Raw genomic sequence first — 72,089 nt, forward strand, 5'->3', positions numbered from 1 at the left:
CTTATTATTTTTTGAGACAGATCTCACTGTGTCGCCTGGGTTGGAGTGCAGTGGTGTGATCATAGCTCACTGCAGCCTCGAACTCCTGAGCTCAAGTGATCCTCCTGCCTCAGCCTCCTTAGTAGCTGGGACTATGGGCATGCACAACCACACCTAATTTTTACATTTTTTTTGTAGACATCGGGGGCTTGCCATGTTGCCCAGGCTGCTCTCCAACTCCTGGCCTTAGGGATCCTCCCACCTCAGCCTCCCGAAGTGCTGAGATTACAGGCATGACCTACCACACCCGATCAGAGTTTTTCCAAATTTTGTTGTTCTTAGAGGATTTTTGTTTGTTAGTTCTTAGAGGATTTTCCTATATGTTTCTTCCTGTATTTTTAAAAGATTCCTGTGTAGGAAGTGAGGGTGGGCCAGGACAGTTTCTGAGCTTCCTGGTTCTTAGGGCTCTCTCTTCTGTCGTTACTACAGAGTATTAGACAAGACGGTTTTGTGTGTTCCTCCCTCTTCAGTACTTTGAGTTCTGTCTCATTCATTTGGTCCCCTCTTCCCTCATTATCTGAGCCACTCTCTTTTACCCCTGGGGTCCTTCCCTCATCTGTGCATGTTCTATTCCCAGTAGTTTTTCTCATTATAGCCCTATGTCCTCTCACTGGTTGTTTTTGAAAACTACGAAGACCAGATTGCCTTAGTACCTTCATACCTTTCTGCAGGCCCTTTTACTCGCTACCAGGTGAATGCTGGACAGCCTTCTACAATTTTGATTATGGTTTTTGGTTTTACCAATTGAAATTCCCATTACTATTGGGGATCCTTCTTGTGGGGGCTTGGTACATGGTGGCAAATTCTGGGTTCTTTAGCTCTTAGGACCATCACAAATCCTCCTTCCCTTCTCTCTGCTTGATCCTCTGAAGCCGCTATTGCCCCATGATCTTGTTGGTATTGATTTTATTTTAAGAGATGAGGTCTCACTATGTTGCCCAGGCTAGTCTTGAACTACCTGAGCTCAAGGGATTCTCCGCCTTGGCCTCCAAAAGTGCTGGGATTACAGGCATGAGCTGCCACACCTGGCCATGTATTGATGGTTTTAACCCAAACTATTCATATTCTGGAATTCAAAAAGACAATCTTTCACCTAGCTTTAGTGAAGAAATGTTACGGTATGCCTCCTATATTTAACAGTGATTGGTACTTTTCTATTTACATCATAATGTCTGGGATAGGATAGACTAAGCTAGAGTGACAATTACATTCAAAACTGTAGTGACTCAACACAGCACTTCTTTCTTGCTCATGTCACCGTCCAGTATAGTCAGGAGGCTCTCCTGGTAGCTTTCCCCAGCAGTGCCTCCTGTGCCCTGGCTGCTTCCATTTTGCAAATTCTTTTGTTCATAGCTGAATGGAAAGACAAGAGAGTGGTCAATCATGACAGTCTTACTGCCAGGCCTGGAAGCTGCATATATCACTTGTCTCCACATCTCACTGGCCAGAACTCAGTCACAAGGTCCCAAACTAATTACATGAGAGACTTGGAAACACAGTACAGCACTAAGAATCTCTGCTATAACTCTGTACAGTTGCCCAAGCAAGTTGGTGAAAGAAGGCAGACTATAAAACCTAGGATGCTGCCTGTCTCTTCAAACAGCTGTACAAGGATTTAAGATGTAATTTGATCAAAGAACGTGGCGCCATCGTTTTTAAAAAAGGTTTTAATTCCATACAATACAGTACTTCAATTTTTGTTGTTGTTGTTTGTTTGAGACAGAATCTACTCTGTCACCTAGGCTGGAAGCAGTGGTGCAATCTCGGCTCACTGCAACCTTGGCCCTCCCTCCCGGGTTCAAGTAATTCTCGTGCCTCAGCCTGTCAAGTAGCTGGGATCACAGGTGTGTGCCACCACACCTGGGTCATTTTTGTATTTTTAGTAGAGATGGGGTTTCACCATCTTGGCGAGGCTGGTCTCGAACTTCTGACCTCAGGTGATCCGCCCACCTTGGCTGCCCAAAGTATTTCAAATTTTGGAAAAGTTTTGTGAATCAAATTATCTTCAAGTATGCTAAAACCATGTCTCCACAAACAGTCTTCAATTGCTGACCAATTTTGGGGTGATAAGGTGTTGGCATATTTAATTAAGTACAATTAAAATGTCTTTATAAAGGTTTCAGTTAAATATCTTTTGGAATTATAAAGAATTAGGCTAGGCGTGGTGGCTCACACCTGTAATCCCACCACTTTGGGAGACTGAGACTGGGCAGATCATTTGAGGTCAGGAGTTCAAGACCAGCCTGGTTAACATAGTGAAACCCCATCTCTACTAAAAATACAAAAATTAGCCGGGCATAGTGGCGCACACCTGTAGTCCCAGCTACTCGGGAAGCTGAGGCAGGAGAATCGCTTGAACCCGGGAGGTGAAGGTTGTGGTGAGCTGAGATCGCGCCACTGCACTCCAGTCTGGGCAACAGAGTGAGACTCCATCTCAAAAAACAAAACAAGACAAAAATTAAATTATACCTTTAATATATGAAGAAAATGGCAGTTTGGCATCATTTATAGTAAATGTGTTCACAAACATTCTAAATATTCCAAACACATACATACAGAAGAACATAATCTTATAATTTTTATTACCTTTAGTCTATCACATTTGACACTATAAATATACTCATTGAAAAAAAACATACTATTTAAATAAGAATTCAGTCCATGAAAGTTTACAAAATACAACCGATGTACTCTGACTTGTGGTTATAGCTTAACTATCTCAACTTTACTTTTCTGGTATGGTCAGATCTTTTGCAAATATTTCCATAGTATTTTAATTTTATGATATAAAACAGTAGCAATTTATTAAGTTTTCCATTATAAAAATTAATATGGCAATTCTCAAAATACTGAAAAAACTGTTTGATGAAAGGAGTACCCACATCACTGCAAAGTACTTCCTTTCTCTTAGAAAACATCTTCAAAAGGCACATTTTAATTACTAGTGTTTATCTAAAGATAGTAGTTTGAGTTTTGAATTTCCAGTCAATTTTCCATTATCTCAAAATCGAGCTAATGGAGGGTTGGAAGAGGTAGGAAAACGCAGGTTTCCAATGAACACCCTCAGGGCAGCAGAATCCTCCTTCATCTCATCCAGGAAGAGCAAAAGGAAGATGTAAGGGAAGTGGGAATGGCAGAACTGTTTTGCATCCTAATTTAACCTTCTACACAAAATACTTCATTAAAAGCAAATAAACAAACACAAGACAGTAAGCTTAGAAAACAAAAGGCCTAGACCACAAATTGCCTGGTTAAGCCCGAGTGGTAATATTGGTTTTAAGCCTCAAGAAAATGAAACTTATGCTTCTGTAAAATCAGGTCTTCATCAATTCAATTTAAATCACTTAGTGCAGTAACAATGTTACAAATTCCAATAATGTCAGACATATGGATGATATTCAAAATAAAGTACAAAAATACATTTCAAAATCAAATATAAATGACTTTATGGTTATCTGCCATGCTCCCCTTTAATTTGACCTGATAGTCTACATTTGACTGTAATTATAATAACATCTGTAATTTCAAGTACAATAGTACAATAATAATAATTTTGAAGAACGTATGACCTAGGACCCCAAAATGCAATCCAATATACAATCTGGAGTATGGTTTCCTTTTTAGTGAAGTTTAATACTAATTGAAGTACTAAATTGAACAAGGCCAGTACTCTGAAGTACTAATTTCAAGTACTTGATCCCATGTAAGAAACAGAAGGGAATTTTTAAGGCAATTTTGGTATTCCAAAATATTGGGGATCTACCTTAACTTTCTATTATTCCCCTCAAGTCTCAATTAAGTGTTTCCACTTTTTTAAAAAAGGGGAGATTTCTTTAGATTTTTTCCTCACTACAACAAAGTAATTCACCAAAAATATTCTCAAGTACAAAAACCAAAATGGTCCTCTATTACTTGGCCAAGATAAAATTTTCTGGTCCCTAATAATGGTCACTTTAGGAGTACTTATTCAAATTCTAAAATAGCAGCTTTTAAAATTAAGGCAACATTGCTTTATTCTTACCTGTTTTTCTATTAGCTAACTATTAAAGTTCATAAGAGCAATTTCAGACATAGGCATCCTCAAAGGCCTTTTGTAATGTAAGAAGAGTTAACATGAACATTCTTCTAATATTAAAAGTTACTGTATTCTACTTGGAATTCTAGAGTAATTACAGTCATTCCAGCATGTGTAAAATTACCTTTTAAACTAACAACAACATAAAATACAAATTTTCTACAAAAATACAATATTGGAGATATAGCACTTCTTCCCTGAAATGGAAATTTAATATTTGGAGAAAAAACTGTAAACTTTTGGTTACATTCAAAATATAACCTTTTAAAGACTTAAATTATTTGAGGTTTTAGCAACTGGAGCGCCTAACAGCAGATTTATGTTACTACAACGTTTTTACAACACAATAATTCTAAACAGTTTGTTTTTCTTACTCTTATATTTACTACCAGGAGGAAAAAAATGGCTTCCTGCAATTGACAGTCTGGGTAAAGAAATTGCTCAGGTGGACAATCCGACCCTGACTTCCACCTTGACTGCGTTCCACAATCACGCAAGGCATCTGTACTAGCTGGAAAGGACTCTTCCCGTCTCTCAATGCCTGAGTAAGATTTAAGATCTGTGGGAAGAAGAGAGATTTTTACCAATTTAAAGAAGATAAAAGGCTTCACTTCACTGACATTTTTTAAACCATTTTTTCATTATAATTTTTATTTCATCCATTTATGAGCAACAGAGACTGTGATGATGAGTACCTGTTATAAATATGTATTATATGAATGTATGTCTGTTTACACACACACACACACACACTCACACTTAGCATTAACTTTTGTCAGATGGTAAGTTTAAAAATATTCTAGAATATCCTGCCTATGTCCAGAAGCAATGGAATCAAAGAACGGTAAGTGAAGAGGTCTATATACATATTCAATTTAACATAAAACCTCAACAAATACTGGTTTAAACAGTCTGGTTTTAACTAAATACTTGCCTTATCCATTCATTCAACAAATTTATTGCATGCCTACTATATGCGAGGTTCTGCTCTAAGTGCTAGGCATACAGTAGTTAAAAAAAAACAAGCAAAATTGCTGCCTTCATAGAGATTACACTTTAGCAGGGAGAGGAGTCAATAAACATGAATATGTAAATTATGCCATGTATTAGAAGGTGAAATTGCTATGGGAAAGCATGAAGCAGGGCAAATAGGTTAGACAAATTGGGAAGGTAGCCACTTCAAATAAAGGTACATTTAAGGGTTTACTCTTAATAAGAAAAATAAAATTAGGGAAAGTAAATTATATATCATGTTCAAAGATACTCTGAGAATTTATACTTCAGCATGCAAATAAGGTTATAAAACACAATACATAGATTATAGCTTATTCTGTTCTCTGTTCAGGTAAAATAAAATTATAACAATTCGTTTTTTTTTTTTGCTGCATATTAGGAAAAACGTCCTTTATTGTGTATTTTAGAAATACAGATTTCTCCTTCAGGTGTTTGAAAATATCTAATATATACATTCTATGCATTTCACTGGTTCTTGTAAAGACTAGTCAATAGTGACAAGCACAAATGTTTTCACATAAAGCCATACTAATAAATAAATTTCATAATACTTTATAAACTAGATGGTTTATTGCTTGATTGATTGATTTGATTTGATTGATGATTATAGAGATGGGATCCTGCTATGTTGCCAAGGCTGATCTTGAACTCTGGCTCATGTAATCCTCCCACCTTTGCCTCTTAAAGTGCTGAGATTACAGGTGTGAGTCACTACAGCTGGCCAAACTAGATGGTTTCAGTTTGTAGAATATTTCGAGTATTTAACATATCAGGAAAATAGATCTTTACTAGTAAGGTGTTACAGGGTTATAGGTTATATTTATGTTTTAGGATCACTTTTAAGTTCTTCCCTTAAAATTTTCTTTTTCTTTTTTTTGAGACAGGGTCTTGCTTTGTTACCCAGGCTGGAGTGCAGTGTGCAATCACAGTTCACGGCAGCGCCTGCCTCCCAGGCTCAAGCGATCCTCCCACCCCAGACTCCAGAATAGCTGGGACTACAGGCACACGCCACCTCAGCTAATTTTTGTACTGTTCGTAGAGACAGGGTTTCGCTTTGTTGCCCAGACTGGTCTTGAACTCCTAGGCTCGAGAGATCCACCCGCCTCAGCCTCCCAAAGTGCTGGGATTATAGTCATGAGCCACCACACCCAGCCTTCTCTTAAAATTTTCTAAATTGACTACATTTGGGTAATAAGAAAAAAGTAATTTATGAAATTTGAGTTTATTATAAGCATTGTTCCTACCATGAATATAAAAATGTGCACCAGCACAGTTAAGGAAGGAAATGTTTTGATTAGTTTCCTCTTTGGGTTTTAAAAATTCTATTCTAAAAATGTTAGTCTAAATATACCAATTTAAGTAACAGCTAATATTTTCCTGACTCTAAGAAAAATATATGACTCTTGCAGAGAATATGGAAAACAGAAACGTTGGCCAGGTGTGGTGGCTCACGCCTGTAATCCCAGCACTTTGGGTGGCCAAGGTGGGTGGATCACTTGAGGCCAGGAGTTTGAGACCAGCCTGACCAACATGATGAAACCCCAACTCTACACAAAAATACAAAAAATAAAAATTAGCCAGGTGTGGTGGCACATGCCTGTAATCCCAGCTATCAGGGAGGCTGGGGCATGAGGATCGCATGAACCCGGGTGGCAGAGGTTGCAGTGAGCTGAGATTGCACCACTGCATTCCAGCCTGGGTGAGAGGGAGACTCTGTCTCCAAAAAAAAAAAAGTATAGGAAAACAAAAACTGCCCTACAAATTATCAATTTTTCAAATAGTTAGAGAAATTGCATAAATTATTAAATCCTGAAGTTAACCTATTTCTCTGGGAATTCAGAAGACACTTAATAATCCTGCATTTATTTACTAAGGAAACACTTACTGAGCACTCACTGTGTTGGGGAGAAGAGGCAACCAAATGAGGGAAAAGCTATGTAAGCCCTTAAAGAACTCAAGTTCTAGAAGCAGCCACATGAACAAGTAATTACAATATAGTGTGATGGAAAGGACCTCTGCCCTGACTTTAAAATCTGATCCCCTCCCCCACATACCACCTATTTTTTCATTTCTCAAAGAATAACCAATATATTACTCTCTGTTTAAATCAGAGAGGATTATTTAAAAAAACAGAATGGAGCAAATTCTGCAGGCCAGGGGAGACACTAGACTTCTCCATCCATGCCATAATGACAGCTTGATAGGGATTTGACAGTTGTGGTCCAGGCAGGTGGTATAAACTTGTGGGCTTCTACACATCAACTTTGCTTTCCTTTAGATTAGTTCGCTGGTCTTTAAATTTCAAGGGGCCTGAGAATTACTGCACTATATACATCAAACCACATATATTCTACTTCATTGTAGATTTTAAGCTATCTCTCTTAGCAATGTACCCCATATGATGATTTAAAATTGAATTTCTGAGTAAAATGTGACACCAGCATATTCCCAGGGAGTGCTACAAAAATCAGAACAACTCCCGGTTGGCAGGAGGAGTTTAGGAAGACTGATATGGGGGCTGAAAGAATAACTGTTTCCTAGATAAAGAGGGAAAGGCATCAAGGGGAGAGAATTGCATGCACAAGGGCACCACTGGGAAAGGGGAAGGAAGAGCAGTTCAGATTTGCCCAGCCCAGGGAGAGGGGCAAAATGGCAAGAGATAAAGGTAGACACACTGTTTGGAGCCTGACTGTGAAGGGTGTTGTCGACTGTGCTGAAAGCCTGGACTTGAGCCTGTATACATGGACAAATTATAGGAGTTTTAAATAACAGAGGACATGCTCAGATTTGTTTTTAGAAATTGTTCTTGTTTCAATGTGGAAGAGGAATGGGAGAAGAGGTAAGGTCAACTTAGAATGTCAGTAAATCCGGAGAAGAGATGATAAGGGCCCCAGGCAGAGGCAATGCCTAAATGCTGCCTACGGCCAGGCTGACAGGCCCCCTTATTTCACAGATACATGTTATTCAAGCCCTTTGAGCCACAGTCATTCCACCTAAAATGTAGATTACTCTGTGGAGGTGTTGTGAGGATAAACAATAATAAGCATCATTAAAGTGTCCAGTAAGGGGTCAAGCACCAGGAGGTACTAACACCAACTATTATTGAATCTGTAAATGAGTTTCTGGTATATAAATCTCTGATATAAGTTCATCGTGTTTTCAGAAAAAGTTTTAGTTATTATTTCTGCATTTTTTCAGGTCACATGGAAAATATATTTCACATTGCTTATAAGTAAATACAGTCTCAGTTTCAGTGTTCCAAATTAGAATATAAGATGAATTTTACCTACCCTGATTATGACCTATTGCTATTTAATATAAAATTCAAAACATGGTTTATCTTTAACGTTCATAAACATTGCTACCAGCTCTGAATTTAAAAAAAAACAAACAAACAAAACTTTCATATTGTTTCAGTCCACATCTTTATGTGAAGAATTAGAGCATGCCATTGATTATATGTGTAAAACTCACGGCTTACTACAAACTAGGGCAAAAGACTTGGCTGTAGAAAGCACAAATCATTAAGTTAATAGGTGAAACTGGAAGGGAGAGGGATTTAAATGATATTTATAAATGACAGAAATAACACAAGTATTTTGACTCCAGGAATTCACTGAAGTAATTATTCTGTTGTGTGGAATACAGGTTAATTTTTTTTTTTTTTTTTTTTTTGATACAAGGTCTTGCTCTGTTGCTCAGGCTGGAGTGTAGTGGTGTGATCACAGCTCATTACAACCTTGAACTCCTGGGCTCGAGCAATCTACCCACCTTGGCCTCCCAAACTGGGATTACAGGCATGAGCCAACACACCTGGTCCAATACCTGATTTTTTAGATTTTTTTTTTTTTTTTCTTAAGAGATGAGGTCTTGGTCTGTTGGCCAGGCTACAGTGCAGTGACTATGCACAGGTGTCATTACAGTGTACTACAGCCTCAAACTCTTGGGCTTAAACAATCCTCCTGCCTCAGCCTCCCAAGCAGCTGGGACTACAGCTGTGAGCCACCACACCTGGCCTTAGACCAACTTATTTTTAAATAAGTAAAAAACAGCCAAAACCAGAGAGCTACACAGTCATGTACATAGTCAGGACATATTATCTTTTTTGGCTATCAGAAAGTTCAAAATCAAATTAAAATTAAAAAACAAATCAAATGACAACGTATAATAACCAAAGTATCATTATTTTATTTCTTTCTCTCCTAAGTTATTGACCCTGTCATCTTCACATTTTATTACATTCATTTTTATAATGCCTTTTTCTTTTGTGCATGAGATAGGATATAAGTAACTAAAATAGGAGACAGCCACGGACACATCTTTGTAACAGATCTCAGAACTGGAACACTCCCACAGCTTCTTAGATGGGCTTTTTTTTTGAGACAAGGTCTTGCTCTGCTGCCCAGGTTGGAGTGCAGTGGTGCAATCTCAGCTCACTACAATCTCCTCTACCTCCAGGGCTCAAGTGATCCTCCTGCCTCAGGCTCCTGGCAGCTGGAACTACAAACACATGCCACCACGCCCAGCTAATTTTTGTATTTTTTTTGTAGAGATGGGGTTTCGCCACATTGCTGAGGCTGATCTTGAACTTCTGAGCTCAAGCAATCTGCCCTCCTCTGCCTCTCAAAATGCTGGGATTACAGGCATGAGTCACTACACCCAGACAGGCATTTTTTTTTTTTTTTTTTTAATTTAAATTCCTCGGGTGTTAACTTTAAACCACAATTACAGCTTACAAAATTATTTACAGGCCAGGCACGGTGGCTCAAGCCTGTAATCCCAACACTTTGGGAGGCCGAGACGGATGGATCACAAGGTCAGGAGATCGAGACCATCCTGGCTAACACGGTGAAACCCCATCTCTACTAAAAAATACAAAAAACTAGCCAGGCGAGGTGGCGGGCGCCTGTAGTCCCAGCTACTTGGGAGGCTGAGGCAGGAGAATGGCGTAAACCCGGGAGGCGGACCTTGCAGTGAGCTGAGATCCGGCCACTGCACTCCAGCCTGGGCGACAGATTGAGACTCCGTCTCAAAAAAAAAAAAAAAAAAATATTTACAGCTTTTATTTACTTCTTTATTTTAAATCAGATTCCTAAAATAAAAATAAACCTTTAGGGATAAGAAAGTTCCAGAAAATGAAGCATATTGATATGTCAAGTCAATTTGTTTCAAGCAAAAAGGTCAAATCAAGGCATACTTATCTATGCCTAAAAATTTAGCTGAGATAAGTTTTGGGATGGCAAAACTCTGCAACATAATTATAATCATTGATCACCAAATCCTTTCATTGATGCCTGAATTACCAGAAAAAGCCTCTTAGTGAGGCTGCTCGTCTCCTCATCTACTAAGCAAATCTGTACCCCACTGTCCAGCCCAGCCTTCTGCAGCAATCCTTAACTTTTTTGAGGGATATAAATATTTTTGCTGAGATATAAATCCTATCTTCTCTCACACCCAACCCAAAATGCACATATTAACAACATTTTATACATAGTTTCAAGAGTTCGTAGAAGAACCCCAGAATTAAGATCTCCTTTTCAAAAACTTCTGTCTCATCACAGCCCTTCTTTAATGCGGAATTTCTAACTGCTCCAATCCCTTCCTTGTGGAATCTACATTCTGGTGTTTAAGGCCCTCTGTACTCTGGCTCCATCCTATTTCTCGAGACTTCACTTAACTACTTGAAACTCACGACTGCATTAAGCACTGCATAAATGTGACAGAGCAGAGAGATGCATGAGCTGATAATCACCTGTCCCTTTTCACCGAGCTCCGGCCTTCTCTGCAGAGCAAAACTCCATGACAGCAGAAACTTGGTTTTGCTTACTGCTTTATCTCCAGTGACTAGTTGCCAGCACTAGTTCTGTCAATAAATACTTGGTGAATGAATGAATGATTCTCTGATGTAATTATATGTACTTGTTAGTTGTATAATATAATAATCAGTGCAAAAACTTGACCCACTTTGTTTACTACAGGTATTGTGGCAAACAGCTACCTTAAATTAAATGTATATTTTAGGAAGAGAATGTTAACTTATAAGACACTAAAAGACAATGTTTACAGTACAATTTATTTCTGTTTCAAGCTTTCCTTTTGGAATAGAAATACCATTCATAGAGTCCAAGAAGCAGAAGTCATCTGAGAGTGAGCCCAGCCTGCAGGTCCCCATCAGTAGACTTAATGCCTTGTACTTCTAACCTTTAACTAAAGGTGAGGAGGGGCTGGGCACGGTGGCATATACCTGTAATCCCAGCACTTTGGGAGGCTGAGGCGGCTGGATCATGAGGTTAGGAGTTCGAGACCAGCCTGACCAACATGGTGAAATCCCATCTCTACAAAAACATTAGCCAGGCACGATGGTGCACACCTGTAATCCCAACTACTTGGGAGGCTGAGGCACCTCAGATAATCACTGGAACCTGGGAGGCAGAGGTTGAAGTGAGCCAAGATCGCACCATTGCACTCCAGCCTGAGCAACAGGGCAAGACTAGGTCTCCCAACAAAAAAAAAAAAAAAAAAGAAAAACAAAAAAGTGAGGAGGAGGGATCAGGGAGAGGACTGAGTTACAATTAGTTTTTTCATGTTACAATTGACACTCCATCTTGGTGACATGGTTATTTAGTGACTGCTCTAGCAAAAGCCAAACATATTCCGCAAAATAATAATAATAATAATAATAATAATAATAGTAATCTATTGGCAACAGAATTTGGTACTGAAATGTCTAAGTGAGTGGATCTGAGGCGGAAAAGGTAGTGATGCCCAAGAAAATAGCTATCAAAACGGGGACCAACAATTCATAGCAGGGGAAACACTGAGCTAAATGAACAGTACACAACAAGGTCAAAACTACCTAATTTATAAGATAATAGAGGGGAGAAACGATTTCAGTCAACAGTCAACTTCATTTCTTTTTTTTTTTTTTCTGAGATGGAGTTTCGCTCTTGTGGCTTAGGCTGGAGTGCAGTGGCGTGATCTCAGCTACTGCAACCCCCACCTCCCAAGTTCAAGTGATTCTCCTGCCGCAGCCTCCCAAGTAGCTGGGATTACAGGTGCCCACCACCACACCCAGCTAATTTTTTTTGTATTTTTAGTAGAGATGGGGTTTCACCATGTTGGCCAGGCTGGTCTTGGACTCCTGACCTCAGGTGATCCACCTGCCTTGGCCTCCCAAAGTGCTGGGATTACAGGCATGAGCCACCGCACTAGGCTGAATCAACTTCATTTCTAATCATCTGGGCTATTTTGGTTCAGCATAAGAGGCAGTATTAAAAATTCCATCTCCAGATCACAGTGGAGAAAACAGTTGACTACTGTTTCAAAGAGATTTTTTTCCTTATGAACAAATAAAAAGGTAACTTACCTGACCCCTCATCACAGACATCTGACTTTCAAAAGTGGCTTTGTCAAATCCTTTGTCAGTCTATTACAGAAAGGAAAAAAAAATTCCCAAAATAAAGACTTTGATATAAATATTTGAAAACAGATGAACTCTTCAACTCAGCAAATAAGACCATTAAAAAGCTTTCCTAATCAATAAAACAAAAATAATATTTTTACCTGAGGTATTTTTGTATACTCCCAGAATGACACAAAAAGACTTATTTATTTGTACCCCAACTTGTTCCAGGAAGGATTTAAGATGACTTTCCAGCCAATGAATTTAGGCTTTTTAAGAGAACTAAATCATAGCAGGTCACCAAAGATGTATTATAATTTACAGAGTCTTCTTGTAAAAATTCAACTTTTGAAGAAAACAGCAAATTAAATTTTAATGTAGTCTCACTTCAAAGAATGCTCATAGCAAGTATAGCTTTATGAATTTATGCTCCTGTAAATAAAACTTCTAATTCCTCTCCGTCCCGTCAGGTTTTATGGCAAGCAGCAATACAAGAAATAGTACATTGCAAATTAGCTCTATTAAGCAGTCTCTTCTATTTGAAGATCTCATTTTCTGCAATAATCAAACTAAGCATTAACTTACCTTAAAAAGTTCATAGAGATCTTCACATAAATCTTGCACAAAGTTCATGTCAGAAATATATGGTAGAATCAAGCTTCTTATTTCTTCAGAAAAAGGAACTTTTGCTTGAGGAAGCCAAGCCCAGTGAAATGGATCTAACAGAGAAAAAAGCATTCTCCTCATCAGTGGTAGGAAATGGTTTATTTAGACTCACATTTTTCCTGGTTCTTTCCTACAACTCCTAGGTTCTCCCCAAAAAAGGACAGGATAAGAACTTAATCAGAGTAAAACTACACACTGCAATCCAAAGTACTCAGATTTGGACAGTCAATTCAGATAGTAAACTCGTAATGTCTCTGAGTTTTAGACAGTAAAGAGTAAGAGTTTGGATAATGAATCTATCTCAATTAGTTCTAAATGTATCCCAATCTACCTGGTTCCTCAGCTCAGAAACTGATGAATACCTATACTTTGTACACAGCCCCAGATTGTTTTTATTATTATATATTTCTAAGAGAATGGGTCTCACTGTGTCACCCAGGCTGAAGTGCAGTGGCATGATTACAGCTCACTGCAGCCTCGAACTTCTGGGCTCAAGGGATTCTCCCACCTCAGCTTCAAAAGTAGCTGGGACTACAGGTGCATATCACCGCACTCAGGCACAGACTGAATACCACGGCTGAGGGCTGCCTGCCCTCCACAGCTACAAATCATCAGGAATTAAGCACTTACTTGTACACAGATGTTCTAAACTTTGAAATCATTAGAAGGTAAATAGGTGAGTCACTTTAAGAGACAAAAGATCCACGACTCTGAGCTAATTCTAGTTCTCCCTCAAGAAGACCATTAAATCTACACCATGCCAGGACTAGAGAGATTTGTACAGGTATAATCTTCCAGAGAGGGTGCATATTCAGATTCCTGCAAGAGTGTAAGCTTTCTGACATGATCATCCACAGAGCTACCGTGAGCATATCCAGTGAGAATCCCCAGCTTTGGTGGATCCTACCACTTTGAAAGCCCTGAAGAAGAAATCTGCCTTTGGAGTCATTTCTCCTCAGTCACCCAGGTGGGGTGCAGTGACACAATCATAGTTCACTATAGCCTCAATCTCCCGGGCTCAAGCTATTCTCTCGCCTCAGCCTCCCAAGTAGCTAGGACTACAGGAGCTCACCTCAGTGCCTGGCTCTCACTTCTTGATCTATCTCATTGCACACAGTAGGAAGGTTACTTTTCATTCTAAAGAAAGTCTTTCCCCTGGCTCACATCCCCTTATAGATATGTCCAATTTTCTTTTTAGTTTTCCCTGAATAATTTCATAGAAGAAAGGCCCTTATTTTTCATCTGCCTCTACATTTAATCCCAACACTCAACTTCTAGTACTACCATCCAAACTCTCTCTCCTAAGGCCACCAGTCGCCAGACCCAAGGGTCTGTCCAAAGGCTCACTTGCTGTTGTCATGCTACTTAATCTCTCTGTAGTATGTAGCACTGTTTTCTATCATCTCCTTTATGAAATTCTCTCCTCTGTGGCGTGGGAGATATCACTCTATCTTGTCTTGTAAGCTACTCCTACTCTCTTTTGCTAGTTTTTCCTTCCCTCTTTCAATGTCACTGTTAGCCCTGATTCCATACTTAGTCCTTTCTCTTCTCTATTTGTTTAAGCATTCATAAAACATTTATTGAATACTTACATACCTGGCATTGTGCTAGGCAATAGTGTTTGTTCTCTGTGATTTTCCTGGGTAATAGCAAACACACCATGGCTTCCACCAACAAGATGACAAGTTTTTTTTGTTTTTGTTTTTGTTTGTTTTTGAGACAGAGTCTTGCTCTGTCACCCAGGCTGGAGTGCAGTGGCATGATCTCGGCTCACTGCAAGCTCCACCTCCCAGGTTCACGCCAGTCTCCTGTCTCAGCTTCCCAAGTAGCTGGGACTATAGGCACCCGCCACCATGCCTGGCTAATTTTTGTATTTTTGGTAGAAATGGGGTTTCACTGTGTTAGCCAGGATGGTCTTGATCTCCTGACCTCATGATCCGCCCGCCTCAGCCTCCCAGAGTGCTGGGATTACAGGCGTGAGCCACCGTGCCCAGCCAAGATGACAGTTTAAAATGTTTCCTCTCTCTCATATCCCAGGAATCAAATAAATAAATAAATAAATAAAAACTATATCCCCACTACCAATTCCTTTTCAAGCTCCAACCTTTAATCCCTAACTGCATGTTTGATAATAATTTCCTAGTTGTACCCTTTAAACCCTTTAAAAATGCAATTTGCATAAAGGTTCCAAACAATTAGGAGAAAATCACAAAATGGAACCAAGATATTTCAAATCAGCTCAACAGAAGACAGGACAAGCAAAAAAGAACAAATTACAATTCATGTTTAACAGGAAAAAAATAAGATGGCAGGAAAAGCTTAAGCATATTAGTAGTTTATTGAGACTTAAACTACAAAGTGCACCTATTAAAAGACGCAGACTGGGTTAAAAAAACAGCTAAGTATCCTTCATAAGTCATATATCTAAAACAAAATGATAAAAGTTAAAAATAAAATAAAAGTAGATTAGCTGAGTGTGACGGCGTGTGCCTGTAGTCTCAGCTACTCAAGAGGCTGAGGCAGGAGGATTGCTTGAGCCAGGAGTTTGAGGCTGCAGTGAGCTATGAGCATGCTACTGCAATCCAGCCTAGGTGACAGAGGGGGACCTTGTAATTCATTCACACATGTATTAATGTAGAGAATAATACCAGGTATATGCTAACAAAATGAACAGAGGTATAACAATGTTACCGAAAACCAAATAAGAAAAGCAAAAACCACTGAGGTATACACAAAGTGGGATATATGTCACACTAATTTAAAAAAAAAAAAAAGAAGACGCCACCAGGAAGATAAATCACTGGACCTCTACACATGTGAAATACAAAGCAAAAAATGCATAGAAATTGAAGAAAAAACTGGCAAAATCACAATCACAGTGATCATTAATTTCCTCTGAAAATTAACAGATTATATATTCAGGAAATAAGTAAAGGATATGATATGACTAACAACCTTTAGTTTAGTAGACAGAATTTTGTGCTCATTCTTTTCAAATACTATCCTCTAAATAGGCCATATATAGGATCATACAGAAATTACTAACAAACTGTAAAACAGAATTTACACAGGCCATATTCACAGATCACAACGCAATAATGCTGGAAAATAACAACAATGAACAGTTTCTTAGAAATAGTAATAATGTACAATTAAAATAAGCTGACATAGAAATTTTAAGATCAGACAAAATACTTCTAATTATTCCTGTCAAAAAGAAAATCAGAAAATATGAGTATGTAAGGCAGAGTCATAGAGTAGCACCTGTGCAATCCGTGGTTTAGCCAAAATTATACCCAGAGGAAAATATGAGGCCTAATATGCATTTATAGGAAAGCAATATAGTATGAACATAATAGGAAAAAAGAATAATGATGGAAAACATATGTCTATAAAAGAAAAAGCAAACAAACTAAAAGCCTGATCTATAAAATAAATAGGCAATTATCTGGGGGAAAAAAGCATAAATAATTAAATAAATAGAAGGGCCAATGATTAACAACAGACAAATCTTTGGCAAGCCTAATGAGTAAAAGGCTCACTAATAAATTGAAGGAATTTAAAAGAGACATATCATGGATATAAAGATTTTTAAAACATACTATATATTTTTTATTTTATTTTTGAGACAGGGCCTTACACTGTGTCACCCAGGTTAGAGTGCGGTGGTGCCATCTTGGGTCACTGTAACCTCCACCTCCCAAGCTCAAGGAATCCTGTCACCTCAGCCTCCCAAGTAGCTAGGACTGCAGGCATGGGCCATCACACCTGGCCCATTTTTGTATTTTTTGTAGAGATGGGGTTTCGCCATGTTGCCCGGGCTGGTCTTGAATTTCTGAGCTCAAGCGATCTGCTAGCCTCAGCCCCCAAAGTGCTGGGATTACAGGTGTGAGCCACCCTGTCTGGCCCATATATCTTAAACACATACAAATATCAGAAAACGACTATAATAAACTCCCATGTTAATTCAATTATTACCAATTTTTTTGCAAAATTGGCTTTATTTATCCCTCCTGTCCACACCACCACAAGTATTTTAAGGCAAACTTCAGACATCATTTCATTTCACTCCCTAAATACTCAATATGCACAGAGGGAATTTTTTTAATTATAAGAGAATTCTCATAAAATGCTATACTCATAAATTTAAAACTCAAGAAGTCATGGAAAATTTTAAGCAAAATAAAAGTGTCTAAAACTGGTTCAAGAAGATGTACAAAATGTAATCATTTACCACAAGAGAGACTGGGAAGGCAATTAAAGCACTACTCCCTAAGAATGAGGTCAGGTGGAGGGCAGGCCTAAATTGTTTTATAAGTTAATACAACCAAAAACTTAAAATATAGTTCTACCAAAATATTAAAATAATTTCAACATTATATATATTTTTAAAACTGGAACACTACTGAACTCATTTTCCAAGGACAACACAAAGCCTAAAAATCAAAACCAGTCATCCCAAACTAAGCAAACAATTCATAGCAAGACCCTGTAGTATATATTTGCATCCCTAATGCCTAAAACTGAGCCTTAATGAATAATCATATTTCATCTACTTTTCCTCCTCTGTGGTATCTGTAAATTTTTTTCCCTTCTCATTCTGGAAAAAAGGTAATTATAGAATCCACAGAAGGTTCTAAATACTCACATGCTCTCCATTCATCAGGATGTTTAAAAGGAAATGCTAGACCATTATCAATTGCAGCTATTTTAATAAGGAATTCTTCATCATCAATCCATTTTGATTCCTATAGAGGAGGAAAATGATATGTTGATAAAAGAACCTATATAAATATTCCCAAAGGATAAATTATTTATAATAATTATTGATGTTTAAGAACATATTCTCTCTGAAAAGCCTACAAAAATTAACAATGCTACCAGAAAAAATACAAATTCACACAGGAATGGAAGAGACTGTCTGAAAAAACATGTATTTCCTAACCACTGTTTTTTAAAATTTGATATTATACCACTACTCAGTAATGGTTTTCTCTTTAAAAGGCTTGAAAATATTGTGACTTTAAAAAGTGATGTTCTAGATAATTTACTGCTAGATTCATTGCTTAAATGTATGATGTAAAATATTACTGATTTTTTTAAACACCTTAATAAAATCACCTTATTAAGACCTAGTCTTTCTTAGGGTCCCAAAGAAATAAGTCAAATACAAATTGTTTCTAAATGAAATTCCTCCAAAGACCATAATTAAATATAATAAGATCTAGTAGAAGGAACCTCAAGATATTCTTGAATGTAGGTGTTATGGTTTGGCCGTGTCCCCACCCAAAATCTCATCTTGAATTGTAATCCCTGTAATCCTTATGTGTGAAGGGCGGAACCAGGTGTAGGTAATCAGATCATGGGGGCGGTCTCCCCCATGCTGTTCTCGTGATAGTGAGTGAGTTCTCATGAGATTTGATGGTTTTGTAAGAGTCTGGCATTTCTCCTACTCGCACTCATTCTCCTGCTGCCCTGTGAAGAGATGCCTTCTGTCATGATTGTAAGTTTCCTGAGGTCTCCCCAGCCATGCAGAATTGTGAGTCAATTAAATCTCTTTTCTTTATAAATTACCCCGCCTTGGGTATTTCTTCATAGCAGTGTGAGAATGTACTAATACAGTAGGCTGTTCCTAACTTCTGTATTCTTCCATAACAGAAATAAAGATCTCAGGAGAAAGAGGGTTTTCATGTTAAAGAGTATTTCTGTGGAAGGTGATTTATCAAGCTGAACTATCTTTAGATGTAATTATTGTGAATATCTGTTTTATTTTATCATGGTGGTTCACATGGCTCTGATGTTAACTTCATATTTTTGGAATTGCTTTACTTAGAAATTAAAACAGACTAAAGTTAAATGTGTGCATTTTTTAAAGGAAAAAAAGAGTATTCTGATTACTTAAAGACAGATGGCCATTACTACTAAGTGGCCTAGATAAAATAACAAAAAGTAAAACAGAAATGTTTTAAGTTAAAAACACTACAGTGAAGGCTAATGTGAGGTATGGCAACTTTATTTCTTTTAGTATATATCAAATGTCTTACACCTCATTGAAAGTGCACAAAATATTCGAGCAAAAGAATTTTCAGCAAAATCTAACTGCTTAAGATATACAAATAAAATAATTTCGGGAGCTTACATTTATTTAATTATCTTTAATTTTTTTATGTTTTTGAGACAGGGTCTTGCTCTGTCACCCAGCTGGAGTGCAGAGGCACAATCACGACTCACCGCAGCCTTGACCTCCTGTGCCCAAGTGATCTCCCACCTCAGCCTCCCAAATCGCTGGAACCACAGGTGTTTGCCACCACGTCAAGGCTAATTTATTTCATTTTACTTTTTCTACTCTCTTAAAGTCTTTTATCCTTAAGTGGTGCTTTAAAAAAAATTGTTTTTTAAATTCTTTGTAGACACAGGGTCTCAAACTCCTGGACTCAGTCAATCCTCCTACCTTGGCATCCCAAAGTGCTGTGATTACAGGCATGAGCTACTGTGCCTGGCCCAGGAGCTTATACATATGTGCATTTATGTTTGTATTTTATAGTCCATTTCTGCTACAACTGGCATTTATTTTTATTTCTACCATTCTTCCTAGTTACAACTTTATTAAGGTATAATTTACATGCAATTAACTTCCTATATTAACAAGTACAATGTGATGAGCCTTGACATATGTGAAACTTTCACACCAAAGTTTCCTTGTGTCCCTTTGCAGTCCAGCTTTCCCCCTACCCCAAGACCAGACAACTACTGGTCTGTTTTCTGTCACTAGAAACTAGTTTGCACTTTCTAATTTTTAAATATAAATATAATCATACGATATGGTCTCTTTATGTGTAGCTTCTTTCACTCAGCATAATTTTAAGTTTCATCCATGCTATTGTATCAAGTTTGTTCCTTTTTATTGCTAAGTGCTATGAATATATATATTTAAATATCCTTGATAAACATTTAAAAGTACAAACTTTTAAAAATGATGCAACAGCTTTAAGTCATTACTTGAGAACATAAATTATAAATATTGAAGAAATATTTTTAATCACTTAAAACTTTCCCAAATGTACAAACTGTTTTAAACTTGTAAAAGTATTCTGAAAAAAAAAAAATCTTATGTAAATATCTAAAACTTGAACTTGGTACTCAAAGTCGATAGCAATGACCTTAAAATCTGTAACTCTGATATCAGTGTTGAGGCTCTATGCAGTCTATTATATATGTTAAAACCAGCTTCTTATAAATAGTAGAAGTATTTAATAATTTTTTGAAGTTCAGTGGATGTGATTCACAGGTTACGCACACACCTTCCATTTATTAGGTAATATTGTATTATTTAACACTGAATGAAAGGACTCAGAAGAAAGTGAATTAGTAAAATACAAACATGGTGAACAAACATCCCAGAAGCCTTTATTACATAAAAGCAAAATATGGGGATTCTATAAATTTCTCAAACTCTAAAAAAGTACTAAGCAGGTATTATTCTTCTATTCTAATACAAAATATAAAATAAAGCTGCCCAACAGTTGACAAAAGAAAAAACAGAACTGGCTGGGCGTGGTGGCACACGACTGTAATCCCAGCACTTTGGGAGGCTGAGGCGGCTGGATTGCTTGAGGCCAAGAGTTCGAGACCAGCCTGGCCAACATGGCAAAACCCTGTCTCTATTTAAAAAAACAAAAAAAAATCAAGAATCAAGAATGCAATGTAAACAAGTGACGAAAATAAAAAGTGTGAGAAAAACAGAAAAAGTAGATGTAAAAACCAAAGATTAAGTGAAAGAAGGAGGAAATGGTGAAGAATAACTTAAAGGAATCTTTTACAGAAATTGAATATATATATATTCACAAGTTATACACAATTATATACATATGTGTGTGTGGGTGTGTATATATATATATAAACATATACAATTGTAAATTTCCTTACCTTATGGTCAATTTCCTTTTCACATTTCTGCTTTTCATATCTGACTAACCAATTATCATTGCCCCTGTCTTTCAAAACAAACAAAATCTGTTACTTCATTTCTATGGACATCATGGCTTAGTATCAATGAGAAAAATCTAGTGATCTCCTGATTTTTGAGACTTTCACTGGTTATCCACAGCATATTAGAGGTCACAATTAACACAAAGAAACTTAAAAAAAAACAAACCCATAAATGTGAGTTAACATTTATTGAATATTTTCTCTAGGCCAACATTGTTTTAAGTGCTTAGTATGTAATAATTCATGTAATCCTCAAAACTACTACCCTGTGAGGTGATACAATTATTAAATCAAGGTTATTAAAATCAAAGAGCTTTTCTTCACTTTAGGAAGAAAAAGCATTAACCCCTATTTCTAAGCAAATTTCTAAGCAAGCTCACCTCATGTCAGCATAGAAGTGGTCTAGACTGTAAATATATATATATACACAAATTAAGACAGTAAATCTGGAAAATTATCTGATGCTTTGCCAAAAACTAAATAAGAAAACATTTTGAACCAGTGGTTCTCAAACTTCAGAATGCATCAGAATTACCTGGAGGATACCTTAAAACCCAGCCTGCCAGCACCCACTTGCAATTTCTGTTCCAAAAGGTCTGGCGTAGTGTCTGAGAAGATGCGTGTTTAACAAATTCTCACATAATGCTGACCCTGAGAGCCCAGGGACCCACAATGGGGAGCCCCTGCTTTGGATAATCTACATCAAGGTCAATCCGAGGCCTGCAGGCCACATGCTGCCCAGGATGGCTTTGAATGTGGCCCAACAAAAATTTGTAAACTTTCCTAAAACATTATGAGTTTTTTTTGAGACTTTTTTAAATTTTTTTTTTTTTTAAGTTCATCAGCTGTCATTGGTGTTACTGTATTTTATGTGTGGCCCAAGACAATTCTTCTTCCAGTGTGGCCCAGGGAAGCCAAAAGACTGGACACCCCTGGTCTACATCATTGCCCCTTCATAGCACAGGAAAAATTAAGAGTTTAGTGTATTTATAGACTACACTAACGGTTACACAATGTCAAAATAAGCTAACATAATTTATACAATGAAGCCTTAATTACTCACATTATGCAGATAACCAATATCTGACTTTGCCTTGCCCCTAGGAAATTCCTCTCTAGGAGACAGGAACTGATCTAAGAGCCTGCTATGAATCAGAATCTATCCCACACAGGATGACTTCTGCCCAGAAGAGTCAATACTACATCTGTTCGCCAAGGTAGACAGAGAAAGTGGCTTCAAGACTCCAACAAAAGTTTACCACTTTGATTTAGATAACAAGAATATAGTTTGAAAATGAACAAGATTTGAGTAAACAAATAAGAGAACTTCAATACCTGTATTTCTGATGATGTAATCCAAAACAACTAATCTTTCAAATTGTGACTGAAATTGTTTTCTAATATTCTCAGGCAAAGGGTCAGCTTCAAATTTCCTAAGCCAATATTCAGCCTCCTTGTAACCTTCAACAAATAACTGAAAGGAACCAATCTATAATTTTAAGAACTATAGTTAGAAAAGAAAGTACAAGAACAAGGGGATTAATATTTATATTTCTCAGCAGTACTGTCAAAAAATACGTCATGTAAACACAATAAGAAAGAAGACTTAACACTAATTTAGATAAGCCACATTTATCAAGAAAACTATTTTTATACACTAATTTTAAATAATCGCATAAAGAATACATAGCAGATAAAAAATGCTTACCCCTAGACTTTCAAGGAGCATAGCAGCTATTTTGGGAAAATTTTAAAAAAGAATAAACATGTATCTCCAATGTGACACTCTGAAAAAGAATGCCGTTTTCTAAAAATATTCATTGAGATGAATGTAATTATGGAGGCCAAATTTTAAACCTATTCTGCTTATTCAATAACGGTGCAATTTTATCTTACTGAATAAACTTTTCCAGATTCTTTTTCTGACATAAAATACAGTAAATAATTTTTTTCTTTTTTCATTTTTTTTTTTTAGCTGTTAGACTCTTTCTTTGAATTCTAAATAAATCATTTTATTTTAAAAATAGGATGAGGCTAGGTGTGGTGGCTCACACCTGTAATCCCAGCACTTTGAGAGACTGAGGCGGGTGGATCACTTGAGGCCACGAGTTTGAGACCAGCCTGGCCAACATGGTAAAACCCCATCTCTATTAAAAATACAAAAAATTAGCCATGTGTGGTGGCATGCGCCTGTAGTCCTAGCTACTCAGAAGGCTGAGGCAGGAGAATTGCTTGAACTTGGGAGGCGGAAGTTACAGGGAGCCAAGATGGCACCACTGCGCTCCAGCCTGGGCGACAGAGCGAGACTCAGTCTCAAAAAAAAAAAAAAGAAAAGAAAAAAAGGACAGATTCCTTAACCACACAGATTCACAGATTAAATACCCTGTCTAAAATTTTAAAGAACAAATCTATTAATCATAATATTGATAGTGGCTTTGAAAAAGTCCTTTCCTTTAAGATATGACCATTTAAAAAGGCATTTTTGTTAATAAGATTACTAGTTAACAGTAAACAATTTGTTGGAGAAGGAAATACAAATTTAAGTAGTATGTGACAAACAGGTAATAGGTAACCCTAGTTTCCTTCAAAAATACAAACAAATCACCACAAAGAAAATCTGCTTTTTATTCTAACACTTTATGTTTTTGTTATTGGCATGAAATTTTAATGATTTCCTAAAGGTGTTCTTTAAAATACTTATAACTAAGAACCAGTAGTCATAAATATGGAAATAACATCCTCCTTTAGTCACACTTATTTCAGCATGTCCAAGGAAGAACAGGCCTTTTAAAAACTTTCAAACTCCCTGCACACTTTGAGTAAAATTTATCTTAAAAGTTAGGTTAACGATGAATTCCTACTGAAATTCTTTTTATCTAGATAAATGTACAGAAGCAAGAAAATCATAAGCCAAATACATTTCTAAAAAATAAATCTTGGCCGGGCGCAGTGGCTCACGCCTGTAATCCCAGCACTTTGGGAGGCCGAGGTGGGAGGATCATGAGGTCAGGAGATCAAAACCATCCTGGCTAACACGGTGAAACCCCGTCTCTACTAAAAATACAAAAAATTAGCCGGGCGTGGTGGTGGGCACCTGTAGTCCCAGCTACTTGGAAGGCTGAGGCAGGAGAATGGCATTAACCTGGGAGGTGGAGCTTGCAGTGAGCCGAGATAGCGCCACTGCACTCGAGCCTGGGCGACAGAGCGAGACTGTCTCAAAAAAAATAAAATAAATAAAAAGTAAAATAAAATAAAAAAAAAATAAAATAAATCTTAAAGCTTTTTCTAGAATGCCTTTCCCATTAACCCTCTCTAATGTTGTTTAGCTGGCTGCTTACCATCCCTCAGGTTTATTTAAAGGTGATAAGAAAAAAGAAAATATAATGTGTAGTAAGTAAACATAGCTGCTACCATTTACTTAACCTTTACTATGTACCAAGTACTTGACATGAATTTCTTAGTTTTATCCTCACAACAACCTAAGAGGTAGTTTTTATCATTCTCATTTTATGGAAACTGGGGCTTAAAGAGTAAGGAACTTGGCCAGGCACAGTGGCTAACACTTGAAATCCCAGCATTTTGGGAGGCCAAGTCGAGAGGATTGCTTCAGCCCAGGAATTCAAGACCAGCCTAGGCAACATGGTGAGACTCTATCTCTACAAAAAAAAATTTAAAAATTAGCCAGGCTGATAGTGTGCACCGGTGGTCCCAGCTACTCAGAAGGCTGAGGCAGGAAGATTATTTGAGCCCACAAGGTTGAGGCTGCAGAAAGCCCTGTTCACAACACTGTACTCCAGATGGGGCAACAGCGTGAGACCCTCTTTCAAAAAAAAAAAAAAAAAGGGAGAGAAAGAGAGAGCGAATAAGGAACCTGCCCAAGGTCTCAGAGCAAACTAGCAGAGAGGCTGGGATTAGGTCTGATTCCAGACCTGTGCTTTTACCCATTATTTTATAAGCCTTTCATGCAACCTCTTCCTGGAAACACCTCCCATCCTTCTAAACTGGGTTAGGCGTCCATCTGTCCTCTAAGAGCTCCCTGAACTTACCATCATCTCAACAGCTTTATATTACATTGAAATTACCTGTTTACTACAAGCTCCTGGAAGATGAAAAATCTGTGCTATAATAATATCCACAGCTAACAGCACAATGCCTAGCTCCTAGAGCTCAGGATGTATGTGCCCGATTGCCCTCTAAATAAAGTTTATCAGAGAAACTTACCTTAGGAGGGAGTCCTATCCTATGAAACTTTCTACCCACTTTTGGCACTTTTTCTAAAGCATACTTTTTGCCTCTTGATTTTGCACGGTCAATCGCATTATAGTTAAATGTCTCACTGACAAGCCAAACCACCTAGAAACATACAATATAGAAAAATGGTTAGAATTTGTATTATAGTATCTCTATCATATACACCATGAAATTCACTCTAATGATGAAAATTAGCAAAGTGTAACCCTGTAATAAAGGCCCTAGATAATCTAAAACAGAAAAGTCAGGGAATTTTACAAAGCCTTGTTAAATGAATGGCACATATTTCCTTCTGAGAGTGGTATAAAAGCCTTTCAGAGGCCTAAAATTTGCCAGTGGTGAAAGTAACAGCATTAAAATGTAGACTTAGGAATAAACATTTTAAGAAAGAAGGCTTCAAGTAAAAATTTAGAAAGGATGCCAGGTTAGCTGGGTGCAGTGGCTCACGCCTGTAATCCCAGCACTCTGGGGGTGTGTGGCAGGTAGACTGCTTGAGCTCAGGAGTTTGAGACCAGCCTGGGCAACATGGAGAAATTCCATCTCTACTAAAAATACAAAAACTGGCTGGGTGTGGTGGTGCACGCCTGTATTACCAGCTACTCAGGAGGCGGAGGTGGGAGGATCACCTGAGCCCAGCAGGACCAGGCTGCAGTGAGTCATGATTGATTGCATCACTACACTCCAGCCTGGGCACGAGACCCTATCTCCAAAAAAAGAAAAGAAAAGAAAGGATGTGGGTGCCAGGCACATGATGGTATGTGCCAGTAGTCCCAGCTACTCAGGAGGCTGAGGTGGGAGGATCACCTGAGCCCAGCAGGACGAGGCTGCAGTGAGCCATGATAAAGAGAAAAGATGTGGGTGTCAGGCACATGATGGTATGTGCCAGTAGTCCCAGCTACTCAGAAGGCTGAGGCAGGAGGACTGCGTGAGCACAGAAATTTAAGGCCAGTCTGGGCAACAGAGCAATACTCTGTCTCTTAAATAAAAAAAAAAAAGGAAAGAAAAGAAAAGAAAAAAATTTTGTATAAAGGCTGAAAGGACAACAATAGTAGTCTTTAAGCACATTGGCTATCTCTGCCTTCAATAGGATCTCTGGATCCCCTGATATTTTCCTGCCTTCTGAATGCTAGGTCTTTATCCTCTTTTTGTTAGCATTGTCAGATCTCACAGGGACAAGACACATTCCCTTAAATACTTTGTGGATCTACACCAGAATCAATTTACTAGTTACCAGTCACTCATGACTCTTGGACTACCACCAAAAAAGGGGCTCCACTTTAGGTTCTACCATTAGGAATAAATACTGAAATATTGAGATATAAGCAGGTTGTAAATTAAAAGTCCATGGTTAAAAATAAAGTCTGGCTTACCTTTGTTTTAGGTACGATGCCCAGATGAAGCTTGTTGTCCACAAAATAGGCACCCGCTTCGGAAAGGTACCCCTGATTAGGAATCAGGCAGCCTCGGCCAAAGCAGCAAGGGCAGCAGACCTTATGGACATATTTGGTCCATTTGGGATTGAGTTGACCATAAGGCTCTTCTGATTTGGGTTTAAACACACCAATAATTTTCTATAGCAAAAAGGAAAAATCTTATTAGACTTTATATATATATATATAGATAGATAATCATCCATAAAATGCATTCTAATAAATTATTTTCTACTGCTTCCCACCAAAGATATAGGCACAAATCCTCAAACTATTAAGAGGATTTATAAACCTCAAATATTAAGATATTTAGTTCAAATCACATTTTCATATTCATTCTCATTCAACAATCTAAAATCAAGACCGGTAGTTTTCAAACTGTGCTCTGACAAACCCTGGGAAGGTGAGGGCAAGGCTCTAAGACCTCATGCCACTTAACCAGATTAACTCTAATTTCACCTGTTTTATATTGCTGGATTTCCGAGTTAAGAAAGAATTTCACTGGGCCAGGCGCAGTGACTCACGCTTGTAATCCCAGCACTTTGGGAGGCCGAGGCAGGCGGATCACAAAGTCAGGAGATCGAGACCATCCTGGCTAACACTATGTAACCCTGTCTCTACTAAAAATAACAAAGAAATTAGCCGGGCGTGGTGGCGGGTGCCTGTAGTCCCAGCTACTCAGGAAGCTGAGGCAGGAGAATGGTCTGAACCCGGGAGGTGGAGCTTGCAGTGAGCAGAGATTGCGCCACTGCACTCCAGCCTGGGTGACAGAGCAAGACTGTCACAAAAAAAAAAAAAAAAAGAAAAAGAGTTTCACTGATTTTTAAATGTTTGAAAACCACCATTCTAGGTTAAACAATGTTATTATTCAATATCTATTACATATCCACATTACATGTTTGCTGTTTACTTTCCCCACATTAAAGTACATTGTAAGAAGCAGGGACTTGGTTTGTTAGGGCTGCATTTCCAGTACTCAGAACAGTACCTGATGCACAGTAGACATCCAAGTATTTGTTACATTAAGTAATCCAATGACAAAAACCACCTCTAAAGATATAGTACACATCCATGCTGTCAGATTCTCCTACCCTAATTCTTTTCCAGTTATTTTTTCAGGAACCAACTTAAAGTAAACTCTTGACCAGGCCGAGTGGTTCACACCTGTAATACCAGCACTTTGGGATGTGAGCAGATCACTTGAGGTCAGGAGACAAGCTGGCCAACATGGGGAAATCCCATCGCTACTAAAAATACAAAAATTAGCTGGGCATGGTGGCGTGCGCCTGTAATCCCAGCTACTCAGGAGGCTGAGGCAGGAGAATCACTTGAACCAGGGAGGTGGAGATTGCAGTGAGCAGAGATTATGCCACTGCACTCCAGCCTGGGTGACAGAGTGAGAATCCATCTTAATAAATACATTGATTAATTAAATAAACTCTCTCCTATTAAAAAATCTTTATTTGCTCATGAATGTCTAAAAGTCTCTATACTCTTATTGTTTGATACAATATATTCATATTCAATTTAGAAGCTTAATTATCCTTAGACAAGAACAAATCTTATTATAAGTATATAATTGCTTTATAACACAATAAATATAATACAATACAGTCTGAGTCACTAGTAAAAAAGTCAGCAAGATCAAATTAAGAAATCAAGCTTAGAATAAAGATTGAGAGATTGACAGTACCCACAAATACATTTTAATCTCAAAAAAGGGTTATGCTTTAAAATCATTTAAAAAATATAACTTCAACCTGCAAAAAAAGTTGGGGGTGAAATTATAAATGTTATTCCCCCAGAGAAAAGAACTGCTCATTACACATCATTCAGAAAGCTTTTAGAAAAAACAACGTATTTTTGAAAAATTCTAGACTAAGTGGAGCAAAGTGCCACATCAACTTCTCTTTTCCGCTCTAGAATCATCCTGTGGTTCATTTCACTTTCACATTTTAATACTTTCAAACTTCAGATTACTGAGCCTCCTTCCCCTGGTAAAATGCCAGAAAAGGTATTCACTACCTTTGAAAAAAAATCAAGTACTTTGGAAATGACATTAAACAAGTTTTGAAGGTTTAAACTTCCACTGTGTTTGGCTAACAAGGTTACAGACTTCCATAAGATAAGGACTTGTGAATATATATACACTCAATAAGGCTACAGCGGAATGTGGGTATTCAATAAATGCTTCAAACCAAGTATAAAATAACAAAATAGCAAACTGTGACTTGAAATGATCAGCTCTGTTTCTAAACACCAGAGTGCTTTAGTAAAAGCAAAAAACTGAGGCCGGGCACAGTGGCTCACACCTGTAATCTCAACACTTTGGGAGCCAAAGCTGAGGTTTGATTGAGCCTAGGAGTTCAAGACCAGCCAGGACAATATAGGGAGACCCCTGTCTCTACAAATAATTACAAAAGTTAGCCCAGTGTGGTGGCATACTCCTGTGGTCCCACCTACTCGGGAGGCTGAGATGGGAGGATTGCCTGAGCCCAGGAGATCAAGGTTACAGTGAGGTTATGATTGCACCACTGCACACCAGTCTGGGTGAGAGGGGGGACCCCGTCTCAAAAAACAAACAAAAACTGACCTTTATTTTGGAAAAGAGGTTACAATCAGACTTAATAGGAAAATATCTTTAGAAACTCACAATGATTTCATATTTAAACTAGTATTTACCAAAGTTTCTATTACATATAATAGGTCTGTGAAATTCTCACCCTCTTAGGATCCTTCACAAAGTAACTTCCACTTGAACCTTGAGAGATCCTTTCTGGAAAAATTCCAACTTCTATTGCTTGCTCTGCTCTCAGTATAATATCTGCAAATTCTGGGTCATCCAAGAATGCATTCATCTCCGAAGTACCAGTAGTTACTGCATTAAGAAGAAATACCAGCTATGAGAATGCTCATGATATGGACCTGCAATATGGATTAGCTTGCTGGTATCAGGACATAAGGTACAGAAAAATGTAATCGAGATTTGTATAGACTGCTCCAATCCTCCTTCCTCTCCACTGCCTAACAACCCCTACTTCTCTTCAATTTCCAAATAACATGGGGGCGGGGGCAGGCGCAGTGGCTCACGCCTGTAATCCCAGCACTTTGGGAGGCTGAGGCGAGTGGATCACTTGAGGTCAGGAGTTCAAGACCAGACTGGCCAACGTGGCCAAACCCCGTGTCTACTAAAAATACAAAAAATTAGCCAGGTATGGTGGTGGGTGCCTGTAATTCCAGCTACTGGGAAGGCTGAGGCAGGAGAATCCCTTGAATCTGGGAGGTGGAGGTTGCAGTGAGCAGAGACTGCGCCACTGCACTCCAGCCTGGGCAACAAGAGTGAGACACTGTCTAATAAATAAATAAATAAATAAATAAAAATAATAATAACATGGGAGGAAGTTCACTGTTCGTTAAAATAATACTAATACCTCTCATTTACTTGAACTTCTGTACTGCAATTATTTATCCTCCATCCTACTTCATCCTCTAGTTCCTCAATCATACCTCAGATCTTGTCAATACCAGTAACTGCAACCTCACCACACTTTCAATGTCAAGCACCTCCTGTCTTCCCAGTTCAGTCCCTCTGGCACTCCAAGTCCAAATATTCTTCTGTCCTACTAGAACCTACAAAGGACTGCTCCCCCACGTCACTGGAATTCTCTCCCTTCAAGTCCTTGCTTCCCGCCTCCTTGGCCAGCTTAAATTATGCTGGGTCTTCACAGAATCACTCTTTCTTCCTCCCCTCATCATGGTCACCTGCAAAACTCCCAGTCCCAGTAAAACCCAACTGTCTACCAACTCCATGCCTGCACCACGGCAGTGGAATTAAAGAAATGCACACAAACCAATTCCTCTCCTCAAATTCCCAACACCTCCTCTTCCATCCTCTCTCTCAGGAGAGGATCTAGCTTCCTATTTCATTAATAAGCAGCAATCACAAAATACCATGACCAGCCCCCAGAACTGCATTTATCTACCCACTACTTAACTTTGGAATGGCTCAGGTTCCATTCACGGTCCTCTTCTCTTCGTTACCAACACTGATGACTCCCAAATTTCTAATTCAAGTCTGGACTTACGCCCTAAACTCGACTACTGTATTCAACATCTCCACTTGGATGCTTAATAGACATCTCAAACTTCACTACCCAAAACTTCATTCTTCACCTTTGCCACACCTCCCAAAGGCTTCATCCCTACGTTTCCCATATTGCAGTTGCTGGCACCTCCAAATCTTCCAGTTGCTTAGGCCAAAAACCTTATAATCATCCATGATTTCACACTCTTACCCTCTACATCCAATCAGCAAGTTGTATTGGCTCTACCTTAAATAAATACTCCAAATCCAACCACCTCTTGCCATCTCCATTCCTTCCACATGATTCAGGTTACCATTGGCTCTCACCTCGATTATTCTAAGAGCCTCCTAACTGGGCTCCCTCTCTCACCCATACCCTCTCTATACCTAACAGAGGAGCTAGGAATCCTTTTTCTTTGTAACTTTTAAGTTCAGGGGTACAAGTGCAGGTTACATAGGTAAACTTCTATCTTGAGGGTTTGTTGTACAGATTATTTCATCACCCAGATATTAAACTGGTAAGAAGAGATACTACACTTGATCTTAGCCAAAAGACCGAGAAGCAATCACCCGGGTATTAAGCTTAGTACCCATTAGTTATTGTTCCTGACTCTCTCCCTCCTCCTACCCTCCACCTTCCGAAAGGCCCTGGTATATGTTGTTCCCCTCTATTGTGTCCGTGTGTTCTCATCATTTAGCTCCCATTTATTAGTGAGAACATGTGGTGTTTGGTTTTCTGTTCCTGTGTTAGTTCGCTGAGGATAATAGCCTCCTGCTCCATTCATGTCCTTGCAAAGGACATGATCTTGTTCTTTCTTATGGCTCTTAAAACATACATCATGTTACTCTTTTGGACCAACCAGCCCATTTATTTCCCATTTCACAATAACTCCAAGTCATTATGACCCCCAAGACCTTATCTAATCTCTAACCTCCACTTTATTTTTCTATTTAGCACTTACCATCTAATCTACTATGTATTTATTTTGGGTGCTCCAAGAAACCAGTGAACTCCAAGACAAGAGAAACGTCAAAACAAGGATTTATTTCACCACTGTATCCCCAGAACTTACAGAACTTATTATGTTCCTGGAACATAATAAGCACTTAATAAACACTTGCTGAATGACCTTGCCCTGACCACACCTAAGGGTTATTACTGGTCCTTTAAAATGCAGAGACTAAAAGTGGAGAACTAAAAATAAGAGAACTCATTGTATAACCTTTTTTATTTAGCACAGTTGAAGTATGTATGAAGTATGTATGAAGTATGTAAGTAACTTATCGAGTTTCCATCTCAAACAAATAAGTCAAAATGAGCTCTCTCTTGAGGATTAGAACTATAAACCTAAACCTGCCCATCTTTACCATATCTTACCACTAATCAGAATATTTTCTAGAACAAAATAGATGTTCACTGGCCGGGTGCAGTGGCTCACGCCTATAATCCCAGCATGTTGGGAGACTGAGGCAGGAGGGTCACTTGTGTCCAGGAGTTCAAGACCAGCCTGGGCAACATAGTGCGACCCTATCTCTGTAAAAAATGAAAAATTAGCTGGGTACAGTGGCATTTACCTGTGGTCCCAGCTACTTAGGAGGCTAAGGGGGGAGGATCACTTGTGCCCAGGAGTTCAAGGCAGCAGTGAGCCATGATCATGCCACTGCACTCAGCATGAGTGTCAGAATAAGACCCTGTCTCAAAAAAAAAAAAAAGAGGAAACTTGAGGTGTTCACAAATTTGGTGCATTGAACCCAGCCTCAGGGCTTTTGGCACTATTTACCCTTCAGGTCTGGAATTGGATGCCACTTTCTCTAAGTCTTCCCTGGCCCCTACATCTAGGGCATGGCTCCATGCCTCAATGTACAGCTTTCCCCATCCAAGCACATATACACAGTCTGTTAGAGCTGTTTGTTTTGACTGTTTCCTCCATTAGGCTATAAAGCTGTGAGACGACAGGGCAGGTTAACATCCATCTAATACAGGTCACTATTGTTTCCCCAAAGCCTTGATTTCCACTGCACCCAGTAGGCACTCAGAATATTTGATGAATGATGCACGTCTGCAATGGATGGAAAACAATGTATTTTATGCACTGGTTGAGAAATACTCTCCAACACACTGCCACTCACTGTCTTTCAAAAGCTCACTTATGGAAAATGGTCAAAACACATGGAACATCTACTCTGCTAAAACCTTCCTCTAAATTAAACCAGATTGTCAGTATATTGAACCTAGATGAGGCAATATAAATAGCACCAATAGTTAAAAACTATTTCTGCTGAAATGGGCTTCAGGGAAGTTTTAAGAACTACCTCTATGAAATTAATCACTTTTATCACAGATATTGTTTAGCATACAGCATTCACCAAGAGACTGTGACAGGCTATCCTCTGTCCATTCTGTTTTGGTTCAAATAACCCGTTTATTTTAACTTTATAGACCTCGTGATTGTGTTTCTCTCAAGTTAGCTCATCAGTAATCTTAAAAATCAAATTTATGGGTTGCCTGCATTAAGCATCTGAGGTGTATCTTGTGTACTCTTATTCCAGGCTCCATCTTCTTCTCATCTTTCTTCCTTTTAAATGATTTTCTTATTCTATTCACATATTTATAAGCCACCATGAATCATTAAATGACTTACAAATTCATTTTCTTTCACTTTGGCAGCTCCTTGTGAATTCTAACACTGTTTTCTAACTGTTAGGCTCTCTAACAGAAGCTAAGTGCGTCTGATTTGTATTAATTGGGACCTTGTCACTTCACTTCTTTGTGCTTTTTTTTTTTCTTTTCTTTTCTTTTTTTTTTTTTTTTGAGACAGGGTCTTGTTCTGTAACCCAGGCTGGAGTACAGCCCTGGAATTATAGCTCACTGTACTCAGTGTAACCTGAAACTCATGGGCTCAAGCAATCCTCCTGCCTCAGTCTCCTGAGTAGCTTGGACTACAGGTGTGCATCAAAGAGGCCTCCCAAAGTACTGGGATTACAGGCATAAGCTACCATGTCCAGCCTCTCTCTGTACTTTCTTAAAATGAGAACAAGGCCAGGCATGGTGGCTCCCACCTATAATCTCAGTGCTCTGTGAGGCCGAGGCAGGTGGATCACCTGAGGTCAGGAGTTCGAGACCAGCCTGACCAACATGGTGAAACCCCGTTTCTACTAAAAATACAAAATTAGCCAGGCCTGGTGGCACGTGCCTATAATTCCAGCTACTTGGGAGGGTGAGGCAGGAGAATCACTTGAACCCGGGAAGTGGAGGTTGCAGTGAGGCAAGATCATGCCATTACACTCCAGCCTGGGCAACAAGAGTGAAGCTCTGTCCCCCCACTGCCACCCACTGCCCCCCCCCAAAAAAAACAGTACTCACATCACAGGGTTGGTTATGAATTAACATATATGAAGCATATAGAAGTATGCCTAGAACATATTAACTGCTATGTAGGCATTAGCTATCATTACTACCCAATTCACCGATTAAAATAACCAAAACAAGGAATGCACTAATCCTTCCACTTTGACACTGATCCAACAACACTATGGTTTATGCTGTTTGTAGATTTTGTTAAATGCCTTGTTAAAGATAACAGACATATGACATTCTTCCACTGGTTAAAGTACATAAACCTCTTGCTTATATAAACAAGAGTTAAGCATCATAAATGATGTTCATATTAATCTAAAGGCAAGAATTTCTTGGAACTAGTGAGGTAGTTTCATGGAAATCAGATGGTAAAGGACAAATGAAGTTAATGGAGTCACTTAAAAAATAGCTAAACTTAAAAATCGGGTTAAATTACTCAATCATGAACATTTTAGTCTTTAAAATTTTTTTTAAGTTTTCACAGAAACTATTTTAAAGTCCCACTAAAGGTAAAAGCCTCCAAAATAACCAGAGACACAATTATTTTATAACACTTGTGGACCCACAGCAAAACGGAAAAAGGGCAGAACATGAAAAAAAAACTAGGCTTTTTTCTGTTTTATCACTTCCTGGGTGATTTATCACTTCTGAGTATCTGACTTCGGGCAAACCATTTACCTCTGAAGTCCTACGAGCTACCAGTCATTACCAGTCTATTAATTCTGAATCCTCATAACGAGAATAAGGGTGAATAACAACAACTTGCTGTGCTGTTGTGAGAATAATTTTTTTTTTTTTTTTTGAGACAAAGTCTCACTCTGTCGCCTAGGCTGGAGCGCAGTGGAGCCATCTCTGCTCACTGCAACCTCCACCTCTCAGATTCAGAAGCGATTCTCCTGCCTCAGCCTCCCGAGTAGCTGGAATTACAGGCGCCTGCCACCATGCCCAGCTAATTTTTGTATTTTTAGTAGAGGTGGGGTTTCACCATGTTGGCTCAAACTCCTGACCTCAAATGATCCACCCACCAAGGCCTTCCAAAGTGCTGGGATTACAGGCGTGAGCCATGGCACCTGGCAGAGAATAAAAAATTTTTATTTATTTATTTATTTACTTATTTATTTATTTTTTGAGACAGAGCCAGGCTGGAGTGCAGTGGAGAATAAAATACTTTTTAAAAAATATCTTAGCAAATTGTAAGTTGTGATATAGGTAAGATACTACCTTTAAAAAAGGTAGGAATTCTAAGAATCCATTTGCATTCTAACACTATACTCTATCCTCACTTTGACTTTTTGTTGTTGTTGTTGATTTATTTTTAATAGAGATGGGGATCTCGCTATGCTGCCCAGGTGGGTCTTGAACTTCCAGCCTCAAGCTATTCTCCTGCTTAGATCTCCAAAAATGCTGGGATGGGATTACAGGACTGCCATCTCGTTGGCCTCTCGCTTTGATTTTTTTCTAGCCTTAATACTGTTTGTTTATAAAATACCTCACTTTCACAGAATAAGTGCATTTTGAAGGCTTTAGGCTCTTTTAAAAATCCAGGTACACAAGGTAGCTTACACAAGGTAAGGGGCGGAAAAAGGCAAGCTAGCTATTTAACAGATTAAATTCTAAGTAATATATGCCCAAATTGCCAATGTAGCTAGGTGAATGCAGGCCCGTTTGTGATCTGGTTCGAGCTTCATGTTATTTGGTTAAACGTCAATGAATCCATCAGCAAACATTATAACGGGAGCAGACTTTGGTTAAAGCTTAAACAATCAGACAAACGGCTCCCCCTTGGGCTTCTCTGATTTATTTACTCTAGAATATGCCTGAATGTAACTTCCAGCTAGAACTTGAATGACCGATTCTATCCAAAATTCTTTAAACTGTAAAGGGCACATTAGTGTACCACTAACAGTACATTTAAAATCTAACAACTCCAAAAAAACTAAGCAGTGTTAACGAAACTTCCATTTTCTGTGGCTTTTAAGCTGTCATGTGTGAAGCAATAAACCAACGGGGTGCACAACATCTCATTTAGTCCATCCTCACAACCAGCAGGGAGGTGTTACCATCGCCTTTTTACAAACAAGTCTGTCTCACCTCTAGCTGAGAGTCTTACAAGTCTGCTATTCCCATCACATTAGTCTAACTCCACTCAACACGCCACAAAAACTCACTTTATTAACAAATATCCAGGCCTGCACAGCATACCTAAATTTAACTAACGTTCAACATCGTTTCAATTGCCCTGTTTCACCTGAGGGTATCAGTCCACTTAATAGCGAAAAGAGGTTTTCGTTTCGTTTTCTTACGTATTAGAAGTAAATCAAGAAAGAGAAACTAAACGGTAAGAGGGCAGGAACAGACTTTCAACTGCTTTTTGCCCCCTGTGGCTAACGTCACAATAACAACATTTAATGGAAAAAGGTTTTGAAACGTGCCCCAGTGGCAGCTGGATATTCTGGTTGTCCATCTCTCCTGTCATCCACTTCGCAAATTCACCACTCTGGGAACTTTCCTGAGAGTTCAAGGTTCTTAATTCAAAAGGCAAGTCCAAACTTGAGCAAGGACTGACGTCATTTTACAGTGTTAACCTCTCCCCAGTGTCGGAGTCTAGAAGTTTAGACTCACTTTGGGGGGAGGTCTAAAGAATCGGTTTAATGACAGCCACTGGCCTTAGGAGAGCAAGTTTCCGGAGAAAGAGCGAGCAGGCGAGGTGCACGCGTTGCGGCTGCGGCTGGCCCCGGTCCGAACTCGGGAGCCGCTGCCCAGCGAGCGGGGAAAGTCCGTCCACCTCGGCTAGCGCGCGCGGGAGACAGGACAGAGCCGGGCGACAAGGGCAGCCGCCTGGAGGGGCGCGGGGAGTGGGGCAGGGCCGGGTCGCACCTGAAACCGTGGGGCGGCTCCCGTCCAGGTCGGCGGGCGAACTCCGGGAGACCCCCACGTTCCCGGGCGGGAGCGGCAGCTCCTCGTCGCCGGCCGCGCCCTCCTCCCCGGCGGCGTCCAGCAGCCTCACGGCGCTGCCTGGGGCGCCTCTCCGCGGGTGGGCCCAGGCGATCCGCGGTAGCAGCGGCTCCCGCTCTCCATCCTCCTCCTCCTCCGGGCTCCCGCTGTCCGCGGACGCCAGCCGGTCGGGCTCGGAGGGATCCTCCATGGACTCCCTCTTCTCCCTCCGCGCTGAGACCAGATCAGAGCAGCCAGGTGCCCGAGACTGGGCTCTGCATGGCGGGGAACGGGAGCAACCGGGTAGAACGGACGCCACCTCACCAGCTCACTAGCCCGCTTGGCGCCCGCCCAGCGGTTGCCCCGCCCCGCCCGGTCGCCGGCCGCGCCCCACTTCGCGCCTCCGCCGGGCACCTCCCCCGCGCCTGCGCAGAAGGGCCGTGGCGCGCGGCGGCGGCGGCGGCGGCGGCGGCGCGCGTGGGAGTGAACAGAGGGCGGGGCTTTTGAGGGGGCAGGTGGACGTGAGTGCGGAAGAGAAGCTGGGCACAGCTCGCTTTACTCCCAGTGGAGGGCGGGAAGCCGAGTAGTTTCCAAAGAGGTTCCCTCATGCAACCAAAATCGGCCCCTCCGCGACAGAATTCTCTATTAGAGTTTACCATAATCTATAACAATAAATTGTAGGACATTTCTTTCCTCCACTGGACGTCCAGGAGGGTTTGTATGTTCTTTTTTTTCTTACTAATCTAGGTAGAAATTTATCAATTTTTAAATCTTTTCAAAATACCATGTTTTGGTTCCATTGATTTTCTGTTTTCTAGCCCATTGCCTTATTTTGCTCTTTATTCCTCACTTGAAGTTTGATTTCCTCTTCTTTTTCTAGTTGCTTAGAGTAGAAAATGATTGATTCTAAATCTATCTGCTTTTCCAATGCAAGGATTTAAGGCTATAAATTGCCCTCTAAGCACTGCTTTAGCTGCATTCTCCGTTTTTTGTTGTTGTTGTTGAGACGGTCTCGCTGTGTTATCCAGGCTGGAGTGCAGTGGCACAATCATAGCTCACTGCAGCCTCAACCTCCTGAACTCAAGGGATCCTCCCACCTTTAAACTGTAGAAGACACAGTAGCTGGAACTGCAGGTGTGCATGATCATACCCTGTTAATTTTTAAATTTAAATTTTTTCTAGAGATGGGGTCTCACTGTTGCCCAGATTGGTCTTGAGCTCCTGGTCCCAAGTAGTTGTCCTGCTTCAGCATCCCAAAATTCTGGGATTACAAGCATAAGTCACCTTGCCTGGCCTGCTACTGTGCTTTCATTTTCCTTCAGCAGAAACTAGTTTTTAACTTCCTTTATGATTTCCTCTTTGACCCTGTAAAGGAATATAAAAATCTCAGAACCATCCCCCACCCCCAACTTGTTATGTCAGAGGGAGATTTAAGCCTGGAGACTGAAGTCACCCAACACTACAATCCTTTTCCCAAATGGATAGCTGTTACTTCCCATCACTGTATTAAAACTTCATATGTTAGCCAGACCCTCCTCAAAATGCAAAACAAGCCTTATGTATCTCAGTCTCAGGATGACTGTCCTCAACAAATTAATAATAGTGAATTCTTTACCGGCCATTAAACCTTTCAAGATGTATATCCTTCCATAAAACAAGGACATGTCAATTGTATAACTTTAAGTCTGCAACCTAAATCAAACGGGTACAATTAAAGTCTGTTAAATTTCACATGGATGATTTCAATTACAAGTTTATCTTCCCACATGCAGAATAAGGATAAGATCAATCATTCCTTCACCTGAGATATCTGCCTAATTAACTTCCTTTACTCCATTTTCTTTGAATGTTCACCTTAAGCATAGCATAGAGTTACTGGGCACTACTTAAAGTAAAATGTAACCATTTGCCTCACCACCTACAACCCTCTTCCTTGATGCCTTCTCCACTTTAAAGAATAGCTGGAATTACAGGTGCCTGCCACCATATCTGGCTAACTTTTGTATTTTTTAGTAGCGATTGGGTTTCACCACATTGGCCAGGCTGGTCTCGAACTCCTGACCTCAGGTGATTCACCCACCTTAGCCTCCCAAAGTGCTGGGATTACAGGTGTGAGGTACTGCACCCAGCCTGTACCTGCCTTTTAATTGGAGTTTTGGGTCCATTTACATTTAATGTAATAATGATGTAGTTGAATTTAGATCTATTTTGCAATTTGTGTCTTATTTGCTTTAACCTTTTTGGTTCCTCTGTTCCTCCTTTCCTGCTTTCATTTGGATTAATTCAATAATTCTGATTATTTCATTTTCATTCCATCATTGGCTTTCTGTTATACTTCTTTTTTTTTTTTTTTTTTTCCGTTTTTTGAGATGGAGTTTCACTCTTGTAGCCCAGGTTGGAGTGCAGTGGCGAGATCTTGACTCACTGCAACCTCCGCCTCATGGGTTCAAGCTATTCTCCTTGCCTCAGCCTTCTGAGTAACTGGGACTACAGGCATGTGCCACCATACCCGGCTAATTTTTGTATTTTTAGTAGAGACAGGGTTTCACCATGTTGGCCAAGATGTTCTTGATCTCCTGACCTTGTGATCCACCGGCCTTGGCCTCCCAAAGTTCTAGGATTATAAGCATAAGCCACCACATCCAGCCTCTGTTATACTTCTTTACATTAATTTTCAGTGCTTACACTGGGGTTTTCAATATGCATCCTTAAAATATCTCAATGTACTAAGAGCCGATATTGTACTATTTGACATACGCTGTAAGAACTTAGCAAAAGTGTCATCCCATTTATGCCCCATCCTTTATGTTATTGCTGTCATGTATACTAGACCTATATATTTAAATACAGTGAATAATTTTTGCCTTAATTGCTTTTTTAGAGAAATTACCCACATAGTTACAACTTCCAGTGTTCCTTCCCTTTTGTAGATCAGAGTTTCTATCTAGTATCATTTCCCTTTCCTCTGAAGAATTAAAAACAAATTCTTGTAATGCAGATTTGCTAGTTAATATGGCTTGGCTATGTATCCACCCAAATCTCATCTTCAATTCCCACATGTTGTGGGAGGTGGGAGGTGATTGAGTCATGGGGGCAGATCTTTCCAGTGCTGTTTTCATGATGGTGAGTCTCCTGAGATCTGATGGTTTGAAAAACAGGAGTTTCCCTGCACAAGCTCTCCTTGCCCGCTCCCATCCACATTAGATGTGACTTGCTCCTCTTTGCCTTCCACCATAATTGTGAGGCCTCCCCAGCCATGTGGAACTGTAAGTCCAATAAACCTCTTTCTTTTGTAAATTGCTCAGTCTCAGGTATGTCCTCATCTGCAGCATGAAAATGGACTAACACACTGGTGATAAATTTAAGTTTTAATTTATCAGAAATTGTCTTTATTTTACCATCATTTTCAAATACTACATCCTCTGGATGCAGACTTCTGGGTTGATATTGCTATCCTTACCCATCTTAAGTTCAGCTGTAAATATGTCGTTCTATTGTCCTCTTGCCTTCATTGTTTTTGAATCATAACCCTTCACTTACATACCCAACTTGTACTATGTCATTTTCTCTAGCTGCCTTTAAGATTTTCTCTGGTTTTTTGGTTCTTTCATTTTCAGTAGTTTGACCATGATGTTTTTGGTATGATTTTCTTTACAAATATCTTGCTCAGGTTTTGCTTTACTTCTTGAATCTGTAGATTTATGTTTTCCACAAAATTTGGAGAAATGTCATTCTTTTTTTTTCTAGAAGCAGTTTATTACCTTAAAGCATTTAGCAAACCTAATATCTGACCTGCCTAATTTAGACCAAATGTCTTTATTTTACCAATAATCTTTAAAACTCTTGATTTCCCAAAGCTTACTAAAGTCACGCTGTTATAGGCCATTAGACCTGCATGAGCAGGGCAGGAAAGGGCTCTTCTCCCACCCACCAAGAATGTTGGGTGATGGTTCAGCAATTATCACATTGCCTTTCTAAAAGTCATACATTGGCAGCTAGGGTCAGGGAGATGCCATTTCCTGATGGGCCACACCTATTGCACTAAAGTGTTAATTGAATGCAGATGCCAGGGAAATGCAACTTCCCAGGCATATGCATTAAGAGACAAAATGACAGAATATGACCTTCCCATAGCACTCCATGGGAAAAGGGAAGAAAGCCTGGGATGAGCATGTGTACAACTTCCTAAACACACTGCACATGCTCACCTCCCAAGGCTAGGGAGGGCACTGTGCATGCAGGCAGCTCACCCTAAGGAAAGAATCATGGGAAAAGAGCCAGCCTATAAAGTCCTAGGATCAAGGTTCAACATTGCACTTGACCTTCACGTGCCCATGTGCCTGCTTGAGTCTCTTCCAAGCATACTTTCATTTCTTTCCTGTTCTAAAGCCTTTTTAAATAAGCTTCCACTCTGCTCTGAAACTTGCCTTGGTCTCTTTTTCTGCCTTATGCCCCTCCGTGGGATTATTTCTTCTGAGGAGGCAAGAATCGAGGTTGGTGCTGACTAGTGCAGATTCGCTGCTGGTAACTTGGATACCTTCCACCAGTAACAACATCAACTAAAAGGCATTACAGTTTTTATTTTTCTGACAAAATACTTGATTTAAGCACTTGATATTTTCAAAACATTAATTAGAGCTCTTTCATATATAAACATTACACACATAACACACATGTAACTACACAGACAGAAGATTCAGTAGTTGTAGGATTTTTCATTTGCCAGTTTTTAAGTTTCTTAATTGGATTACTGGTTTCAGGGTAGAGGAACAGGGCTAGGAAAACATGCAGTTTCTAGAGCCTAATAAGCATGCACAGCTGGAAGGCAAAACAGATCCCCAAAACTTCAGGGTCCCTTTTTCATACTAGATCCTGGATCTCCAAAAAAGAAATGCTACGGAACAAGACAGTGCAGTAATTTTACCATGCATTTCATTGCAAAGCAACCCGAAGACAATCAGCCTATTCTGTGATCTCAGTCATTATTTCTTCAAATATTTCTTTTCTGCTCTATTCTCTTTTCCTTCTGAGATTTCTATTACATGGATGTTAGACTCTTTGATATTGTCCCAAAGGGCAGTAGAACTCTACCTATGTTTTCATTTTTCTCAATAATTGTTCTCTTTGTTCTTCAGGTTTGATCATTTGTCTTTATCTGTTTTAAATTCATCAATCTTTTGACTATTTCCAATAAGTTGTTAAGCCCACTCAGTTTGCTCGTTTTTTTTTTAAATTCAGACCTGTACTTTTCAGTTCTACAATTTCTATTTAGTTCCTTTTTAGAGCTTCTATTTCTCTGCTGAAATTTTCCATCTGTAACTCATTACAACATATATTTTTAAAATCCTTGAAAAAGATGTATATATATATATATAACTTTTAAATGTCTTTGCTAATTCTTACATCTGGGTCCTCTTATAGTCAGTTTCTATTTACTGCTTTTTCTCTTGATTATGGGTCAAGTTTTCCTGTTTCTTTACATATCTGTTAATTTTTTATTGTATACTGAATATTGTGGATGATATATTATAGAGCTTCTAAATTCTGTTATAGTCCTCTCACGAACGTTGATTTGTTCTAGAAGATAATTAACTTGGCTGGAGTCAAACTCCACCTGAAATTTCTGGTCATTTCTTTCAGCAATCCAACTGTTACTTTTTGCTGAGCTGCTTGAAGCCTCTACCATGCAGAGTCAACCAAGGATTTGGGCAGAGTATCTCTGCATATTTTGGAGTTCTCTTCCTTTCTGACTTCTTTGTTTTCAAGACATCTGTCCTCCATTTTAGCTGCTCTGACAGCCCCAGGGTCCATTCCCTAATTCCATTCCCTAACTTCTGAAGCCATTAAGACTGTAGCAGGCCGGGCGGGGTGGCTCAAGCCTGTAATCCCAGCACTTTGGGAGGCCGAGAAGGGTGGATCACAAGGTCAGGAGATGGAGACCATCCTAGCTAACACAGTGAAACCCCGTCTCTACTAAAAAAAACACAAAAAACCAGCTGGGCGAGGTGGCGGGTGCCTGTAGTCCCAGCTACTCGGGAGGCTGAGGCAGGAGAATGGTGTAAACCCAGGAGGCAGAGCTTGCAGTGAGCTGAGATCTGGCCACTGCACTCCAGCCTGGGCAACACAGCGAGACTCCGTCTCAAAAAAAAAAAAAAAAGACTGTAGCTTTCTAATTGAGTTCCAGCTGCCTTGCACAGTGAATATTCAGAAGTGCCCTTAGGTGAAAAGGTGTATAAACATAAATCTCACTCATTATATTTCCATTTTTTGAAGAGTAGCCATGACTTCCATTCCTATCTGCTTGCTTTTGATTGCTTTTCAATGTCTTCAAATAATTGTTTTTTGTATTTTGTGTTTTTGTATTTTGTGCATATCGTTTATCATTTTTGTACATAAGATTAGTTCAATATAGTTTTCTATGGTGTGTTTGATTGGAAATGCATTTTTAGTGAAATGAATAATGCTGTATTTTCTCAGTAGTTCATCTGTTAGTAGAGACATATTACTTATAGGTAGATGAGACAAGATTCATCATCAGTTCTATTTGTAGTTTTAGTTTTTACAAATGTAAACACCAAGAAAACCTATTCAGATTAATAGATGGATATGGGACACATTTTGTAATAGCAATGTCACTCAAGTCTTAGAACTTTTTCCAAGATATATGCTAAAAACATCAATCATATAATACTCTAGCATCAAACACCTTGTGATTTATTATCAGACTCCTTATTTAGGTCCTCCAACATTTGAATTATCTACTTTCTCAATTTCTGGGGAGTACACCAAAAAGCATTTTAAAAGACTTACCAAGTTGTTAATAATTATACTGCAACTCTTTCATTTCAAGCCACCTTTTAACTTGAGAACATAGAAATATTAACATTTCTATAGATCTTTTGCCAATAAAATATTTTTTTGTTAAAATGGTTTTATCTTGAGATTTAAGTTTATTTTTGTCAAGGCCTGGAACTGCTGATTTGGCTCATTCAATGTATGTAAAACATCTAACTTAAAAATTAATCAGGGCTGGGCGTGGTGACGCATGACTATAATCCCAGCCCTTTGGGAGGCCAAGGCCAGAGGATTGCTGGAAGCCAGGAGTTTTAAAGACCAGCCTGGGCAACATAGTGAGACCCCATCTCCACAAAAAAAACCCAAAGTTTAAAAATTAGCTGGGCATGGTGTCACGTACTTGTAGTCCTGGCTTATGGAGAGACTGAGGTAGGAGGCTTGGGCCCAGGAGTTGGAGGTTACAGTTAACTATGATCATGCCACTGCACTCCAGCCTGGGCAAGAGTGAGACCCTGTCTCTAGAAAAAAAAAAAAAAAGGTTAATTGGAAAAGCCAAGTTTCATTATCAAATCCATCAGCCAAAGAAGACTTTTTCCAATTCACATAAACATGTTAAAATGTATTATTGTACCAACATCTCGGTTTTAAATTCTAAGGATCTACCACCTTCAGTATGCCTTACTGATACTTTCTTCACTTGGTTCTCATGGGGTACTCTACTAGGAGTGCAATCTTTGATAATAGTCAGGATTTAGAAGAGGCAAGCTCTTTAAATGAAACTTGTCATTCACTTCTACAACCTTGTAATCACCTGATGGTTTCTTCCTGCCTACTGCACAGACAAAATCAATCCACTAAGACCACAGCCTTGCAGTAGAGAAAGAATTTAATTGACACAAGGTTGACCCATGTAGAAGAACTGGAGTTATCACTCAAACCAGTCTCCCTGAAAGCTCAGAACTTAGGGTTTTTATGGACAAATTGGTGGGCAGGGGCCTAGGAAACTGGTATTGCTGATTGGTTGAAAATGAACTCACAGGGGTGTGGAAAACAGTCCTCATGCACTGAGTCCACCTCTGGGTGGGGCCACTGGATCAGTTGGGTCATGAGTCATGAGTCCTGGTGGGGTCAGTCTGAAAGATATTTCAAGAAAACAATATTAGTTTCTTCAATAGTAATGTTATCTAGAGGCGCAATTGGGAAAGTCACACATCTTGTGACGTCCTGAGCAGAAAGGGATTTTACGTGACTCCTGAGCAGTAAGGGAATGTAGAAACTTCATATTAGCAGAGTTAAGGGCCGTCCCATAATCCTATTCTTATGGCCATTCATTAGTCTTATTAAAATAGTTTTGGTCCCTGAGCAAGGAAGGAGTTAGTTTTAGGGAGGAACTATTACCTTGCTTTTAAGTTAAACTGTACAGCAACTTCCTCCCAAAGTTAGTTTTGCCTACCCCCAGGAATGACCAAGGACAGCTTGGAGGTCAGAAGCAAGATGGAATTAGCTATATCAGATATCTCTCACTGTCATAATTTTGCAAAGGTGGTTTCAGTCTCTCTCTACAATACATATTAGTATTCAGAACATCCTAACATAGGCCTAAATGCACCACATCCAATGCCACTGTCACCTTTAAAGGAATTTGTTTGGAAACAGAGTCTTGCTCTGTCACCAACCTGGAGTGCAGTAGCACGATCTCAGCTCACAGCAATCTCCATCTCCAGGGTTCAAGTGATTCTTCTGCCTCAGCCTCCTGAGTAGCTGGGACTACAGGCCACCATGCCCAGCTAATTTTTGTATTTTTAGTAGAGATGGGGTTTCACTATGTTGGCCAGGATGGTCTCAATCTCTTGACCTCCTTGATCTCTTGACCCACCTCAGCCTCCCAAAGTGCTGGGATTACAGACAAAGGAATATTTATTTAACAAAAAAGAAAGAAAACACTGCTGCTACTTTAGGGAACCTTTGTTAAAGAGGCTTTGTCAACACCTGTATGTCAAATCCAGCCTTTGTTGGGAGCCTCGGGTTTGTTTACACCTTGGGGCAAAAAGCCACTGGAAGATTCAGAACAGGTGTTCTGACACCAACTCATGCCCTGCTATTCAATTCTGGCACAAACTACCCAGAGTTAGTACAGAACCCACAAGTTAAGCATTTAGTTCTCCACAAGTTTGTCCTCATTTCAGATGCCAGCCATGTTTCTGGGGTCCCCTGGCCACCTCCCCTTATGAACAACTAGATACAAATTCAGGCATCAAGCCTGACCCCCTCAGATTTGACAATTTGGTAGAATGACTCACAGAATGCAGTAGAGATCTCAAGGTTCTTGCCTTCATGAAGATTTCGATGAGATGGGATTTACAGACCAATGAACAGGTGATTCCAATACAGTAAGATAAATGCTCTGTAGAGGAAGTAGGGGCTGCCAAGAGGGCATAGAAAATGGACCAAGATTTGGGAGGATCAGGAAAGAGAGTTAATAAAGATGAAACAAAGGTAGTGGAAGGACTTGACTGAAGTCAAACTCCACCTGAAATTTTGGATCATTTCTTTCAGAAATTCAGTTGTCGCTTTTTGCTGGTCAAATAAATGGTCAGGGTAGGCTTCAAGGGGCAGACGATATGTAAGTAGAGACTTAAAGGATGAGAAAGAGCAGTTTATGCAAAAAAAAAAAAAAAAGAAGAAGAAGAAAAGAAAAAAAAGAAGGAAGAGTACTCCTGGCAGAGACGACCAAAGGCTCTGAAGAGTGCTCCCTGGAGCTCTCTGGTGACCAGAGCAGGAAGCATAAGCTTCAAGAGGTGGTCCAGGGCCTCACTGTGTTTTCTTTCTCAACCTGAAATAATCCAGAGGATTAAAATCCAGTTTTGTTTTTGTTTTTTGAGACGAAATCTCACTCTGTCGCCCAGGCTGGAGTGCAGTGGCACAATCTGGGCTCACTGCAACCTCCACCTCCCAGGTTCAAGTGATTCTCTTGCCTCAGCCTCCCAAGCAGCTGGAATTATAGGCACAAGCCACCAAGCCAGGCCAATTTTTGTATATTTAGTAGAGATGGGGTTGCACCACGTTGGCCAGGCTTATCTTGAACTCCTGGCCTCAAGTGATCTGTATGCTTTGGCCTCCTAAAGTGCTGGGATTACAGGCATGAGCTACTGTGCTCAGCCTAGAATCCAGTTTTGAAGAGGTTGTTCAAATGCAAACCTGAGAATAGTCATTCAGGTAACACACACTCCAAGAGAATGGGGTCAGTGCTTTCAAGTTAAAAGTTAAGGTCTTACTTATATAGGCAGGAAACAAAGACATTTAGTAGGATTATAATACTTTCTATAAAAGGCATGTTTATAAGCTACAACAATTTAATTAGTTACAGTTTGTTTTCTTTTTCTTATGGCTTGTTTTCATTTCCTTTCTAATTTAAAAAATATTTAATCTTCTATCTTAAGACAACCTAATAGTCATGAAGTTTTTATGTGAGAGGAAAAATGGGAAGTTAATCTATAATGAAGATTAACAGTTGATATGGTTTGGCTGTGTCCCCACCCAAATTTCATCTTGAATTGTAGCTCCCACAATTCCCACATGTCCTGGGAGGGACCCAGTGGGAGGTAATTGAATCATGGGGGCAGGTCTTTCCCATGCTGTTCTGTGATAGTGAATAAGTCTCATGAGATCTGACGGTTTCATAAAGAGGAGTTCTCCTACACAAGTTCTCCCTCTCTTTGCCTGCCACCATCCATGTAAGACATGACTTTGCTCCTCCTTACCTTCTGCCATGATTGTGAGGCCTCCCCAGCCATATGAAACTGTGAGTCAATTAAACCTCTTTCCTTTCTAAATTACCCAGGCTCAGGTATGTCTTTATCAGCAGTGTGAAAATGGACCAACACAACAGTAAATATGGAAGGGGTCTTCCCTGGCACCCTTTAGTAAATTTACATTTTACAACACAATGTAGGTAAGGAAGAAGGCTAATCCACAATCAGAGAAACAAAAGTTACAGCTGCCTAGGTTATAAGTGCCTGTAATGTGACCTAGTTCCCATAATCACATTCTTTTAAGGCTCAAAATAAATTAAGGCTCCAACAGTTTAAATTTTCTATTACTTGTTTTCACATCTTTAATATAGTTCTTGTGTCAAGATTTTCAGCCTTTTGGCTAAAGATCCTGACCACCCCTCTACCCACTAGCTAGAACCTATAGGGTGAAAAATGGCACAAAATGATGATGTTAGAGATCTTGGGGATTTACAGAGCTGGAACGTATGAGTCAACAGAGTTTGGATTTAACTGGAAATTCAGTGGGACTTTTTGTTGTTGTTTGTTTGAAACAGGGTCTCACTTTGTTGCTCAATCTGGAGTGCAGTGGCACAATCATAGTTTCTTGCTACCTTAAATTCCTGGGCTCAAGGGATCCTCCCACCTCAGCCTCCTTTGTAGTGAGGCAGGAAATTAAACAAACATAAAATTAAGAAGAGAAAAACGAACTTTCTATATTAGGCTGACTCATCCCAAAGGCAGTAACAGGCAAAGCCTGAATCCAGGGGAAGTCTCAGTAACATTCTCAAAGAAGCCAGGGCTCAAGGAGATGTGCTCTGGAGACTCTCCCAGCATTCCCTCAACGTAAGGATAAGAAAAAGTGAAGTTCCCCCTTGAATCCCACCCCCTTCCATGTGATTGTACCTTGCTTTGCAAGTGTTATGAGTTTATAGATTCCTGTTTTTTGTAGCTAGTAACTTTAAGTATTCTGTTTTATCTAAGCAGCACAGTGAAGGGTATAAGACATGCCTGAGCAGGCCTGGGCTGCAGTCGTCTGGGTGCCATAGCAAAGGTTATGCGATAAGCCATTGCAAGGCTCTTTTGAGCGAGCCTAGATAACAGCCATCTGGGCTGCATAGCAACAGTCAACTGTCCCAATTGATTAACTGCCTTTGTTCTGCCTCTGTATTCTTGCTTTTGTGCCACTTTGTGTCACTGTAAGCTTGTTTCAAGGTAGCCCACCGCCTTTTAGAAGTGTGTATAAAAGTCAAGTGCTGTCTTTGTTCTGGGCCCAGTTTTCGGCAGTTAATCTGCTGGTTCTGGGTGCACTCAATAAATCCTCCTATCTCACCCCACAGTCTCTCTAGTCCTCCTTCAGTCTTGCCACAGTAGCTGGGACTCCTGGCATGTGCCACCATGCTGTGCTTTTTAAAAATTAATTAATTTATTTGTTTATTTATTGATTTATTTATTTTGGTAGAGACTGTGTCTCCCTATGTTGCCCAGGCTGGTCTCGAACTCCTGAGCTCAAACAATCCTTCTGTCTCAGCCTCCCAAAGTGGTGGGATTATAGGCATGAACCACCATGCCTGGCCAATTTTAACTTAATTTTAGATCCATATATGTTCATGTAAAATCCCTGGAGCCTATTAATGTTATCTGGAAAAAGGACCTCTGCAGATGTTATTAGGTTTAGAATCTTGAGATGAGATCATCTTGGGTTAACATGGTATGCCCTAGATCCAATGACAAGTGTCCTTATAAAAGAGAGGTAGAGAGGGATTTAAGACACGTAGAAGAGGAGAAGACACATACAGAGATGGATATGAAGATGCAGTACAGATTAGAGTGATATGGCCACAAGCCAGGGAAGCCAAAGAGCACCTGCAGCCACAGGAAACTCATTACTATAGTCAAGCACTTGAAGAGAGTCTTGACGTAAGTACAGAAGTGGGCTATTAGGCTACATGGGGGAAGAACATTCCACATACATTGTTGCCTTTAAATCCTTTCTATATTGAAATGGTGGAGGTTCTACTTCTGCATATATTTTCGCAGTGCTTTTTTTTTAACCAAAAAAAAAAAAAAATCAAAATATTTATTTATTTATTTGTTTTTGAGACAGGGTCTCACTCTGTTACCTAGGTTGGAGTCCACTAGCAGTCACAGCTCACTGCAATCTCAATTTCTCAGGCTCGAGTGAGCTTCTTGCCTCAGCCTCCTGAGTAGCTGGGACTACAGGCATGCACCATCATGCCCAGCTAATTTTTTATTTTTTATGTATGGGATCTCACTATGTTGTCTAGGCTGGTCTCAAACTCTTGGGCTCAAGCAATCCTCCTGCCTTGGCCTCCTAAAGTGCTGGGATTACAGGTGTGAGCTACCATGCCCAGCCTAAAAATAATATTAGTAAAAGGTTTTTATAGCATTGGAGGGAAAAAGAAATAAGAACTACTTAACTATGCCAAAAGCCTTACTTAGATGTGGTTGATATTTTTCCTGGGCTCAAGTTATCCTCCCACCTCAGCCTCCCAAGTACCTGGGACTACTGGTGTGCATCACCATACCTGACTAATTTTTTTTTTAAACTTAAAAAATTGTTTTAAAGAGATGGGGGTGTTGCTGTGTTGCCTAGGCCAGTCTCAAACTCCTGATCTCTAGCAATCTTCCTGCCTCAGCCTCCCAAAGTGCTGGGATTACAAGCATGCACCACTGTACCTGGACAGATGTGGTTGATTTTTTAAGGCTGTGATTCAACTTGTAAGCAGAGAGAGCAGAGAGAACACTAGCCTTTGAGTAAATCTGATAATATCCCCTTGGATGATGTCTTTATTGGCTTTGTTCAGCTAGCTGCAGTGGACTTTTGATCATAGGAATCTACTGTTATCTTGCCCTTGAAGAAACTATAGAGGTCCTCTGAATGAGCCTGCCAATCTTTATATCTGCCCTATTTTTAATATTTACATGTATGTGTTATGATTTAAATATAGATACATTTAGAAAAAACTTAATACCTGGTTTTCTGTCATTTCCAGAATTTATTTTACACTAATACTGGATCTTGCTTTAAGCAGTATTCTTAGGTGCAAACAAAATGCTTGTGAAACAAATGCTGCATGTAGTAATGATGAAGGCTACTGTTTCTTGAGAGCTAGACTCTGTTCTGTGTGCTTTAAGTTTACTAGCATGTACACCCTGACAACAACCCATTTAGACAGGGGTTCTTATTATCCCCTTGATATGATTTATTTGTGTCCCCACCCAAATCTAATCTTGAATTGTAGTTCCCATAATCCCCACGTGTCATGGGAGGGATCTGGTGGGAGGTAATTTAATCAAGGGGGCAGTTACCCTCATGCTGTTCTTGTGATAGTGAGTGAGTTCTCACGAGATCTGATGGTTTTATAAGGGGCTTTTCCCCTTTTGCTCAGCACTTCTCCTTGCTGCCACCCTGTGAAGAAGGACATGTTTGCTTCCCCTTCCACAATGATTGTAAGTTTCCTGAGGCTTCCCCAGCCATGCTGAGCTGTGAGTCAATTAAACCTCTTTCCTTTATAAATTTCCCAGTCTTGGGTATGTCTTTATAAACAGTGTGAGAATGGACTAATACACCCCGCTACACAAAGAGAGAAACTAAAGCATGTAAAAGTTAAGTAACCTGATGTAAGAGGCAAAGGTAATGTTGAAACACAGGTGGTCTGGCTCCATTCTCTTAGCCATTCTATTAGGCAGCTATACCCTTCACTTAGGAAACTAGTGGAAGGTTGTTTTTCAATCACAACTCTGATCGCTATCAGTAACTTATTCTAATGTTATTCCATTGCTCACCAAAAAACAAAACAAAACAAAATGAACAAACAAAAAAAACAAAAATCTAAAAATGTACAGTCTAAACGCTAATCTCTAATATAACCCTATGTTTCACTTATTTCCAACTAAGTCCACCCTAAATGCCTTATTTCCAGAACGAGTTATTTCAGGCCTCTGTGTCTTTGTTCTTGCTCTCCGGATACCCTACCGTCTTCTCCACTTGACTAACATCTACCTAGTCTTTAAATCCTAGTTTCATGTCAATTTCTTTGGAATGCAGTCTCCAGTTTCCTAAGCAGATCTTGTCTCTGTCCTGTGTGCTCTGCAAACTCTTGTTCTGACCTTTAATTGAGCACTCTCCCACTGAAGTTTAATTATTTCCCTATCAGAAGGTGTCTTGAAACTGTGATCCCCTTGTAAATAGGAATCTGATGTTCTCCTCTCTGTATTTCTGTCTCATTTCCTTCAATTCCTAGGGGAGTAACCAGAATATAGTGTGTGTTTGACAAAAGTTTTATAACTAAATGAATGAGAAAATGAAGAATGAGTAAAATTGTACTTAAAGGAGTTCTGTAAATAAATTTTATTGTGAAAGCATCCACCTCTAACTTTTCTTTGGTAATGTTGATATTTGCTGCCCAAATATCACCAAGACAAGCTGTGTTGGAGGTGCCCAAGACAACCACAAGGTTGTTCACTAGAAGGACTCACAGGGCTCAGATATAGTCATATTCACATCTGTGACTCACTATGGTGAAAGAATACAAAGAAAAGCAGCAAAGGGAAAAGGCACATGAAGCTAAGTCCAGAGGAAACCAGTTGTCTCCTCCCATTTGATTCACACAGGACACTCTTAATTCCCCAAACTACTATTTGTAGCAACATATGTGAAATGATGTCTACCCAGGACGTTCATCAGGGACTCAGTACCCAGGGTTTTTATTGTGGACGGTAATGTAGGCACACTTTACCTAGCAGGTACCAAAATTCCAGACCCCCAGAAGCAAGGCAAGTGTTTAGCATAAATCATAAGATCTGCACAGTTTAGGCACAGTTTGCCATTTTTATCAGGAATGGTGGGAACCCTCCTAAAATCCAAGTTCACAACTGCAGCCAGGGACAACCCTTCCAAGCTGGCCTTTCTAAGGATAGCAGTCTCAGGTCTGCTGTGTTAACTTTTCTTTGCAACACAACCTATCAATAAGGCCAAGCTGAGTTTTTGCTTACCATGGTAAGGAAGACCACCATCTTGGTAAAACTTGGCAGCATCCCAGAGAAGAAAGGGCAAGGTCAGAATGTATTGATATTGGGAGTTTTGTTCAGGTAGGTCTTTCAATGTGAGGCCTAGATTAGGATTGATGGAAACAGCAAGGCAAGGATTTTTGAGACAAAGGATTCAAAGAATTTTAGGGCTCAAACTATCTTTGTTTTTTTGTTTGTTTTCTTTTGTTTTGTTTTTTTTGTTTGTTTATTTTTAGAGACAGGGTCTCACTATGTTGCCCAGACTGATCTTGAACTCCTGGGCTCAATAAATCCTCCTGCCTTTGCCTCCCAAAGCGCTGGGTTTGCAGGTATGAGCCACTGTGCCTGGCCTTCTGATGCTTTTTATTGAAGAGTTGGTAGGTCATTCAGAAAGTTTCTATAATGAACTTTAAGTGATTTGACTAGACAAGAGTCTACTAGAATAGTAAAGTTATACCAGTGAAGACACTGAAATAGTAAAGTTCATGCAGTTAGATGTGGGAAGCTAGGTAGGTTCTTTTCTCAGTAAATATACATTTTTTAAAAAAAATCAAACGTCTTAATCAGAAAGTACAGTTGACCTTTGAACAATATGTATTTGAACTGCATGGGTTCACTTACATGTGGATTTTTTTCTACCTCTGCCACCCCTGAGACAGCAAGATCAACCCCTCTTTCTCCTCCTTCTCAGCCAACTCAATGTGAAGACAAGAAGGATGAAAGTTTTTATGATGATTCACTTACACTTAAAAGAGTAGTAAATATATTTTCTCTTCCTTATGATTCTTCTCAATAACACTTTCTTTTCTCTAGTTTACTGCATTGTAAGAATACAGTAATACATATAGTATTGAATGTACTAAATACAGTAATACATATAAAATACATATACATATAGTATATGATACATAATATACCAAATATTTGCTAATTGACTGTTATCAGTAAGGTTTCTGGTCAACAGTAGCTGTTAGTATTTAAGTTTTTGGAGAGTCAAAAATTATACTCAGATTTACGACTGTGAGGAAGGCTGGTGCCCTTAAATCCCACTTTGTTCAAGAGTCAACTGTACATCCTTTGCTAGTGAAAGTTGAAGGTAATTTATACCTGAAGTTTCTTTTCTTTCTTTTTTTTTTTTGGTGAGACAGAGTTTCAGTCTTGTTGCCCAGGCTAGAGTGCAATGGTGCAATTTTGGCTCACTGCAAACTCTACCTCCCAGGTTCAAGTGATTCTCCTGCCTCAGCCTCCCAAGTAGCTGAGGTTCCAGGCACCTGCAACCACTCCTAGCTAATTTATACCTGAAGTTTCTAAGAAACAGTAATACCAGTCAACTCAATGTACTCCCTGGTCATGGGGAAATTAGATTGTTTTCTTCCAGATATTTGATATCCAATCTACCATCATTACAATCTGGGAATGACCTTCAACAACAAAGTGAATGTGTTCTTCTGATATGAAAAATGATTTGCAGGAAGAAGAGAAATTATGAACGACAGCACCAAGCATTTACAGAGACCCTACAACACAACAAACACACACTTTATTATATTGCCTCCATCTTTACCCAACCCCGACAGGTAATTATCATCTTTATTTTACAGATGAGGAAGCTGAGATTCAGAGGAGCTAAATAACTCACTCATCTTCCCAGAGCTAGTAAACAAAAGAATTGGGATTTGAACCCAGGTGTCTTTATACCTCCAGAGCCCATGGTTAATTTGCTTTTACATCATTACATCCCATCAACTCAGAGCACTTTGATTTTCATACATACCCACAGGTGCTGCATTGCTTGGACAATATTCAACGATGTGACTTTTCTCCACCTTCCATTTGACCTCTGCACAAAAAATTCACCTGTCCTCTGTTTGATTGGCTTATTAATCGATCACACTGTGAGAAAGGGTCCAAAATGCTAAAGCGGAGGATTTTCTTTCCACTGAAGTAAACATGTATCTACCACCTATTGTGTATCAGGGACTTTGCCAGGCAAAATCCTGGTCTGTGATGAGAACAGGTTCATGGGATGTGAGGCTATGGTGGTGATTAAAAGTGTATGTACTTAATTATAATGCATTGGTTTTATACAGCTTGTGCTGTTTTATATTATTTTTAAGGACGTTTTTAAATTTTATAACTATATAAATATATAATTCAATTTTTGTTTGTTTTTTAATTTTAACAGAAAACTAAAATATCCAAGGCAATTTAATTTCATATGCTGGACAAATTCAGGAACTAGAGTGCAGGAACTGAGGTTTAACAAGTTATATAGGCTGGACACAGTGGCTCACGCCTATAATCCCAGCACTTTGAGAGGGTGAGGTGGGAGGATCACTTGAGCTGAGGAGTTTGAGACCAGCCTGGGCAATATGGTGAAACCCTGTATCTACAAAAAGAAAAAAAAAAAAAAAATTAGCTGGATGTGCTGGTGCATGCCTGTAGTCCCAGCTACTCGAGGGGCTGAGGTGGGAGGATGGCTTGAGCCTAGGGAGGCTGAGGCTGCAGTGAGCTGTGATTGTACCACCACACTCCAGCCTAGGCAACAGAGTGAGATCCTTTTTCAGAAACAACGTGTACCACTCTGCTGCTGGACTGGGTGAGAGGAAAGAGTGAGTGATGGCAGTTGCTGAAGTAAAAGGAAAATAAGCCAAATCTCTAAACCTGTGGCAGAGAGAAAGAATGGAGTGAACAGGTCTGGGCCTGCAGAGAGGCCTGTGGCTCAACCCTTGAAACCTATATTAGTTTCCTAGGGCTGCCATAACAAATTACCACAAATTGAGTGGCTTAAAGCATCAGAAATTTATGCCCACACAGTTGGAAATCAAGGTGGCAGGACCATGCTCCCTCTGAAGGCTCTGGGGGAAAATCCTTTGCTTGATGTGGTTTGCTCTGTGTCTCCACCGAAATCTCATCTTGAATTGTAATCCCCACATGTAGAGGGAGGGATCTGGTGGGAGGTGATTGGATCATGGGGGCATTTTCTTCGTTTTTTTTTTTTTTTTTTTTGAGACGGAGTCTCGCTCTGTCACCCAGGCTGGAATGCAGTGGCCGGATCTCAGCTCACTGCAAGCTCCGCCTCCTGGGTTCACGCCACTCTCCTGCCTCAGCCTCCCGAGTAGCTGGGACTACAGGCGCTTGCCACCACGCCCGGGTAGTTTTTTTTTTTTTTTTTTGTATTTTTAGTAGAGACGGGGTTTCACCGTGTTAGCCAGGATGGTCTCCATCTCCTGACCTCGTGATCTGCCCGTCTCGGCCTCCTGAAGTGCTGGGATTACAGGCTTGAGCCACCGCACCCGGCGGGGGCATTTTCTTCTATGCTGTTCTCATGACAGTGAGTGATGGTTTAAAGTGTTTTACAGTTCCCTCACTCTCTCTCTCCTGATACCTGTGAAGAAAGTGCTTGCTTCCCCTTCCCCTTCCACCATGATCATGAGTTTCCTGAGGCCTCCCCAGCCATGCAGAATTGTGAATCAATTAAACCTCTTTTCTTGGCCAGGCATGGTGGCTCAGGCCTATAATCTCAGCACTTTGGGAGGCCAAGGCGGGCAGATCACTTGAGGTCAGGAGGTCAAGATCAGTCAGGCCAACATGGTGAAATCGTCACTACTAAAAATACAAAAACAAATTAGCTGGGCATGGTGGTGGGTGCTTATAACCCCAGCTACTTGGGAGACTGAGGCAGTAGAATCACTCGAACCTGGAAGACCGAGGTTGCAGTGAGCAAAGATTGCGCCACTGCACTCTAGCCTGGGCAATAGAGAAAGACTCCATCTCCAAAAAAAAAAAAAAAAAAAGCCTCCTTTCTTTATAAATTACCCAGTCTCAGGGTGTATCTTTATAGCAGTGTGAGATCAAAACTAATACAGAAAATTGGCACCAGGATAGTGGGGTACTGCTATGAAGATAATCCAAAAATGTGGAAGTGACTTTGGAACTGGGTAACCAGCAGAGATTAGAACAGTTTGGAGGGCTCAGAAGAAGACAGGAAGATGAAGGATGAGGGAATATTTGGAACTTTCTGCAGATTTGTTGAATCGTTTTGACCAAAATGCTGACAGTGATATGAACAGTGAAGTCCAGGCTGAGGTGGTCTCAGATGGAGATGAGAAACTTCTTGGGAACTGAAGTAAAGGTCATTCTTGCTATACTTTAGCAAAGAGACTGGTGGCATTTTCCCCCTTCACTAGAGATCTGTGGAAATTGAAACTTGAGAGAGATTATTTAGGGTATCTGGCAGAAGAAATTTCTAAACAGCAAAAGTGTTCAAGAGATAACCTGGCTTTTTCTAAAAGCATACAGTCATATGTGTTCACAAAGAGATGGTTTGAAATTAGAACTTATGTTTGAAAGGGAAGCAGAGCATTAAGGTTTGGAAAATTTGCAGCCTGACCTTGTGGTAGAAAAGAAAAACCCATTTTTGGCTGGGTGTGGATGGATCATCTGAGGTTGGGAGTTCGAGACCAGCCTGACCAACGTGGAGAAACCCTATGTCTATTAAAAATACAAAACTAGCTGGGCATGATGGCACATGCCTGTAATCCCAGCTACTCGGGAGGCTGAGGCAGGAGAATCACTTGAACCTGGGAGATGGAGGTTGCGGTGAGCCAAGATTGCACCATTGCACTCCAGCCTGGGCAGCAAGAGTGAAACTCTGTCTCAAAAAATAAAAAAAGAAAAGAAAAGAAAAACCCATTTTCTGGGAAAGAATTCAAGCTGGCTGAAGAAATTTGCATAAGTAATGAGGAGGCAAATGTTAATCTTCAAGACAATGGGGAAAATGTCTCCAGGGCATTTCAGACCTCTTAGCAGCAGCCCCTCCTATCACAGGCCCAGAGGCCTAGGAAAGAAAAAATAGTTTCACAGGCCAAGCCCAGGGCCCTGCTGCTCTGTGCAGCCTCAGGACTTGGTGCCCTGTGTTCCAGCCATTTCAGCTCCAGCCGTGGCTAAAAGGGGCCAAAGTACAGCTCGAGCCATGGCTTCAGAGGGTCCAAGTACCAAGCTTTGGCAGTTTCCACATGGTGTTGGGCCTGCAGGTGCACAGAAGACGAGATTTGAGGTTTGAGAACCTCTGCCTAGATTACAGAGGATGTATGGAAATGCCTGAATGGCCAGGCAGAAGTCTGCTGCAGAAATGGAACTCTCATGGAGAGCCTCTCCTAGGGCAATGCAGAGGGAAATGTGAGGTTGGAGCCCCCACAGAGTCGCCTGTGAGAAGAGGGCCACCATCCTTCAGACCCCAGAATGGTAGATCCACTGACAGCTTGTATCATGCACCTGGAAAAGCTTCAGGCACTCAATGCCAGCCTGGGAGCTATACCCTGCAGAGCCACAGGTGCAGAGCTGCCCAAGACCTTGGGAGCCCAGCTCTTGTATCAGCATGCTCTGGATGTGAGACATGGAATCAAAACAGATTATTTTGGAGCTTTAAGATTTACTGAGTGCCTGGCCAGGTTTTGGACTTGTATGGAGCCTGTGGTCCCTTTGTTTTGGCCAATTTCTCCCATTTGGAACGGGAACATTTACCCAATGCCTGTACCTGCATTGTGTCTTGGAAGTAGCCAACTTGCTTTTGATTTTACTGGCTGCTGGGGGAAGGGACTTGCCTTGTGTCAAATTAGACTGTGGACTTGGACTTTTGGGTTAATGCTGGAATGAGTTAAGACTTGGGGGACTGTTGGGAAGGAATGATTATGTTTTGAAATGTGAGAAGGACATGAGATTTGGGAGGAGCCAGGGGCAGAGTGATATGGTTTGCCTCCATGTCCCCACCCAAATCTCATCTCAAATTGTTATCCCCACATGTTGAGGGAGAGACCTGGTAAGAGGTGATTGGATTATGGGGACCATTTCCCCCATGCTGTTCTCATGATACTGAATGAGTTCTCATGAGATATGATGGTTTGAAAGTGTTTGGCAGATCCCTCCTACCTCCTGCTGCCCTGTGAAGAAGGTGCTTGATTCCCCTTCACCTTGCATCATGATTCTAAGTTTCCTGAGGCCTCCCAGTCATGCAGAACTGAGTCAATTAAACCTCCTTTCTTTATAAGTTACCCACTCTCAGGTAGTGTCTTTACAGCAGCATGAGAATGGCCTAACACATTGCCTCTTCCCAGCTTCTGGTGGCTCCCAGTAATCCTTGGTGTTCCCTGGCTTGTAGATAATCCCTCTAATCTCTGCTCTGTTGTTACATGGTCTTCTCCTCTCTGTGGATCTCTGCGTGTCTTCTCCTCTTCTTATAAGGAAATCAGTCATTGGATTTAGCTCCCACCTTAGTCCAGTATGACCTCATGTTAAGTAATTACATCTGCACAGACCCTATTTCCAAATAAAGTCAAGTTCTTGGGTTTCCAGGGGACATGAATGTGAGGGGGAAGCTATTCAACCCATTATAAAAACATATTGCAGTAACTTACACCTGTTATCGTCAGATAGACAGTCTCATCAAAAGCCTCGGTGTGTCATTAATATAACTTTCCTAGAATCTGTGACTATCACAGAAAGAGAACCACTGAGCAAACCTAAGAAGTGGTCACTGTTAGGCAGGGATCTAGACCCAACATGGCGGCACCACCCAGCATAGCAGGCCCTTTGTTTGAGACTTCCCTTCCTCTTTGAACACACCTGCAGACTTGCATACGTCAGATGTTCCAGCTGGGCAACCACACTCCCCTATGACCTGCAGCTCACTTGCATTCCACAAGTTCGTAAACAGCAGTTTCAGTTAACGGTTTCCAAAGACCCCTTCCTCATGACCCTTACTCGACTCCTGCCCTAGTAGTTTCAAGACCCCCCAGGCCCTGTTTGTACAGCCAGCTTCCCTACCTCTCCGGCTATAAAAAAGTCCCTACCCTCCTCCCTCAGCGCAACTTCCTCGGCCCACACCTTTGGACGGAGGAACCTCGCCCGCGAGTCCTAATAAAGGCTATTCTCACTGCCATTTGCCTTGTGTCTTTGTTCCCGGTTCAGCTCCAGCCTCAGTTTACCTTTAGAGTCACAACAAAGACAGTGAGCACAAGAAAAAACACTTTCTGAATGTGACCAGATTTATGCTGTTTCATGGATGAAAAGATCATGATTCCAAATTCTGAGAACAAAAGCTCTTTGTTGAAAGAAACCTTCCATAAAATCTGCCTATGAAGTACTGAATACTGAATGTAGTTCCATGAACTCCGCAGAACATCTTGGATGGGCTCAGAGCTTCATCAGCAGGGTCTCTTCCCTACTGGGTATGTGACAGGCCTACTCCAAGACAGGATAGGGAGAGAACAAGGTGTACATGTTTCTAAACATCCTAGACCCATGAAGATGCCCCAGCTATGCTAACAACATGAGAATTTTCTTCTGCTGAGCTTTCTTACCAAGCTAGCTTCAGGATAAAAGAAAACTTAATTTGTCCAGGGAAGCTCTGGCAGTGGAAACTGACACTTTGGCTTTGAGGAAACACTCCACAGTGGCTGCACAGTAGTTTCTGCTCCTTGAATTAGACTTTTGGACTCTGACATACGTTAAAAACTAACCTTACATGATGATACTATTTTTAACTTCTAATCTCAGAGTTGGTATTATTGGGCAATGGATTAGATTAGATGCAAAAGAACATCAGAAGTACAGTCATAATCATTCCTGTTTGATAAGAAATTTTCAAATGGCATATTAATCTATTAATTGTCAACATGTACAGAACTTTCCTAATGACTTCATCTATATGGATCCATACATTCCTAAACCCTTAACCATGTTGATTCAATTGCTCAAATATCTTTTGAATCATCCGCTTTTCTTTCTCCCTACCACTACCACCATAGTCCAAGCCATCATCATATCTGTCCTGACCACTACAACTGTCTCTGAACTAAATCTCACTTCCACTCTAGTCCTGCAAATAGTTAGGAAGCCATGGGCAGCAAAAGCAGAAATCTTGATTCCAGTTAGTTTAAAGGAAATTTATTATCTCACGTAGCAGGAAGGCCAGCAATAGGGCAAGTTTGGGAGCTGGCCGACTCAGCAATTCATCGTTGTCACCAGAGTCCCAGGTTCTTTCTATCTTTTAACTCATCTATACTTAGTTTGTCATCTTTACTCTCAGGCTGCTACCCTCATGGGTCAAAGATGGCTGCAGCTGTTGTCAGCAGCTTCACATCCAGACGTGGCCACATTCAGATGCAGGAAAAGACTATCTCCTAGTATGTTCCTATGAATGAGGATACTTTTCCCGGAAGTCTCCCACAATAGGTATTCCCCTCAAAGCTCGCTGGTCAAAACAGGTTCACATGCCTACTACTAAACCAATCAATTACTAACAAAGAGAATGAGACCATCTGTACTAACTTGGACCAATCAGGATTTATCCCCAGTGTAGGGAATATGATCCTATTTCTATGAGTTATCTGGAGAAAAGATGGATACCTTAACAAAACTATAATTTTGCCTGTGAGGGCTAAGAGAAGAAAAGATATTGGACAAGCAACTAAAGGTGTCATCAAGACCCTCTGCTACAAATCTCTTTTCTGTTGAGCAAGCTTGTCCAACCTGCAGCCCACACATGTCCCAGAATGGCTTTGAATGCAACCAACACAAATTCATAAACTTTCTTAAAACATTATGAGGTGTTTTTGTGACTTTAAAAAAATTTTTTTTAGCTCATCAGCTATCATTCATGTGTTTTATATGTGGCCCAAGACAATTCTTCCAATGTGGCCCAGGGAAGCCAAAAGATTAGACACCCCTGCTACAGAGCAACCAGAATACTTTCTCAACTTGCATTTCCAATTATGTTCTGCCTCTGCTAAAAGCTTCAATGGCTTCCAATGGTACATAGAATGTAATCCTGAAATCCTATTTGGGTTTACAAGGCCTTGTGGGCTCTGCACACTGCTCTCCTCATTAATTATAAGCCAGTCCTTCTGGCTTCCTCTCCATCTTAGGGCTTGTGTGTATGCCTGAACTTGGACTGTACAGAAACAGATCCAATAGGATATATTAGGTTGGTGCAAAAGTAATTGCAAAAGCCTCAATTACTTTTACACCAACACATAAAAGATTTATTTCAAGGAATTGGCTTATGTGATTGTCAGGGCTGGCAAGTTCAAAATTTGTAGGGCAAGCTGGAAACACAGGCAGGAGTTGATGCTGCAGTCTTGAGGCAGAATGCCCTCCCTGAGAAACCTGTTTTTGCTCTTTTGGCCTTTCAATAGACTGGATGAGGTCCACCTACATTGTGGAAGGTAATATCCTTTACTTTAACTGATTGTAGATGCTAACCACATCTACAAAATATCTTCACAGCAACACTTGGATTAGTGTTTGATTAGACTGGACACTATAGACTAAGGTGTGATACTATTTTATATATATATATGTATATATATAGATGTATACATATGTAGGTTTTCATCCATGGTTCCTGGTTTATAACTCCCATAGCCATTGTAACAGCCTTGATATAATGTTGGTTGTGTTAGTGTGTTAGGCCTCAGATCAGGCCTCAGAAAACAGAACTTTTCTCTCTGATCTTCTCCTGCCCTCCTTTCACATGCCTCAAGGCAAGATTCTAATCATTCCCCTCCTTTCCCCTGCCCTATACTCCCAACTTTGTCAGGCCCTATAACCTGGAGGAAGGAATCCTGCCGTCATGTAGCTTCCACAATGAACCAAGAGGACTGGTTTTGGAGAGCTTCTGGATAGCTAAACACATGAGGGTTCCTGGAGGGTGGGGGTTCCAAGGCACAGAAGCTCCATGCACCTTGACCATACCTCACCCTATTTGTCTCTTCATCTGTATCCTTTGAAAAATCTTTTATAATAAGCTGATAAATGTGAAATGTGTTTCCCTGAATTCTGTGAGCTTTTCCAACAAACTAATTGAACCCAAAAGGAGTGTTGTGGTAATCTCAAGTTCAAGCCAGTCATCAGACATTCCACAGGCCCAGACTCGTTACTGGTGGGGAAGGGGCAGTTTTGGGGACTGAGCCCCCACCCTTGGGATTTGATGCTGTCTCTTGGTGGATAGTGCTGGAATTGAATTAGAGGACTCCCAGCTGGTGTCTGCTGCTTGGTGTGTGGGTAAAACTCCCCACATTTGGTCACAGAAGTCTTCTGTGTTGATTGTTGTTGTGTTGGTGTGAGAGTAGAGGATGAGCATGGTTTGTAAGATATCCCCCTTAAAAGATATCCCCCTCAAAGCTCACTGGCCAAAACAGGTTCACATGCCCCCAAGAAACCAATCAATTACTAACAAAGAGAATGAATAAGACCATCTGTATTGATTTGGACCAATCAGGATTTATCCCCAGAGTTGGGAATATGATCCCATTTCTCTGAGTTACCTGGAGGAGACATGGACACCTTAACAAAACTAATTTTGCCTGTAAGAGCTAAGGGAGGAAAAGATATTGGACAAGCAACTAAAGGTGTCACTAATTCTTTGCCACAAATTTGTTTTCTGTAGCGCAAACTTGTCCAATCCTAAACACAAACTGACACATAAAACTAATGAAGGAAATAAAAATATTTCACCAGAAAATATAGCTCCCTGGTATAATGAGTATTTTAAGGTAAAAACCCTTAAAGATCAACAAGCTCTGGAAAGAACTTTCCCCTATTTACATAAAGATAGGACTGGCCCGCCAAGAAGAACAATTGCTCCTGTTCCCCTCCTTGTTATCTTATGATCCATTACAGGAAAGAAGACCAAGAATGTAACCACACCTGAGCAGACCTTATTCAAGGTATTGACTGTCTCAAGGTGTCATATACATTCCAAAGAGAACTATATACAAGTTAATTTCTGTTCTCCTATCCAGTCATTTTCCCTAGTAATCATTTATTGCCCCTCAATGAAATTCCCCTTTTCCCCATCCCATAATCCATTTCACCAGGATCCAGGCCCCTATTCTTTCAGTAAACTCAAGATGGTACATAAGTTTCTGTACCTCATTGGGAGGTTGGGTCTTCATTCTGAAGCCTCCTGTGTTAAATAAATTTGTATGCCTTTTCTGCTATTAATCAATCTGCCTCATGTCAGTTGATTTTTCAGCTAACCTTTAGGCGGCCAAGGACTTTGGCCCTATAAACCAAAGTAAAAAAAAAAAAACCAAAAAAAAATAAAATTCTAAGTACCCTCAACAGGCTGAATGGACCCCTCCTCCTAGTCAAGGGAATTCCAAAGAAACCTGAAAAACTAGTTCAGGCCCTCATGGGAAGAGGGGTTGAATATGCCTTATTATACTTTCCTCCCTTTGGAATTCAGGCCCATTTGACCAGCATTAATATTAAAACAGAGATCTTAAGACTGAAAAAACAGACTCTTTTTAGCAATAAGACACCAAATTCCAACCTGACTCTAGTATAGCATCGTATCACTGATGACAGGCCTTGAAAGAAATTAAAGTATTTTACCTCAAAATATATTTTTTTTTGAGATGGAGTTTCACTCTTGTCACTCAGGCTGGAGTGCAATGGCGCGATCTTAGCTTACTGCAGCCTCCACCTCCCAGGCTCAAGCGATTCTCCTGCCTCAGCCTCCAAAGTAGCTGGGATTACAGGCACCCGCCACCCTGCCCAGCTAATTTTTGTATTTTTAGTAGAGATGGGGTTTCACCATGTTGCCCAGGCTGGTCTTGAACTCCTGACCTCAGGCAATCTGCCTGCCTCGGCCTCCCAAAGTGCTGGGATTATGAGCCACTGCACCTGGCCTCTTTTTCTTTTCTTTTCTTTTCTTTCTTTCTTCTTTTTTTTTGTTTTGTTTTGTTTTGAGGAAAGGTCTCACTCTGTCACCCAGGCTGGAGTGCAGTGGCGTAGGTCATGGCTCACAGCAGCCTCAACCTCTGGGCTCATGTGATCCTCCCACCTCAGCTTCCCAAGTACCTGGGACTCTAGGTGTACGCACTACCATGCCTGGTTAATTTTTTTGTATTTTTTTGTAGAGACAGGGTCTCACCATGTTGTCCAGTCTGGTCTCCAACTCCTGGGCTCAAGCAATCTGCCCAACTCAGCCTCCCAAAGTGCTGGGATTACAGGTGTGAGTCACTGCAACAGCCTCCAAAATATATTTATTTGACATATTTTGAAAGGGCCCTGCAAAGCTGTCTCTTGTGCGGGAAATTTACATTCTGTAGAGAATCTTCTTCCCGTTCCAGGTCTTTTTCTGATCCTGAAGAGAACAGCTGGGAGTATAACACCTTTCAAAGGTCTGAGTAGGAAACATTTGCCATCTATTGCCGCTAAGGGCAGCCACTTATGAGACTTCAGCTACATAATAACCTTGGTCTCCACAACCCCTTGTCTTAACCCAGACACTCATTTCTGTTTATTACAGATCTTTAGATAATAACTTAACTGTTTCAACTAATTGTCAATCAGAAAAGTTTTGAATCCACTTGTGACCTGTAAGCCCCCACTGGAGTTGTCCCACCTTTCTGAACTGAACCAATGTATACCTTACATGTAGTGATTGAGGTCTTATGTTTCCTTGAAACATGTAAAACCAAGCTGTACCACAACCACCTTGGGCACAGGTTCTCAGGACCTCCTGAGGCTTTGTCATTGGTCGTGGTCTCCACATTTGGCTCAGAACAAATCTCTTCAAATATTTTATAGAGTTTGGCTTTTTCATAAACAGTCCCACACTATCACATGGATTATTCTTCTTTTCTTCTGTCCTGACAGAAGATGCCCACCCACTCAATGTTGTAGACCAACATTTCCTCATCCAGGTCTTTTTTTTTTTTTTTTTTTTTTTTGAGGTGGAATCTCGCTCTGTCTCCCGGGCTGGAGTGCAGTGGACGGATCTCAGCTCACTGCAAGCTCTGCCTCCCAGGTTCACGCCATTCTCCTGCCTCAGCCTCCCGAGTAGATGGGACTACAGGCGCCCGCCATCTCGCCCGGCTAGTTTTTTGTATTTTTTAGTAGAGACGGGGTTTCACCATGTTAGCCAGGATGGTCTCGATCTGCTGACCTCGTGATCCACCCGTCTCGGCCTCCCAAAGTGCTGGAATTACAGGCTTGAGCCACCGCGCCCGGCCCCTCATCCAGGTCTTTTTTTTTTTTTGAGACGGAGTCTTGCTCTGTCGTCCGGGCTGGAGTGCAGTGGCCAGATCTCAGCTCACTGCAAGCTCCGCCTCCCGAGTTTACGCCATTCTCCTGCCTCTGCCTCTCGAGTAGCTGAGACTACAGGCGCCTGCCACCTCGCCCGGCTAGGTTTTTGTATTTTTAGTAGAGACGGGGTTTCACCGTGTTAGCCAGGATGGTCTCGATCTCCTGACCTCGTGATCCGCCCGTCTCAGCCTCCCAAAGTGCTGGGATTACAGGCTTGAGCCACCGCGCCCGGCTCTCATCCAGGTCTTAATGTCCCCTAGGAAGACCTCTGTGAGAGTCTCCTGCCCCATCCGGATTAGGTACCCTCTTTTGGCTCCAAAGATAGCTCTCTACCTCCAACATATGCTAACATTATACAATTTTTTAATAACCTGTTTACCTATCTGTACTGCCAACTATGACATAAGCCAGAAGAACCAAAAAACCATGTTTAGTTCACTGTTATGCTCCCATTAGCCAGCACAGAACTAGTCACATAGTAGACACTCAGTAAATATTTACCAAATGAATGTATCTCATCCAATTCCATTTTCTGGTTGAAGTAATGGTTTAGAGATAATAAGCCCCTTATCCATGACTACATCATACATAGTAGTTAAACTGGGTTAGAATTCGCAACTCCTGCCTATAAATGTGGGCTCTTCTCCACTTTGCTAGCCCTCTTTGTGCTGGAAGGTTAAGATTCTTCAGATGTGGTAAGGTTTATTTTTTAGAGGGGTGTGTGTGTGTGTGTGTGTGTGTGTGTGTGTGTATGCCCAGCTCTTTTGTATTAAAAAAGAGAGGCACACTCAGGATCCTGCAAGTAATAGGATTTTTGAGGGGAGTTCCCTTGTTTTCTTTTTGGATATACCCATGTTAAGGATAATGGAAAGCACATGTGTCAAGCACATGTGACAAGCACATGTGACAATTGCCATCCAGCCAGGCTAGAAGGAAACCTGACCAGGAACTAGGTTTTCTCCTTGTTCCTGAGCAGCAAAATGTCACCAGTTCCCCGCCATCCCGAGGACTGAGCTCTGCCCTATTGCTTCTGTTCTTGTTGCTGCTATCTACCAGTGACCCGCCTTCTGTGCATGCCTTCCGGATGGCTGCTGCTTGATAGGAAGATGAGCTTGCGCATGCCTTCTCTTTGCAAGTTTTTATCATCTCTTATTGCTACCCAACTGATTTTCTCTTCTATATTTTCTAATTCTAGTTTCTGACCATGCTACTCTCATTGGCTCCTTTGGCTACAGTCTCTTCTGTTTGGGTATTTTTTTTTTTTTAATGCCTGGCCACTTCATAGGTTAGCCTATGGGCTGGCTGCTTTTGCAGTCAATTGGCTATGATGTGGGAGGACAAAAGGCCGGTCATGTGGAATATAACATGTTTTTTCCATGAAGATTGTAGAGGAGGCATTTTTTTCTTTCCTTGTGATTGAGAGTGAGGCAGATAACATCACTGACATATCCAGTACGCAAAAACCAAAAAACAAAAGAACACTTCAAACCACAGTTTTTGGATAACAGTCCAATGTATTCTCTCATGGCAAGGTATAGTAGTATCTTTAAAAGGCTCAAATGCTTTCATTTCAGCCATGTGGTGGGTCCCAGTTGTCTTTTTCAGGTTAAGGGGCTGGGGAATAAACATGCTAGGGGTGGTGCAAAGAAAATGGAAAGTAAAATAACTCAGATTGTAATATTATTTGACTTAGATAATAACAAGTGAATTTAAATGAAGCTAGATCTCAAAGTGATTTCTATGAAAAGAGACAACTAAGTTTTATTTTTCTTTCTTTTTTAAAAAAGATTTTAATCTAATCTGGTAGAGTAACAGAAAATAATTCAATGTTCTGAAAATAAATTTCCCAGAGGAGGCCATTAAGGCAGCCCTTTTGTTTCCTGTCATACTCTGAATCAGCTACAAGGACAAAGTCTATTTGTTTGGGTACATTAATTTTGCTCAATGGCCTTTCTATAAAATGAGCATCAAATTGATGGGACTGGACCTCAGTAAAGAAGAAGTTCCAATTTTCTCTGGATGGATTGTTCTGGACGTGCAGTGGAAAATTATTATTAATAGCAATTCATGTTTACTATCCAGTGAGCACAAGAGAAAGATGGAGTTTAGAAACACAGCTGTATCTGACTAAGCACTGAGCACCACAGGACAAATTACTAGGGAATGATGAGCTCATCTTTGTCTTCGGTGTTGCTAGTCTACTTGGGCCATATTTGGTATGCTGGACCACAGGTTTTCTCTGACTGTGTCTTGGTTCAGTAACTTCAGGGAAGCAAGATAGGTTTTTAATATGATCTAGTCATTTGGGTTGTCTTGCTGCAGGTACCATATGGTGCTGATGTGTTGGATGCCTCCATGTGTTAATTTCAATCATTCAACTGTACACATGGTGAGAGACTGAACAGACATGCTTCCTTCCCTCATGGAGTTTATATTGCGATTGAATCTGGTTCCTAGACCTTCCTGATTCTGATTCAGCCTTCTAAGTTCAAACCAAAGCAGAGGTATTCAATGGCCTTTGATTTTCCTTCTCAGGTTAAGGGGTTGGAAGTAAGGCATGCTGAAAGAATGTGTGAAGAAGGAAATTAAAAGAAGGAAAATAGGCCAGGCACAGTGGCTTATGCTTATAATACCAGCAGTTCAGGAGGCCAAGTTGGGAGATCACTTAAGGAGTTCAAGACCAACCTGGTCAACGTGGTGAAACTCCATCTCTACTAAAAATAAAAATATTAGCTGGGTGTAGTGGCGCATACCTGTGGTCCCGGCTACTCGGGAGGCTGAGGCAGGAGAATCACTTGCACCTTGGAGGTGGAGGTTGCAGTGAGCCAAGATCATGCCACTGCATTCCAGCCTGGGAAGAGAGCGAGACTCTGTCTAAAAAAAAAAAAAAGGAAGGGAAGCAAAATAACTTCATCTTCCTGGGGCTCAGTCAGAATCCAGCAAGTTCCTACAGACAGTGGGGTATGGAGAGCTCCTATAATTCACATTTCTCATAAATGTATAAGACTTTGCCATTTGCATTCTGTGTGCTAAGCTCATTCCTGATTCTACTTGTCTTCTCTTCCCTGGAAATAAACAAAGACCTACTCAAATGAGAGCAGGCAAAAGCTCCTTATTTAGAGCTGGTTATAGCAAGGGAGTCAGCCACCATCACTTGGGTTTGGCAGAGATTCAAAGGCAGGTAGAGGAGTGGGAAAGTTTCATGGTAACAAAAAGGGAAGGCTTCCGGTACACCCTGATGGGAGGCTGTTGGCATAGAGAAACTGGAGGCAGCAAAGCAGAAAGAGGGCATCCTATGTGATTGATTTGGGTATAATATTTCGCTTTCTCTGGTTGGCCTTGAGTTGGAAGCAGGGATTAAAATTAGGGAAGCTGGCAGTTATTAATCAAGTCTTGGCCGTTTGGGGCCAACGGCTACAGGGGTTATTGTTTAGCTTCCTGGGCTGTTGGCTAGAGATAATGGGTTGTTTACTGTAGACTGTGGGTCAGGAAGTTCTACTTAAAAAAAAAAATATATATATATATATATATAATATATGTATATACACATACACACAAAATATCTCACCATTTTACCTAGATTGCTTCATGTATTTTAACTTTTAAATCCTTTATCTTATGCATATCTATTCATAGCCATCAATTCCGCAACCTCCATAGTAGATTTTCTAAAAATCTTTAATTATAGAAAGAATACATGTTCATCAAATTAAAAGTTTTAAAGATAGAGCTAAACAAAAGGAAAAATAATTTCATAACCTCCCACCAACCACATTTCTGCTCTATGTTCTTTCTATGCGTATATATCAATATAATCCCATAGTACTTTGTATATTTATAACTCTCTTATAAATAGTTGTCGGTGTGTGCTTCCTCCCTCTCCCCGAATTGGGGATTTGCAGAGATAGAGAGTGTTTTTCATTTAACCCTTACTCTCCAAACCTTACATGGCGTGTTAAACCTGATAGCATGTTTAATAAGCATTAAGCACAATTGGGAAATAGAGAAATTGCATGTGGTTCAACCCAGTGGATGAATGGATAAATGGATGAATGGATGGATGGATACATTGTAATACCTTTAACCATTGTCAATTCTGTTCCACATAACTAATGATTTAAACATCAAACTTTTGAATGAACATGTTGTGGCCTCTTGACAGCAATGGAGAAAATTCTGACTTCTGCTCTCAGCTTAGTTATTTCTCACATTTGTCTATGACTGATAGTTAGCCAATTACTACATGACAGCGTCAATCCCTTTCACCCATACGTGCATTCAACATTTTTATAAAACTGCAATCTCCCTGTCACGAGTAGATAGATCATTTTCATTTTTCAATTATTTGAGATTCAGTTTAGGACTTTGGTTAATGGTTTTGCAAGACATTGATTGGAGAGGTCCTTTTCTTTCCTGATTAAAAGCATGTATGATGTCGTCTCTCTAGCTATCTTTTATTTGTATCTAGTAATTGTGAATCTAAATATATGACTATGGTGATCTGTCACATACTATATTATGTGAATTTTTCAGGAAGCAAATTAATTCTAAAAAAATCATTTCAGAAGATTGTGATTAGTCAGATTTAGGATATTGGAAGTAAATCTTACATAAAATAAATTGTTTTCAATAAAACATTATAATAGAAAATCACTGTTGCCAACTCCTATTCAATATTCTTCCTATTATAATATCTGTGTATCATATCTAAAGAGGAATTTCTACATAAATTGTCTCTACGGCCGTTGTCCTTGGGGCTTAGTCTTTAAAAAACTACAGTTGGTAGTAGCATGGAGAAGGGTACCAAGTCAGCCATCCTGAGCCCCCTCTCATTCTAGCTGTCTCTTACAGGTTTTGTGATCTCGGATATGTTATCATCTCTGCTGGAGTCTTACTTACCTACCCTGTACAACGGGGATCAAATGTTATCTTATAAAAGATAGTCATTCATTGTTTTATTCAAAGTACACTTATCTGTCCAAGCCCTATGGTAGGCAGAGCTATTGGGTGATAGCACAACTCCACGCACAATATGTTTCTGTTGTTTTTGATGCTCTGGGGATAAGTAGGGTGGAGGCAGGCAAGGGGCTTCTTCAAATCTTCTGTTGTAGTGAAACTGGCAACTCAAAGATATAAGCTAGTTCCCGGTAACAACATGCTGTAGTTGGAGGTAGGAGTATTGGGGCTCAAATCTTTGGCAACTTGATGTTGGGAAACTCTGAACTGTTCCCTTTCAATTCTCTCCTGGGCAAAATGTAAATAATGGTTTCTGTTTCACTTACTGTCCAGAATTCTTTAAGCAGTTATATCTGCTAACAGTTTACATTGTTACCATATTCAAATGAGATCATCAAAAGGCATTATCTCTGCACATGACCTTTGTAAACTGTAAATATATAGTTGGTGATTAAAATTCTTACTTTTTTATTTTTTAACTCAGGTTGGTTTGAGGAAAGCAATGTTTTTCAGTTTTTTGGTTAAACTTTCCCAGAGGAGTTTGAAACTCTTCCCTGCACTACCCTAGAGTTTATCCACAGTGTCGCATGCTTATTGACATCAACTAGGAAGCATTTCAAAAATCCCGAGGTGTCTTGCCCTAAGCAATTGAATTGTATGCAATCTCTGGGGGTGGAGCAGTCAAAACACTCCCCAGGTGATCCGAATGAGCAGCCAGGGCAGAGAAACACAGCCTTAAGAAATGATTTTCCAGTTTAACACCTGAAGTTCAGCCAGAAAAACTCCTAAGCATTACAACTGTTCAGGTGGGCGGGTAGTGGTTTATCCAACCTCCCTCTCACTTTCAGGAAGGTGGAGGCTGCGGCCATTCCGGGTGCTTAGACAGGCGGATAGAGGATCTGCCTCTGCCATTACAAAATGCCATTGCCAGTATTTAATATTTTCAACAGTAGTAATAAAATCACTTTTTATAATTGAAGTGCTTCACAGATTCCAGAGTGCTTTCAAATGCACCGACTCATTGAAATAAATTTACTTTGCCCCCACCAATACAAAGAAACAAGTGCTTTTTTTTTTTGAGACGGAGTCTTGCTCTGTCGCCCGGGCTGGAGTGCAGTGGCCCGATCTCAGCTCACTGCAAGCTCCGCCTCCTGGGTTTACGCCATTCTCCTGCCTCAGCCTCCCGAGTAGCTG

General features: G+C 40.3%; 1 protein-coding gene and 1 pseudogene across 2 annotated transcripts; both read right to left on the reverse strand.

The window, feature by feature from the left end:
* Window positions 1–2,604: 2,604 nt before the first annotated feature.
* Window positions 2,605–37,647, reverse strand: PI4K2B (phosphatidylinositol 4-kinase type 2 beta). Of its 2 annotated transcripts, none has more exons than XM_023223028.1 (10): window positions 37,186–37,647; window positions 29,590–29,744; window positions 26,807–27,007; window positions 25,407–25,538; window positions 22,521–22,659; window positions 21,123–21,190; window positions 17,845–17,944; window positions 13,116–13,249; window positions 12,495–12,554; window positions 2,605–4,673 (listed from the first exon to the last, which is right to left on the reverse strand). In XM_023223028.1, exons 1-10 carry the CDS (start codon window positions 37,451–37,453, stop codon window positions 4,500–4,502), a joined length of 1,431 nt encoding a protein of 476 aa, XP_023078796.1. In that variant the 5' UTR covers window positions 37,454–37,647; the 3' UTR covers window positions 2,605–4,499. The 2 variants fall into 2 exon arrangements, with proteins under 2 accessions (XP_023078796.1, XP_023078795.1); XM_023223027.1 differs by having other exon boundaries at window positions 22,521–22,674.
* LOC111549873 lies at window positions 31,423–31,517 on the reverse strand (annotated as a pseudogene).
* Window positions 37,648–72,089: the final 34,442 nt, after the last annotated feature.

Source organism: Piliocolobus tephrosceles, chromosome 3, assembly GCF_002776525.5.
Source record: "Piliocolobus tephrosceles isolate RC106 chromosome 3, ASM277652v3, whole genome shotgun sequence".
NCBI lineage: Eukaryota > Metazoa > Chordata > Mammalia > Primates > Cercopithecidae > Piliocolobus > Piliocolobus tephrosceles.

Bases quoted from the DNA above. Each gene is read 5' to 3' on its own strand.
- PI4K2B (XM_023223027.1), bottom strand. From the start codon at position 37,453: ATGGAGGATCCCTCCGAGCCCGACCGGCTGGCGTCCGCGGACAGCGGG. The intron at 27,008-29,589 runs GTGAGAATTTCA...TTTTTGCTATAG, and splicing joins TTGTGAAGGATCCTAAGAGG to AAAATTATTGGTGTGTTTAA. The intron at 4,674-12,494 runs GTAAGTTACCTT...TTCTTCCCACAG, and splicing joins TGTCTGTGATGAGGGGTCAG to ATCTTAAATCTTACTCAGGC.